Here is a 58954-nt window from a genome sequence, read left to right as displayed (position 1 = left end):
ACATGTCACCTGATACTGGGCAGTGCACCTCACCAACCAGAAGTGCTCTCTGTATGAACATTTATAGAGGCTCACTCTTGTGGCTCTTTGCTTTTAGTTAAATGGGTGGTTCATCTTCAAGTTAACTTTAAGTATGTTATAGAATGTACAATTCTAATCAACTATTCAATTGGTCTTCTATTTATCTTTTACTGTATTTTAAGTATTTGCCTTTTTCTTCTGACTCTTTCCACCTTTCAAATAGGGGTCACTGACCCCATCTAGAAGGTAAATGCTTTGTAAGGCTACAAATGTATTATTATTGCTAATTTGTATTACTTATCTTTCTATTCATCCCTCTCATATTCCAGTCTCTTATTCAAATCAATTCATGGTTGCTAGGGTAAATCAGACCCTAGCAACCAGATTGCTAAAATTGCAAACTGGAGAGCTGCTGAATGAAAAGCTAAATAACTAAAAAAACACAAATAATAAAAAAACTAAAACCAATTGCAAATTGACTCAGAATATCACTCTCTACATCATACTAAAATGTATTTAAAGGTGAACAACCCTTTTAAAGGAGAACTAACCCCTAAAAATGAATATGGCTTAAAATGCCATGTTTTATATACTGAACTTCTTGCACTAGTCTAAAGTTTCAGCTTCTCAATAGCAGCAATGATCCAAGACTTCAAACTTGTCACAGGGGGTCACCATGTTGGAAAGTGTCTGTGCTCAGTGGGCTCTGAAAAGCTAAGCTTAGGGGTCATCACAAATTATCGAGCACAAAGAGTTGAGAGTTGCCTACATGATGGTGATTTTCCAAAATGTCATATGTCCCCTTTAAAGGTCAGCAGGGGCGTAACTATAGATGAAGCAGACCCTGCGGTTGCAGGGGGGCCCAGGAGTGTAGGGGGCCCAGTGAGACCCTAATTAATGAGCAATTTTAATATATCTTGGTAAAATAGGCCAACTTATAAATATTTTGGGGCCCTAAATTGAATTTGCTATGGGGCCCAGTAACAACTAGTTACGCCACTGAAGGTCAGTTTATCCTGATTGCTTACAGTTTAATTCATGGTTCATATAAAATTGTCCAAATAAATGGCAGAACAGGTGTATCACAAGAAACTCATTGTAAAGTGCAGTAAAATAAAGTAACAAAGAACATTCCATGAACCCAAAATGTCAGTATAGTATATTTCAAAACCAAATATATAAAAAATCTAAACTGACATAGAGGTTAATTAAATACAATTAAAGGGTTGTTCACCTTTAAATATTTTTTTAATATGATGTAGAGAGAGATATTCAGAGTCAAATTGCAATAGATTTTCATTTATTATTATTTGCGGTTTTTAAGTTATTCAGCAGCTCTACAGTTTGCAATTTCAGTAATCTCGTTCATATGGTCCAATTAACCTAGCAACCATCCATTGATTTCAATAAGAGACTGGAATATGAATAGGAGGGCTCTGAATACAAAGATGAGTAAAAAAAAGAAGTAGCAATAGCTATACAAATGTAGCCTTACAAAGCATTATTTTTGTGGATGGGGCCAGTGAACCTCATTTGAAAGCTGGGAAGAGACTAAAAAAAATGATGGCCAACTGAAACTTTGCTTATAATTATCCATTCTATAACATACTAAAAGTTAAGTTAAAGCTGAACCAACCCTTTAGTGAGTAGCATGGAATCATGCCCCATACGTCTTATAACTGTTTAATTACTCAGAAATTTCTGCTCACCTCTTCATTTAAGGACATGTAAACCCTATAAACCCTTACCATGTCCTTAGTTCGGGCACATTATTCCACCACACAAAATGCATCGTTGTCTTTGTATTTTTCCCTTTCGTTAGCCTGCACCATAGTGTTTTCCTGAATGCATCATTGCATAAAAATACCCTCTGTCACCTTTTTGCACTACTACTCGTAGTAGCAGCAATTTTGATCTGTGTAGATGCCCAAATAATACTAATGGCTATGACATGTCTATGAGCTGGTGTCTCATCTAGAAAACATCTTCTAATGACTATGACATGTTTATGGGTCAAACTTTCCTAGTCCCAAATTGTATTGATCACAGCAACATGTTTGGCCACTGACCCATAGTCCCAAAGGCTACTAATGGCCGTGATATGTTTATGGGATAATCCCTGCTAGGCCCAGAATTTAGTAAGGGTAATAACATGTTAATAAACCAGAACTTCCTAAACCCAATCTGAAGATGTACTTATCCGAGTTATATGCTTCTGTATGCTTTCTATCATTTTTGTAAAGTTAAAATATTTTCCTTCAAGTACAATGACAATAACTCTGGCCTCAGTGCAGATCAATAGGACTGGGTCCAAACATGGCTTATTCCCTTGGTATTTCTGCATCTCTTTTCACCAATTTCTCACACCCCTTGATTTCACCTTGTCTTTTAATGATCCATTTCCCTTGCACTACAGCTCTACATCCCCTCTAATTTTCCTATCCCTAACAATACTAGGGTACAAAAATGCAAGAACACAATTATATAATGTATTTATATACTGCAGATTTATTCATATTAATTTAAAATGGAAAGAACTCACGTCAATTAAGTTAAAATTGTACTGTAAATGGGCCCTAATTAGTAGCTGATCCAGAGGAAGGCAAAAAACCCCACCTGAAGCCAAAGCCAATTTGCCTCAAAGGGGTAAAAATTCCTTCCTGACTCCCAAAGGGCAATCGGACAAGTCCCTGTATCAACTTCTACTAAGATTTCATGTCAGCACCCGTGTTTTTCCTTTCCTAAAAATGCATGTAACCCTTAAAACTAGTTAATATATGGGCATAATTTGTACTCTGCTGCAGAAGTGGATGTTTGAAGGTAAGAAATGTTAAATTAGGAGCAATGGTATTTTAAAGATAACTTTTTAAAAATTCTGAACTAAGGGAGCAATAAAAACGTAGATGAGAATTTAGATTCAAGGAGAAGTTTTCTTGGGGGTATGTGAAGGCAACAGCTACTGGTGGAGCAGATGAATTTATGAAGCTATTAACAAATATGCAAAAGGGGCCCAGCAATTCCAGCTGTGGCAATTGACTGAAAGCACCACTGCTGGTGTTGCCTTGAAAATAAGAAGGTGATGGTGGAAGTGTATTGGCATGATGACAGAGCCTGCTGGTATAAATTCAGTAGAATAAGGTGGAGAGGCTGATAATAGAGCTAAACGTGAATGAAAAGAAGAGGCCATGGGTGGAGGTATGGTAATTAAAAAAACTAATGCCTAATGTCTCTGAAAAATGCTACTGCTAATGCTACTGCTAAGTCTATAGCTGGCCATACACAGGGAGATCCGCTTGTTTGGCGATGACCCCAAATGTCGCGATCCGATGGGATTTTTAAACCTGTCTGATCAGGGAAGCCTGTCGGAGGGCCCCACACACGAGCCAATAAGCTGCCAACTCGGTCTGTCTGCAGCTTTTATCGGGCCGTGTATGGGGGCCTTTAGGCAGATATCGCTATTGGAGCTATGGTTATATGAAATATGATGATTTTAGCGACTTATGATGTATAGTCACATGAATTCCAGACACCACTGTTGTAGCTATGGGAGTCTGAAATTACATATCAAATGATTCAAAAATAGAGGCACTGTTTGGGCAACAGTAGGTGGAACTGCAAATGCTGATGGTGTTCTAGCATGGTGGTCTGCTGGTAAAAAAGCAGCAGAATAAAAAAGGTGGTGGCCCTCTAGTTACATTACTGGATATAAAGTAAGGTGCCACTGCTGGAACTGTGGACTTATCATCCTGGAGCTTCAGAGGGAGGCGCTGACACTGCTGGTGGAGCTGCACTAAAGTCACCACTGGTTGAGCTGCTTCACCTGTAATATAAAATAAAAATCAATTAGTAATCTATCATTATGAATATTCATTAAGAAGCATGGCATCAGAAAGAATTTTATACTCGGACGGAATTCTCTATGGCATAGGCCTTATTAATAGTACAATGGGTGCTAGTAGGAAAACAGAGAGGTTTAGAATTTCAGATTCATGTATGTTCCTAAGCCTTTATAGGCCAAATAAATTTAAAAAATCCCCTTGTGGTGGCAGCTCTTGGATATCAGCCTTAGATGGATTCCTTAGGTAAATATATATTCATAACTAATATATAGGATAGTAAAATCTTTCATTCATAGGAAGAAACACCAGCGCTATAAGCTCAGGGGTAGACACCAAAGAAAACAGAAAAGTAGTATATAGTGTAGTATTTTTGCAAATAAGTTTACACCTCTTTGTGCATTTACTATGGGGTGTGTTTACTTTCTTCGCTCTACAATAGAGCGCAGATTTGGGAAACCCACAAACGGACTGATTACATGCTTATTTTAAGCACACATATGTGAGTGCAACTTTTATTTTATCCATTATTTATTAAAGAAGTTTTTACACGATTTTAGCATATCCTTCTTAGAAACCGAATGATGTCTTGTATTGGAGGAGAAACTACACTTTTATGCTTGTGGTACAAATAAACGTTTGTAAGTATTTACTACTTACACACAGGAGGTGGCCACGTATATTGCTAAAATACCACAGTTAAAGGGCAACTAAACCCCCCGGTGGAAGAAAGTAAACACACCCCATAGTAAATGCACAAAGAGGTGTAAACTTATTTGCAAAAATACTACACTATATACTACTTTTCTGTTTTCTTTGGTGTCTACCCCTGAGCTTATAGCGCTGGTGTTTCTTCCTATGAATGAAATCTGAAGGAGAACAGATTTTAATACCGGCAAAGGGAGTGAACTGTAGAACCTCTGGATTTTATTTTGTGCAGCTAATATATAGGATATACTGCCTGAGCCTTATCAAAACCATTCTACCCTGTTGTGTCATTGTGCAGCTGCTGCAATAAAACTAATGTCTGAGCAGAGAAAACCCTGATTTAACCCATAACATCCTAGAGTGTGTATGTATCTGCTTGTCTCTTTGCATGTGGGGAGGATTTCAAGCAGTAAATGCAGAGAATGTTAGTCTAAGGCTCTGTAGGTGATATTGAATGGAGACGGTACCTTTCTCTGTGAATGTTTCTTTCACCTAGGATGTTACACACAAGATTCCTTCTGGGCTGTGGATGTTACTGGCCACAAGATCAGTTACAGGGAAAGCCCTCCAGGGCCATTTGCAGAGCCACTTTTTGTTCCTCTGCTGCGTAGAAGTCACAAGCGCAATGCAGCTGTTTCATGGCACAGAGAGCTTTTCCCTTCAATCCTGTATAGATTAAAAAAAGCAAAGTGAGGAAATAACCAACATTTATTCCTGTTTTCATCTTATTATTTGGAAATAAGATAAGACAGATGATCATTTTAAATGAACATGGACAGACACCCTACAGAGATATTCCTTCCCAGGTAGCGGCCCATAGTGGGGCCTCACGCACAAGGTCATTGTCAAAGAGGTTTTTTTTTTCCAAACCACAACTTTGATGTGATGGCAGAATTATGAAATATAAACTGAAGACCAAATGCAAATTCTTAGAATCTCATTGTCAATAATGTACTAAAATATAGTATTAAGGCAATAGTATTAGCCCTTAAAATTATTTCATTATTCATATTGTGATAAGAAATGCATTCTGATCAAAAGTAAAATACAATAAAACATTTAAAAAAAAATACATTTTATTATTCCCAGCAGCACTTTAATTTTGCAGTGTCTCATTTCAGTGTTGATTTACATTCTTTGATGGTGCAGTTGTATCAAATATAATGGATTCCCTCACCTTTCTTGGCAGGCCGGTTGTGCAGAACACAGAGATGATCTTCAATCTCAGCCCTGATGATCTTCTTAGGGAGCAGTTCTCTGATGAATGGGTGCTGCAGGAGTTCTTCAGCACTCCCTCTCTCAGAAGGATCCTTCTTCAAACAGGACTCCAGAAAAGACACAAAACATGGTGACCTGGATAAAAGGAATAAGAAGATTCTTTTAGCTTTAGCTATTAAAAAACAGATCTATCCCTTTAAATGTCTAAAATGCTGAGAAAGAGAGAAAATGACTGAAGAATGTTAAACATCACATAGAATTAAAGGCATGGTTCACCTTTAAGTTAACTTTTAGCATGTTATAGAATGGTCAATTCTAAGCAACTTTTCAATTGGTCTTCATCATTTTATTTATATTTTTTTAAATTATTTGCCTTCTTCTTATTGGCATATCTATAGTGACATAGACCCTTACAGCTATGTGTGTGGGGGGGGGGACTGGTAATGTCCAATGATTTCCCCACACCTTTTTACTTAATCCTCTGTAAGTGCAGGAGTTAGGGCAGAAACCATACGCTGTGATCATACCCACTGTCCAGCCCCTGTACTTCCTGGAGAGCATCCATAACCCAGTCTGCATTTAGAGGAATGATCTGGAACACTAAGCTGCAATCAAACAAGCCATATTCTTGTAATCAGCAGTAACCAAGAAGATTCAGATGGCACACACAAAGTATATTCTTGTAAAAATAAAATACACATCCCCAAAGCTGAGACTGAAATTCCCCTATTATCAATTAGTCACTTGTCTGAATGTAACAGTCCTGTTTGAATATAGCAGTTGGCAAAATATCACTGATGTAAGTATGTAAGCAAAGTTTGATTGCACAGACACAATGCAAAGGGACATGGGCTAAGCAGGACTCACCAGGTCTTTGATCGAAGCTTCGGTGGTTGGGCTTCTCTAATCAGGTGCTCCACTGGGTATTGCCCTGCGTAAGCTAAAAGTTAAAAACAAATATATCAGACCCTTCAAACATGTCTATAGCCAATCTATTTACAAAAAGGTCTTTTTGCTGGAAATGGTGAATGCTTCAATTCCTCCCATTCTGGTTCAGACGTTCTTGCTGCTCAAAGTCTAAAATAAAGTATCCACAATTGTTGTGATTTACTTACGTGGTTTTCCCTCGGCCATTTCGATGGCAGTTATCCCCAGCGACCAGATGTCACACTGCAAAAGACAAACAAAAGAGCATTAGGAGGAGAGAATTGAGTTAGTGAGTTTTTAATAAAATCCAATTAAGGAGGCTACTACTGTTTCATATTCTACTTTAGAAACATATATTTGAATGGGTGCAAAAGTACATGGCATTCTCCTTAGGTCAATTATGGCCAAAACAGAACAAAATACAACTTCTAAAATATCCCAATGCACACCCTAGTAATAAAGCACACCATGTTATATGTAAAAGTGAGAAAATGCTTTATTATATTTATAAAATTGTATACAGCAATACATCTCCATTACAAACAATTGCCGTTACATAACTGAGCAAAAGACCAAATATTTTAAAGCAGACACATTGGTGTTGTTACAAGTATTATAAGTACAACATACTTTGGTGTCATACGCCAGGCGCTGGCCCTTCTGCCTTATGGCCTCGGGTGCCATCCAATGTGGAGTCCCTTCCGCTTCATGGCACAATCCAGTTTGCGGGTCCAGGTTCCAGCTGTTTCCAAAGTCGACTGAAATGACAGATAGAATATATTAATGGAAAATAATTTGTTTAACCACAATAAGATAGAAAACCTGAATAATGAAACCCCCTGACTCCATATTCACAGAAGCTCCCCACCATCCATTACTCCATTATAACTGTAAGTTTTACTCACTGATCTTCACTTTGGCCGTCTCTGTGAGCATGATGTTCAGGCTCTTGATGTCTCTATGAACGACCCGGTTCTTGTGGATGTAGTGCAGCCCCTGGGGAGATAAAAATGTTGGTTATAAGAATGTAACAGACATAAGACTAAACATTCCCAACAAAGATTGTATATAATCTATGCAATTAAAGTAAGTAAATCTGACCTTACCTTTAAAACCTCCTTGCAGACATAGCCAATCCAGGTCTCCTTCAGGGATTGGCCATTGGTCTTGCTGATGAGGTTGTGGAGAGAACCGCCACCACAGTATTCAAGAACAATCTGCAATAGAAAGAAATTATTTAAGGCAGTGTATTATATCATCTCTAGCAGTGATCTGTTTGGCACGTAAGTGATGAATGTGATACAGTAAATAATTTCTTACTTCCAAGAGCTCCGATGAGCACTCCGTGAGTGGAGCTCTGTAGTAGGCTCCAAAGAAAGAGGCGACGTTCTTGTGGCCACCGAACTGCTGGAAAAACTTCAGCTCCCTGCAGACTGAGTCTTCATCCTGAAATGGAATAATAGAAATCCCTTTAGCTTACATAGGCAACCTCACAAATAGGAATGATATAAAAAATGGAAGTATAAATATGCATTACCCGACTGATGTTGGCGATCTTCACGGCCACCATACCTTTCCTATGGTGTCGTCCCTGTAATACAGACAGAAAAGTTTAACTTACACTTGGTTTTAGCTACAACAAGGCATTTTGGGAAGATACTGAATTCAGTGCAGAACTATTTAAGCCGTTTTGTGGTCCCTTACCTTGAAGACATCTCCAGTCTTCAAGGTAAGGAGCACATCTCCGAGGAGCACATCTTTGGTCAGCCGACCATCAGGACGCTGGACAATAAAATAGAATAAAAGAGGAATTTTATTCATAACATAATATTTCAAAAGGGTAAAATATGTCCATCACCAAACCAACTCCCAGATTCCATGCTCTAGCAGCATTTACAGTTAGTGGTCACATTATTTTCCCCTCTTTTCTACTCACCTTGTAAATCTCAGATAGGGAGCTGGATTCCGACTGTCGCTGAGGGAAAAGAGAAAGATTTTATTAGGGACAGTATAAGGCCCAAGACTTGCTGAATAACAAAATGGTACTACCCTGTGTGAAAGATGCCCTTATCCAAAATCTACTGATTGGAAGTAACAGGGACCCAGGGCCGCCGACAGGGGGAAGAGTTGTAGGGGGCCCCCTACTTTCTGAGAGCTGCCGACTTCATGAAGGCAGGGCAGGAGCACAGGGGGAGGTATCTTCTGTCCATTACTTTCCCTTATTGGTCACAGAGTTTAAGTCCTGGCTGAGCTGCTCAGGGATTGGATAGTTGAGGTTTGAACTTCCCCTCCAGCTCATCTAATCACCATGCAGCTTTACCAGGACTTGAAATTCTGTGACCAATAAGGGAAGAAAATGTTGTCACTGGAAGAACATGCAGCCACCTGTGCTCCCCTCCTCCCTTCTGTAGTTGGCAGCTCACTGACAGCAGGTGGGCCACACTAATGAAGTAAGTGCAACATGGCAGGGCCCCCCTAAAGGTAACCCTTTGTGGGCCCTGTTGTGTGGTGGGGCCCTGGGCACCAATTTTTTTTAAACTCCTGGGGGGGCAAGTTATTTTATAATCCGTTTAAGGGGGCCCTGGCCACCAATGTTCTTATAACATGGGTGGGGCCCTGGACACAATTTTTTTTTTGTTACCATGTGGGGTCCTAGCCACCAATATTTTTTAATGGGGGGCCCTGACCACAAATGTTTTTTTTATGGGGGGCCCTGACCACAAAAGTTTTTTTTATGGGGGGGCCCTGACCACCAATATTTTTTTATTTTTTATTAACATGTGGGAACCCTAACCACCAATATTTTTTTTTTTACTGTGTGGTGGGGGGTGGACCTGTGGGGTGGGGAGGGCGGACTTGTAGGTGGGGCTTGTAGTGGGTGCAGCCCAGGGGGCCCAGGAAATCTTGTCGTATGGGGCCCTGCGATTTCTGATGGCGGCCCTGCAGGGACTGTAGCATAATTAAATTACTGGGCCCTATCACAGGAAATCACGTAGAAATCGCTATGAAGTCGCTACGGATCGCTCAGAACTTTCACTTTATGGGGAGACGAAAAGAAAGAAGAGATTGTGAGCACAGATAACACACTCATTTTGTTTTTTAGAAACAAACTTTAAACTGATATCAAAATTCTGAAATCTGATTTTCCTGTAATGTGGCACTGACTCAGGTTAGCAAACATCTTAAGCTTATCCATCTGTGATTGTCTGCTTGATCACCATACATATTAAAGGGGTGGTAACTTTTAGTATGTTATAGAATTGCTTCTACACAACTTTTCAATTGGTCTTCATTGTTTATTTTTTTTTAATTATTTGCCTTCTTCTTCTGACTCTTTCCAGCTTTCAAATGGGGGTCACTGACCCCATCTAAAACCAATGCTCTGTAAGGCTACACATTTATTGCTATTGGTATGTTTCATTACTCATCTTTCTATTCAGACCCTCCCCTGTTTATATTCCTGTCTCTTACTCATATCAGTGCATGGTTGCTATGGTAATTTGGACCCTAGCAACCACATTGCTGAAAATGCAAACTGGAGAGCTGCCGAATAAAAAGCTAAATAACTCAAAAACCACAAATAATAAAAAATGAAAACCATTGCAAATTGTCTCAGAATATCACTCTCTACATATACTAAAAGTTAACACTGAACAACCCCTTTAATGGTGCTAAAGTGAATGGGTCTAGCAATCAGATGACAAGTGTCACAGGATGCAAGTCTATTAAGAGGTGGTTGGATTTGTGGGTCAGAGGACTACAGACTGATAGGGGAGTCTGGGAGCATTTTAAGTTTCTGGACAGAAAAAAAAGCAATGACTGCCTGTCATTATCTGTCAACAGCCTCACCCAGCATCAGGAGCCATTAGTGGCTGGCAAGTGGCAATTCCAAAACTCAATTTCTCTCACAGAAGTAATTTTATATACAAAGTGAGATACAGAGAGAAATATGAATATTAATAGCATTAGAGGAGAAACCTGAACAGCAAGTGGCCAACTGTCACTGTCAGTGACCCCTGTTACATGGGAACATGGGAGATTCCGGACATTTACCCTTAATACTTTCTTAACTTTTACTTAAAAGCTTTTTAAGAAGTAAATGTTATAAACAAAGTGAGATACAGAGAGAAATATGAATATTAATAGTATTAGAAGACAAAACTGATCACCAAGTGGCCAACTGTCACTCCAAACACTGTTTAGATTCCTCCCTTAATCATTTCTAAACTAGCACATTTTAATACTGCGCCAAAGACAGAGAAATGTGCATATAAATATTAGAAGAACAATCTAAATCCCAAATATTTTATAACTGGAGAATTTGTAGTCTCCCTGCACCCCCGCTCCTTCCCCCAAACCCCAACTCTCATATAATCACTTTTTATATCTACTAAAATGAGAGAAAATATGCAAAACCAAGACTAATATCCCAGGCGCTACCTATTGACATAATTAAATAGCCATTTTCTGCATTTATGTCATTATTATTTAATTTGTCCCCCCTGTGTGTGTGCAATGATCCACTCACTCAGAAATGAAAGTGAGAAAACCGTTATTAACTGTCACTTTGCCGTGCCTCAGTGTCATGTGACTCCATCTGCCTCTCTCCATTGGACAAAGTATTATCGTCTGAGGTGCAGTTGCCATAGCAGTTATTATAAAACTCTGTAATTGTTTTTTTTCATAGAAGGTCTCCAGTGATGAGCTCTCCCACCTCGGCAGAAGCCTCCTATCTTTCTCATACCCCTGACTTGCTGAGGGGTAACATGGACATTTAGACACCACTGGATTCCCCTGTTTGAATCACAAGGAAATTCACGTTACACAATAATGAATATTCGAAGTCGAAGGCTTTTATTTGAGGGTCGAATATCGAGGGTTGATTAACCCTTGATATTCAACCAATAGTAAAAGTGCCCCTAGGTGTCATTATGGGGGTTATTTAAAAAGGCTATGGATTCATATGCTAGAGCACTAAGGGGTGCAACGTCCCATCCCTTATTGCTCACTCGCTCAGCACTTGCATTCAGGGCCTTGCTGTGCTCTGCAGTCAATGACAGATTAAATATTCAGCTCGAGGTTCAGAGTGCTGAGCTGATGGGTGCAGGACAGCCCTGTCCAGGTATTATATATATGGCACCTTAGCAAAGTGTTCCTACTGATACCATGTAACTTGCAAATAACATCCAAGTTAGGAGGATGAATAAAGGATGCCTATGTGCCTCCCAGACCCCTCATGAATACATTGCTGTCAAATGCAAGCAGTGTGATATTCATGGGGCTGCGAAAATCTTGTACTTGTATCGCTATATAAAGAATCAACACTGTACTATTCCAAATGAAAAATATACATATTTTATTAAGATTATTAGGTAATTCATATTTTAAAAATAATTATATAAATGGGCTATCTTGCAGTCTTGTGCAATGTGCATTTTTTTTTAAATGTGGGAAGATGTAGGGTTAAAAGATTTGGTAAATATGAATAAAGATTCTAATAGTTTACAATCTACCGAGGGAGCCACAAATGTCTAGGTACTTGGAGTTGCAGTGTTATTGATAAGCACGTTGGCTTTTCCTTCCTCTAAGTGCAATTATGCTTTTAATAAAGTTGATTTTATTTGTACACTTGTAAGGCTTTTTTTGTCCATTGATGGTTTTTCAGTTGATAGCAGTGAAATCTGGGTCACATGTGTGAAGCAGCACCAACCCAGAAGTGGGGATTGTTTCAATCTATGGCAAAGAACTGAAGCTTCATTTTTGGGGGGGGGGGACAGCAGCAATCGAGAGATGGACAAGTGCCTTGAATGGAAATAGAATAAGCAGTACAATTGAAGAGAGGGAGTTAATACGGTAGTGGTTTCCAGTAAGAGGGATCATAATTATAGAGCAGAGGTTTTAAAACCTTTTTTGTTCAGGCCCCCACAGTGGCCAGTGTTACCCAGGTGATTGACCTTTGATTAAATGTTTATTGTGTTATACAATGGCCCATTCTAAGCAACTTTTCAATTGGTCTTCTTTATTTATTTTATCGTTTTTTAATTATTTACCCTTTACTTCTAACTTTTTACAACTTTCAGATGGATTCACGTTTAATGTTATTACTACATGTTATCACTTATTTTCTATTCTGGCCCACTGGTCATCACTGGGACCTATGTGGGTTATTGTAACCGTAATATTTAGTATGATTATTAGATCCATGAGGAAAAGATCAGAAAGTATGAGAGCAACAAAAGGAAAATAACTGAAGAAGGACAAAAAAGTCACCCAGATGAAACAGAAGAGCAAGAAAAGGAGACATGATGTGAAGGAGGAAAGTAAAAAATGTCTTCAGATCATTGTTCATGGAAGGAGTAAAGATCAGGAGAGTAAAGAGGTGAAGCAGAGAAGACCAAGGAGCCCAGATCCATTAGAAGGTAAGGGGAACAAGCTAAAAAATATTTTACATAATTTTGATTATGTTTAATTACCCTTATTTGATTAATACAGGGCTTACATAGATAAAAATACATTTCTACATTGTTGGGAAGGATTTTCGTTGGGGGCAGTTACCAGTAATCCATGCCTTTGGTTTGTAAATTATTCAGTTGGCCATATACACTGCAATATATTCAGACTGGTTGTATTCACAACTGAAACTGTTTTCTATGAATTTCCAATAGGTTATTAGGAGTGTGCTGTATTCTTACAAATATAAGTGCTAAGACACTTTTTGTTTGGGTTTTCCCAAAGGGCCTTACAGTAAGTTGTTAGGGTTTGCCAAAGCAAAAAGAAAAGAGGGAATGTAGAATATGAATCTAAATTGTTTATTTTTTCCTGTAAATAAAGTCAGCCCAGCATTCCCCCCTGTGTGTCTGTTTTAATAAAGCCGACAATTTAACACGAACGCTGGTGTCCTCACATGGTGTCCTGGATCAGTGCCTAGTACGCAAGAGTATCGTTTGTTCTGCATGGATTACCGGCATGGAGTAGCCGGCGTCTCGCAAAGGCAGCGGCTGGGAAGACACAGCATTACCAGGTGAGCTCCGATGCGATCCGCATCAATTTCGTTCATTTGACCTTACACCTAAATCTTGTGCAGAAATACACTGACAAATAACACACACTAAAACCACACTGGAAAAATCCTAAAATTAAAGTTTACTTCTCTTGCCCCCAGGAGAGGAGAGAATAGTGCAATGTGGACATGCACTCTGTATTTACAGATGATTTATGTAGGAATAACTTTATTTCATCATTATTTTGAATGAGGAATTTCATTATGTTGATTGGTTTTCTGTGTATGTTTTTCTTTCTATATATTGTAGGTGCTGTGATGGCTATAGAGATGTATAGCTTTATCTATGTATCTGGACAATAAAAGACAAGCCCCCCTGGACATAGAGAATTACAAATTCTACAAAGAGCTCGGAAGAGGCAGCTTTAGCAAGGGGAGTGTGTAAAATCTAGTATGTTGCAGGTGAAATGTAACTAAATATATTTAATATATATATAAATTCCAACAATAGTAATGTAAATCAGATACACATAATAATCATGGTTTAGTGTTTCTATTTGACCCTTCCTTAAACAACAAACATGGCATGCTAGCAGCATAAATTTAAAGGGTTCGGTTAAAAGACACTAGGTTATTTTATCCAGTGTCAGACTGGCCCACCCGGACACCTGGAAAACTCCTGGTGGGCCCAGGTGTCAGTGGGCCCTCATGCTGCTAAACTTTTGGCCTATTTCATGGCCATTCCCTATTTCTATTAGAACAAAGAGGCTAAATAGATGGAATAATTGATTATAGTATAAAGAGAACAGACTAGGAGAATAGAGGTTGATTGAGGAGATGAAGAATATTAGTACTGAGAGTGAGCCCCTGGTCTAAGGTTTTTGGGTTGGCCCCTGGTGTCCCATTCCGACACTGATTTTATCTTTTTTCTCTTAGGTGATGTTGGCATCATTTGCGCCAAAGAAACAGCTTGTGGCATTAAAGATGATTTTAAAAAAAAGCAACAGAAGCAACTATGAGACCATCAGGAAGGAGGTGCAGCTTTTGAAGATCGCCAGACCGTGCCCATTTTTATGTCACTCTCACACAGCCTTTCAATCAGAGTTATAGTATGCTGTTTGTATTATCATATAATGTTTCATGAAAAGTATCCCTTCCCTAGGTCATCCTAATGCACATATACTGTATATAGATTATAATTTCTCAGTTTCACAACTATATAGGATGCTATAGTATCTGAATAAGCTCCTGAAATATCAAGTAAGTATATTAAATTCTAGGAAATGATGGCCTTCTGATATGGGTCTCCTGCTATAGCGCAACTTTATACTTGTGTGTGGCAACGTTTCTGACATTTTTGAAGTAGGGAGGACTGTAACTATACAGAATCAAAATAACCCCAAAATCAATGTTATTTTATGGTTTCTGTGCAAAGGTCTTTACTATACAAATTAAACCATATGCCCTGGCATTCAATTGTAGCATTTGACATGAGCTTATCACATGAGGAAAAATGGCATGGAGAGAAGAACACAAAGACAAAGACATGCAAAACATTATTAAATATTTGTATAATCTCTGCTTTTTACACTTGAAATACTTTTGCTTTGCTGTTTAGTTCTGTGTCAAGAGTTCCTATTTCTCATTCTTTTATTATTTGTCTCTGTAACCAGCTGTATGCCTTTGCACATGAGTATGCCAGCGGGGGAACAATAGAAAAGATGATTAGACGAAAATGAAGTCTACCAGAGGCAAGGATCAAGTAAGTAATCACATTCCTAAAAAATATGTAACAGGGAGAGTGCAGGATACAAAACACCATATAAGAGAAAGTATAGGCTTTGCCAAAAACTTGCTTAAAGGAAAACTATACCCCCCAAACAATGTAGGTCTCTATTAAAAGATACTGAGTAAAACAGCTCATGTGTAAAACCCTGCTTCATGTAAATTAACCATTATCCTAATAATATACTTTTTTAGTAGTATGTGCCATTGGGTAATCCTAAATAGAAAATTGCCATTATAAAAAATAAGGGCCGCCCCCTGAGATCGTACAATTCACTGTGCACACATACAAACCACATGTAAGGTCACATGAGCCAATTAACAGACAGAGTTCTGCCTTTTGCTTCCTCACTTCTTCCTGTTACAGTTAGAGTTGTAGTATTTCTGGTCAGGTGATCTCTGAGGCAGCACAGATAGAGTCACGAAATGGTGGTTCAAGGCAAGAGATGTAAAAGGGCAATATTTATGTAAATATATATTCCAGTTTGGTAAGATTCTTTAATATGTCATTCAATTTGATATAAACTATCTGTTGCTTAAGTATTCATTTTGGGGTATAGTTTTCCTTTAAATATGCCTTTTAAATCTTAATTTGCCCTGGTATAGCCAGCTTTAATCACCCTTTCTGCTGTAAAACAGTACTGTACTTTTCCTAGCTAAGCTGCTTGAATCCATATTAGTGGCAAAATAATCCTATTGGATTTCTTCAATGTTTTAAATGACTCTGAGGCAACTTAAGCTATTTTTTAAATAATATTGTTCTGTTTTTTTCTGAAGGTTTTAGCAATGACAGAGTACAATGAAGGAGTGGACTGGTGGTCATTTGGTGCCACCATGTACAAAATGGCTACAGGCAACCTGCCTTTTTCCCAATCAGGCAATAATCTGATGCAGTTATATGCTATCAAGACAACTAAACCCAATTATCTACAATCCTTGAGCCAGGAAATGCTGGACCTTATGCCAAAGATGAGTGGGAAGTCAAATAATAATCGGGTTAAAAATCCAAAGCTTTCATTAAATTTCACCTCTTACTTCTTCAGCACCTTTATCTCCGCTTTAAAATATGTTATTAATGTATTTCAGAAATTGCTTACCGCATATAAAATGTGTGATCACCTTACATTTGTGTCATGTTTCTCTGGCATCATAGCCATAGCAGCATAGCAAATTCTTCTTTTATCCACACATGCTGCTAACAGAACCTTTGTAGATCTTTTGGGACATGACAGTAGCCATCTTGACCTATGTTTGGTGCAGTAAATTCTTATGTACGTATAGTATAAGCTGCTTCACTTTGCAATGTGGCATAGGAAAACTACACTATAACATCTGCAGTTTAACTAAATGTTGACGTTTATTTGTAGATTCTGGAGATGAATGAAAAACAGCGCTTAGGAGTAAATGGGGACATCAGGCAGCACCCCTTCTATTCTTCAATCAAGTGGAAAAAGCTGGAGAAGAAAAAACTGAAGACCCCTTTCCGGCTAAAAATGGTAAGGGACACTGAATTTATAGAAATACAGGAAAACTGTATTTCTGAATAGACACAGTTCTTAGGAAAACTGAGTTTACAATGTACTAGTCGTCTATATATTTTGTTCTTTGTCCCCAGGCCTTCTGTGTTGTGCTGCCTTATCTTTTATAAAAGATGAAAAATTGAGGCTTTGGGTTTTTTATGTGTTCAGACACACTATGACCAAAGGCAATGAATCTTAGGAGCCAAGCTGACATCCAGAAAGAGGTCAACAACTACTACACCGAATGCAACATAGGGCCCGAATGCAATGGCTCCTGCACAACTCTGTTCTTATCAGCAGTGTTAATTTACACAAACTTCATTGGATCAGAGAGCAACAAAATTTCACCCTTCATCCAGAAGGATGTGGTCAACAACTACTTTTTTTGTCAGTTTCCTGCAACCATGGCCTGCCAATCTTTCCAACGAATCAGATTTTAGTGTACAACCAAATGCGACATAACTAGGGGATTTTCAAAGGTGTTGAACTTTAGTACGCCATTTGTATCCCCCAGAAACACAGTCTCACCCTTCTGACAAATAAATCAGTGAACTACTGAGCAGTAAATTAATGCCAAACAGACCACCCACAGTATACATAGAGGATTTGTTTTTGGTGCTGAGCTTAGTTATATGGTCCATTTTTCTGCAAACAAGATGGGATCCTGGGGAATGCTGGGTACAGGCCTGCCTGTCTATCTGACCACTGAGAGTGATATTCCATGTTATTTAAGAACTACCCAAATAATGCTGGCTACCTCAGGAAACAAGTGATAACTGCAAGTCTTTACTAAATCAACTGCAGTTCAGAAGAACATGTATTAAGCCACTTATGGTGAAGATCTCATTCTATGCATTATATAATCTGTGCCAGCAGATACCCTACCCTTTAGCCTGACTGTACCTGGTGCAGATTAAATTTACACCCAGTCTGCTCTAATCACTCAGTTATAAAGTATCACCAAACCAATGCATTGTTTTGTGAGGTGATCTTCTACATTGAGGGATCACTCCCAGGTTAATTAAAGTTCAGGTAAACAATTGTAGAAATCACTGGCCAAAATTACAAAAATCCTTATAAGAGACCGCCAACATTTAAGGCCTAAAAGATCAGCATAGTGTTTTGCCAGGTAAGCCATACTGGAATGTATAGGCTTGTAGGATGAATGTACTAGTTGGGAGTCAAGACTTGAAAATTAGAGATGCCAATCCAGTGGTTAGGTATATCAGTTGTGTCTTGGACATATTGGGGCAAATTCCCTAAGATTCGTAGTTGCACCAGGCGTAACTTCGCTGCACTTCGCCGCACTTCGCCACACTTTGCCAGGCGTAGTTTCGCCAGCGCTTCGCAAATTCACTAAAATCCGAAGTTGCGCTCAGGGGTAGCGTAAGGTTGCGAAGTTGCGCTAGCGTTGATTCGCTAAGTAAAGCAAAGTTACGCTAGCAAAGGCTAATTTGCATACGGCGCCAAATTCAAATTTCAATGGAGGAATACGTATCAGCACTACAAATGGCTAGAAAAGCTTCAAAACATCAAATAAAAATTTTAATTTGCCCTACACATGTGCCCACTGTCTAGGTAAGTTGCCATGAGTCAGGAAATGTAGGGGGGAAGGAGGGGAGCCCCAAAAAATTTTTCGATCTTTTTCAGCCTATCACCCATAATGTAGAAAACACGCCAGCGTTTTTTGGGACTTAGAAAAAAATTTGACTTTTTTTGAAGCAATCCCTATCTACTCTATTGCGCTTCGCCTGGTCTGAGGTGGCGAAGGAAGTCTAGCGTAAAAGTTAGCGTTCAGTACACTGTGCGTGTTAGTGAATTTGCGTAGTTACGTCGCTAGCGAAACTTTGCCAGGCGTAAGGGTAAGAAATAACACTAGCGAAACTACGCCAGCGTTCGTTAGTGAATTTGCGCAGTAACGAAAATGCCAAACGCTAGCGAAGTAACGCTGGCGTTCGGCGCTTAGTGAATTTGTCCCATTGCACTTTGCCCTGACCACACCCTGTTCCACCTTTGGCCATGCCCGTGATCATGCTGCTAGCTCTGCCTGTTTCTGTGTTATATTAGGATATATCTGGGTGAGTTTCAGTGCTGTAGGAGTTCACAATCATTCAAGAATAAACCACAAAGATCATTTGACTAGGCTGTTACTGTGAGTTGGTGGGAAATAAAGTAACTGTAGGCCTGGTTTAAAGGAGAAACAAACCCCTTATTAAAAAACCCCTACCCCCCATAGACCCCCCCCCTCCTCCCCCCAGCCTAGCTGCTACCCGGGCAAATGCCCCTAACTTTTTACTTACCCCTCGGTGTAGATTCAGGGATCAGAGTTCACGGCAGCCATCTTCTGAGTCTTTGGTAATCTGAGAACAAGACCGGCGTGATGGCGCATGTGCAGTTGGAGTAATTTCCTGGTTCGCGACAACTGCGCATGCGCCAAAATGGACGGAAATTGTCATGAAAGAAGACATTAAACCCAGAAGATGGCTGCTGTGAACTCCAATCCCTGAATCTGCACTGAGGGGTAAGTAAAAAGTTTGGGTCATTTGCCCAGGGTAGCAGCTAGGCTGGGGGGGGGGGAGGAGGGTCTATGTGGGATAGGGGGTAGGGTTTTTTTAATAAGGGATTTGTTTTTTCCTTTAAGACTGCTTGTGTTTTTCAGCACAAGCAATCTTTAAGGAATCCCTGCCTGAGTGTCCTAACTAAAGCTGAGCTTTGGGACAAAAAAAGCTCAGTTATTTCCATAGGTCTACCCAAACAGAAAAACTTCACTTAAAAACTATCAAAAATTTTCTTTGATAGAAGGGTCATTCGTGGAAAATTTATAGAAATAGCCACGTTTTTTCAGCCCATACTAGCATATGGAATGTGCCCTGACATGGGTATGATGGCTCTTATGATAAAGCATTTTACTAAACACAGAGATTTTTTTTTTAAATATATTTTTTTAAATATATACTGGTATAACATGGGAATATGCAATAATAATAATGTCTGTATGTGTGTATTAGTAGCAGCTTAGCACCACTGCTTATATTAACTATACTTTGTATTGGAATTCTCCTGCTGCTCTCCGATATATATATATATTGAGAAAATTGGTATACTTACCAGTGGAATTTTCTTTTCCATTAGTCCGTAAGGCAGCACACCAAGGGTTAAACTCCAGTTCCTCCTGATAGGACAGGTAGCATAAACAATTATTAGTCAGCCTTTAACAACCCCCTTAACCCCTCCTTCATCATGTTATTTTCCTAGCATACACAAGAATCCACACACTGGTTGCTGTACACACAATTTTATTTACAGGGAGGGATATTATTGTGCTGCCTTACGGACTAATGGAAAAGAAAATTCCACTGGTAAGTATACCAATTTTCTCATTCCATTGCGTCCTACAGGCAGCACACCAAGGGAATTTGCTAGCTTCCCTAACTGGGTGGGTTAAGTCTCCTTCGGAAGAGCTGCTTGCAGTACCTTGCTGCCAAAAGCTGTATCACGTGCTGACAAGATGTCTAGTCTGTAATGCTTCACAAACGTATGCAAACTGCTCCAAGTTGCTGCTTTGCAGATATCCTGAGGTGATGCACAAGCTCTCTCTGCCCAGGATGTCGCTATACCTCTCGTTGAATGTGCCTTTGTAACCTTTGGAGGTTCTCTATTTTCCAATACATAAACAGTTGTAATTGTTTCTTTGAGCCATCTCGCAATCGATGCCTTTGAAGCCTTATTTCCTTTGTTCTTCCCACTAAAGAGAATAAAGAGATGATCTGATTTTCTCAGCTGTTTTGTTCTTTCTAGATACATCATCAAACATCTCTTCAGGTCAAGACTGTGAAGTAACCTCTCAGCATCGTCTTTTGGCTCCGGAAAAAATATTGGTAGATTTATCACTTCATCTGTACACCACGATGTTGGTACTTTAGGTATAAAAAATGGTAAAGTCCTCAAACATACTTTGTCTGAGAAAAAAACTATATATGGATCCGAGGCTCCCAATGCCTGTATCTCTCCTATTCTCCTAGCTGATGTTATTGCTGTGAGAAAAACCGTTTTAAGAGTCAGCATCTTCAATGGAATTTCTTGTAGCGGTTCAAAGGGAGGTTTACATAATCTATTAAGGACAAAATCAAGATCCCATGGAGAAACAAATGATTTAACTCTCGGTCTCAGTCGTTTAGTGGCTGTTAGAAATCTTCTCACCATCGGTTCTAAGGATAACCTTGTGTTCAAATGAGCAGATAATGCTGACACCTGCACTCTCAAAGTGTTTGGCTGCAATCCTTTGTCAAACCCATCTTGCAAGAACTGTAAGATCTGAGCAATTCCCTTCTGAAGCGAAGAAAACCCTTTCTGGGAACACCACCTATCATACACCTTCCAGATTCTTTCATATGCAGAAGATGTTGACTTTTTCCTAGATTGAAGTAGAGTTTCAACTACTTCTTTAGACAACCCTTGATCTACCAATGCTGTGCGTTCAACATCCATGCTGTCAATTTTAGTCTTTTCAAGTCCGGAAATTCCATCCCCTTCTGAGTTATCAAATCTTTCCTCAGTGGTAGACTCCAGTACCTGCCCCTGGATAGATGTAAGAGTTCTGGGTACCATGATCTCCTGGGCCAACTCGGTATAATGGCTATTACCTTTGCTTGATCCTGCTTCACCTTCTTGATTACTTTCTGGATCATGGGTACTGGAGGAAATACATATGCTAGATGAAATTTCCAAGTCATGGAGAAAGCATCCAGAAATGTCGGTCTGTCCTTGCGGTAAATAGAACAGAATTTCCTGCACTTGCGATTCATTCTGGTGGCCATCAAATCGATCTGAGGTTGTCCCCATAGTTTGACTACCTCTCGGAAGGTCTTCTGATTCAAAGACCACTCTCCCGGCACTCTCTTCTGCCTGCTGAGTTGGTCCGCCCACTGATTGTCCACTCCTCTTATGTGGATCGCCATGATATGTGATAACTTGTTCTGAGCCCAAGACATGATCTTGGCACACAATCTTGCCAGTTTCTTTGATCTCGTTCCACCTTGGTGATTGATGTATGCCACCACCGATATGTTGTCCGACTGAATCAGGACATTTTTGGAACAAATTTTGCTCTTGAAGACTTTCAGCGCCTTCCATACTGCTTTCAGCTCTCTGTAATTTGATGATACTGACCTCATCTTCGCAGACCATAGCCCTTGAGCAGTATGTTTTCTCAGATGTGCCCCCCAGCCCTGGAGGGATGCATCTGTCGTTATCACAACTGGTTCTGTTGGAAGAAATAACTTCCCCTTTTTCAGATTGTGTGGTTGACACCACCACTGTAACGACTTTTTCAGTCTCTCCGTCACTCTCATGATTTTTTGTAAACCTGACACCTTTCGGTTCCATGTTCCCAAAATTTTTGCTTGCAAGGTTCTCATTCGGGCTTTTGCCCATGGAACTGCCTCTATTGCTGCTGTGAACAGCCCAAGGAGTTTCATCGCTTTGCGAATTGTCACTCTCTTGTTCTTGATCATCAACTTTGTCTCTTGAACAATCCTGTTCAACTTTTCTTGTGGCAGAATAATCTTCATGCTCTTGGTATTGATGTGAAAACCCAAGAATTTTACTGAAGTTGATGGCAGCAAATTTGATTTTTCTCTGTTCAACAGCCAGCCATGTGCTTCTAGAATCTCTACTGTTTTTTGTAGATTTTTTTCCATTTCTTTGACGTTGGACGCCTTTAACAACCAATCGTCTAGATAGGGTATGACGTAAATACCCTCCTTCCTCAAGGCCGCTGCCAACACCACGATGATTTTTGTAAATACCCTTGGTGCTGATGTTATGCCGAAGGGTAATGCCTTGAACTGAAAATGCTTGAGATTCCCATCCAGGAATACCGCCACTCTCAGATATTTTCTGCTTTCCACATGAATTGGCACATGCAGATAAGCATCCCTTAGATCGATAGTTACCATCAGATCTTTTTTGTTGAGCAAATTTTGGACTGACCTTATAGTCTCCATTCGGAACTTCTTCTTTTCTATAAATTTGTTCAGGTACCTTAAATCGATAACCAGTCTTACTTTGCCGCTGGTCTTGGGTACCAGGAACATTGTGGAATATATCCCCCTCTTTTGCTCTGAAGGGTTTACCTCTTCCAAAACGTCCATATGAATAAAGTCTTTTACCGCTGTTTGAAATGTTTTGTCTCTTTGATGCGAGACTATAAACCTTTCTGGTGGCTTGTGAAAAAATTCTATTTGGTATCCTTCTTTGATTGTTTGCAGAACCCATCTGTCTGTTGTGGTTTTCTGCCATTGGTGAAAAAATTGAGATAATCGGCCCCCCACCTTCTTTGGTTGAGGCCTGGCGTCAGAATTCCCACTTCTTACTACTTGTGTCCTTGGTCTTGGCTCTCTGCTTATTGTCTCTACCTGACTCAGTCGTTCTTGTTCTCCTGGAACCCCTGAAGAACTCTCTATTCCGAAAGGGCAACCTTGGTCGCTTAGATCTTGGTGATCTGCTCCTTGATCTATAACGAAAAAAATTTCTCTTTAATGCCCTTGGTCTGTCCTGAGGCAGAGTCTTAGATTTCCCTCCTTGTAGACTCTCTATTAAGGCATCTAGTTTTGAACCAAACAATTTTCCTGGTTCAAATCCCATTGAACAAAGGCTGTTCTTGGATGACAAATCTGCCTTCCAGGCCTTCATCCACAAGGCTCTTCTGCCTACAGATGATAAGGCCATCAATCTCGCAGATAATTTCACTGATTCCACTGCTGTATCGCACAAAAAATCAGCCGCTAATGTAATATACTTAAAGGCATCCAATAAATCATCCCTTGACACTCCAGAGTCAATATCTTCTGCCAGATTGTTCAGCCAGTATTTTAATGTTCTGGATACTGAAACTGCTGCTATAGAAGGTTTTGACAGTTCTGCCGCTGCCCCATAAGATCTTCTCAATGCCGTATCAGCTCTTCTATCCATCGGATCTTTCAATCCTGATGTCTCTTCCACCGGTATTGTTGTCCTTCGAGACATTCTTGCTATCGGGATATCCACTGCAGGAGGATTTTCCCAAGTTGATATTTCCTGTTTATGCAGAGCGAACATCTGCTTGAATCTTTTAGATATATCAGCTCTTTTCGATGGATCCTTCCATTCAGCCTGCATTAGATCCTTAATAATGGAATTAACTGGAAAAGTATCCTCACTTTGCTGAGAAAAAAATAAAAGTGTATCTTTACTTGTTTCTTGCTTCTTTTTCTTTTTCTGGTCCTCCATGACCCTATTAACTGCTTTTATAAGCTTTTGTATTTTGTCTGGCGAAAACAAATATATACTTTCCTTCATTTCTTTAGAAGTTGATGGTGAAGACGATATTTCTCCTGACTCCGATTCACCTGAAACCTGGTCAATTACAATCAGGTCATCCCTATTCACATCCTCTGCCGACATAGTCGCCTGTCTCATTTCTTCAAACGTCTGTGACATCATGTTTTTAAACCAATCAACGAAGCATTCTGATTGTCGTGCTTGGTCTTCTCCCACAACAGATCTCATGCATGTCATACACATTTTCTGAACATGGTCATCAGGTAATGGCTGTTCACACGCCATACAAGCTCTATGCTTTAACTTCTGTGTCTTCTTAGCAGGAGACCTAGACATCTAAGGCAAATATCTAATTAGACATGAATACACCCTGTATGCAAAACTAACTACACCTTTAGGCTGCTGCTTACCTTGCCTTGTGCCCCTCAGGTACAGCCTGGCAGCCCTGGATCCTCAAAGGTAACGCAGAAAAAATACCGGAGAAAGGAACAAAGCACCACCCAGTCTACTAACTGCAAGAAACCTAACCTATCTGCAAGAAAACCGGAGTTATAAATACCTTAGGTTAATAGAACTCTGCAGAAATGCTGGTTCCAGCCGTTTTGCCCTTCTTCCTGTTTGCCTTCGTAAGGGCGGAAGTGACATCACGCCACTGCACTGCCTTGTCTGTGAGCTCCGTGTACTGCTGCCTTCAGTTCCCCCAACAGAGAAAACTTTGGCCAGCCACATCAATCGCCACCATTAGCGATCTATCTGCCTAGGAATGCTGCTATTCCCCCAGGGCCTGACCTACAGGTAGTCCCCAGTCGGCCTTCAAATCCCTCAGGACCTGGATCTTCATCCACTTCACTACCCCATCCACAGGTAGGACAGGAAAAAAACATGATGAAGGAGGGGTTAAGGGGGTTGTTAAAGGCTGACTAATAATTGTTTATGCTACCTGTCCTATCAGGAGGAACTGGAGTTTAACCCTTGGTGTGCTGCCTGTAGGACGCAATGGAAATATATATTAATACTGATCTACTTCTTTAGTTCCAGAAACCCGTTCTCAGTGTCACTTTGAATTATTTTCACTTTTTTATTGTAATTAAAACATTTCAGATCAATTGAAGGCTTTTCCCATTACCACCAGGTGGAGACAAGAGAAAAGATTTGCTATGAGGAATCCTCAGGAATGTTCTAGAGGCGTTTGTCAGATTGGCACTCCGCATTCTATTAATAAATGTTTGGCAATACTGCTCAGTGTAGAGGAGAGGCTGCTTGGTTCTTTGGATCATCCTCTAATTATTAATAGAAATGTGTAGCATGACATCAGCTTCCTTTATATATAACTTGGCTGCAGAGATATTTCTGTTTCCTGCTAGAACGTTCAGTATGTATAATCAGTCTGTGGCATGCAGAAGACCTTCTTAATAGCTAATATATCTACTGCCCTGTAGAAATGCTCTAAAGGAAATTCATCTTTTTTTTTATATATTCAGCAATTATGTTTAAACTCACAGTAATTAAGAATCTTCCTTAATATGACATAAGGATTAAAAGTAGAGGTACACTAAAGGAGAGGTTCTGAATATGGCAGAAATGTGGCCCATGTAGTTCAGAACAAATTTTTAGGTTGCATCTATGACCAGCCTTTTGCCTTTTATGCATCAAACATGATGTGAACATTGCATCCAGACTCCTCACGCATCTACTTCAAGTACAACTGGAATTTTGGGTTTAAAAATTGTCTAATGGTTTTACAATATTCCAGATAACTCCCTTAAAATAAAAGACCTGCCTTAAATCTGGTAATATCTTTAAATAGTATTGGCCATATAATCTACTGTAGAGGCTGGCAACTTCAGTTGTGTGAGATGAGCTGGATTGTAGTATGAAAAGCTAGTTGGATATTAACCTCCATTGACCTATCTTGATCTTCTTGTTTGGCATATTGGATCTGCCTAATTTATTTGGTCTGGAATCCTGTAGAGGAACTTGATCTGTGTATAGCACCTTGCAAAAGTGTACAGACCCATGACCAATTCTCATCGGAAACTGTGTTCTTTGTATCACCCGAATGTGTCCATCAAGCTGACTTTAATACATATATAACTAAAACCACACATGGTTGTTCCCAAATCTTACACTGACTGATTTGGTCTTCCTTTCAGCTCCCCCCCCCCCCCGCCAGTACTGCAAGCTTCACAGTTTGGCAGCAACTTCACCAGGGTCAATTTCACCAAAAGCCAGTTAACCACTCCAGACTTTTTCTCTAGAGCAGGGATCCCCAACCTCTTTTTCTCGTGAGCCACAAAAAAATTGGAGAGCAACACGAGCATGCAAAAAGTTCTTGGGGTGCAAATTACAGGCTGCCATTGACTATTAATAGCCCCTATGTGGACTTGCAGCCTACAGGAGAATGGCAAAACACTTAGTTTTTATGCAATTAAAAACTTGCCTCCAAGCCAGGAATTCAAAAATAAGCACCTGCTTTGAGGCCACTGGGAGCAACATCCAAAAGGTTGGAGAACAACATGTTGCTCACAAGCCTAGGGGGATCCCAGATTTTTCTAGAGATTAGCAAAGATTTAAAATCAAGAACAATCAGGGCCAGATTTTGTGTAAGGCAGATTTACACCAGACCCCAGAATTGGGCGGTAGGGACTTTGGAAATGTAAATAAATGTATAAACAGTGTATTTAATTTTTAGATAAACTTTCTTTTATTAATCAGGGACACTCTGCTAGTGTTCAACTACAACTCACAGACACATGAAGGCTATTCCGCAAAAGCAGTACAAACCTGTGCTCTGACACTGGACCATGTCCGCTACATATACAGAATAATATATTATCCCCTGTTTAAAATATAAGGATATTGGAAGTCACGGCTCAGGATTCGTGAACATATTTATCTTGCAGTTTCAGAAACTTGTAACACCATCATATATTAAAGTATATTAATGCAGCTCTGAGGAACCTGGACAACAATGGTCCCAGTTCTGTCCCTGTGATGTCATAGCCCCACCCCCAACATCATGGCTCCCAACTGACATCATGGATTTGCCCTCAGCATCATCACCCCACTTTATACCACTTCTGCCACCACAAAGGTGGCAACCCTATTTCAACCTTTTAAAAGCAAATATTTCAGTTACTAGTCATGGCTGTAATTTATGAAAGTGAAGAAAAGACTGGTAAACTGACTCTCACTGATGAGAACACCTTAGAGGGGGTGCATGAAACATAACAAAATCATTTGTGAGAATATCTTAGTGACACATTCTTAAGGAACACTGGATATTTATTTTAGATTTCAAAAAAAAAATTTAAAATTCCACTGTAGTTTTTCAAGAGCTATTTTAGACTGTGATAGATTCTGAGTCAAGAGAGCTTACAAGGATGACTCCCAATTTCCTTGCTTCAGTAGAGAAGCCACCTGTCTTTGCTAGGGTCTGTCTTGCTCTCCTTGGGTGGGAATCCTTGCAGGCTGGGATGAGAGTTTTATTTAGTATGTGACCGGTACTACACCAAACTTAGAGAAAAAGAACCTGCTAGAAATCCCCATTATGCTTACAAAAGTATTCCTGTCATCAAAATAATTTGCTTTCCTCAAACTGGTTTTTCTTTTAGCGTGTAATAGAATGACCAATTTAAAGAAACTTTTCAGTTAAGCTTCATTTTTTATAGTTTTTTTTTAAAATATTTGTCTGCTTCTTCTGACTCTTTCCAGATTTCAAATGGGAAATCACTGACTCCATCTAAAAACCAATGGTCTGTACAGCTACAGATTTATTGTTATTGCTACTCTTCTTTCTATTTAGATCCTCTCCTATTTGTAAACCATTCTCTCAGTACATGGTTGCTAGGGTAATTTGGACCATAGCAACCAGATTGCAAAAGTCACAAACCGGAGAGTTACTAAATAAAAAGCGAAATAACTCAGCATATCACTCTCACATGTTACTTAAAGTAGACTCAAAGGTGAACAACCCATTTAAATATATTTTTCAGAGGCCTATCAATAGAGAAAGCATTGGTTTATAGAGCATTAATCCCCTTGGGAATTGGAGAAGGCTACAAGTTAATTTTACCCATTTTATGAGAGAGTGCCCTGTCATTGCATTGTCGTGCAGGGATGCCAGAAATTTCCATCACAACTACATGTGTAATTTCCATTAATAGAATACTCATTCCATCAGCTAAAAATAACCAGCTAGCTCTTCATAAAGCCGCTGCACCTTCCAGACCCTCAGAACACCAACAGGCTGAACAGAGTAAAGAGCATTTTCTAGTTGGCACAGGTCTAGGAAAAATGTCCGAACGCAAAATACCATTCACCTTCCTCCGCACTCCAAGCTGGGACCCATTTCGGGACTGGTACCAAGGAAGCATTTGCCTTTTTGATCAGTCATTCGGTATGCCACGTATTCCTGAGGACTGGTACCAATGGCCTAGCACCAACTGGCCAGGCTATGTTCGCTTGTTTCCAAGCCAATCCATGGAAGCTGTGCCCCCCATTACACCTGCTGCTGATGCAGCTGCTCCTGACTTCAGTCGTGCCCTCAGCCGACAACTTAGCAGTGGAATCTCAGAGATCCGTCAGACTTCAGACAGATGGAAAATCAGCTTGGATGTCAACCATTTTGCCCCAGAGGAGCTGGTTGTAAAAACTAAAGATGGCATTGTGGAAATCACAGGTATGGCACCGCTAACTTCATCGACTATCAACAATATTCAAATATACACAGATTTTTTTTAAATACTGTTTTGCTATATTTTAACACGCGGCATTACCACTTCTAATAAATGCACTTATCATGGCGGCACTGGCTGCAACGTGATTACATGTCTCTGAACTTTCAGGTGACTTGGTAGCCTGATTTTAAAGGGACAGTAACACCAAACAATAAAAGTGTTTTAAAGTAATAGTAATGTAATGCAGTGTTGTCCTGCACTGGTAAAACTGCTGTGTTTGCTTCAAAAACACTACTATAGATCCATATAAACAAACTGCTGTGTAGCAATGGTGGAAATTGAAAAAAGGCTAAATAGCGGATAACAGATAACACCATTATGTTCTACAAAGCGCATCTGCTATCTAATGTGTAGACTGAGCTTTTTGTCCTTTGAATGATGGCCCTCGTTGCTACACAGCAGCTTATTTATATAAACTATAGCAGTGTTTCTGAAGCAAACGCAACAGTTTTACCAGAGCAGGGCAACAATGCATTATATTTTCATTACTTTAAAACACTTTTTTGTTTTTTTGATGTTACTGTTCCTTTAAGCTCACAGGACAGGGAACACCCAGTTTCTTATCATTGCCTGGATACACTCATAGCAGAGTTGCACTAAAGCCTTACATGGACCATGCCTTAGATGTGACTCCTTTATCTATGCATCTATCATGCCCAATAAAACAATGTGTTCTCCTATCTATACTGGCAGTTTCCCACATACTAAACATCTATTAGTCACTCTTACCCCTAACTGGTGCACAATCACATGAGGAGATACCAGCCTCTCAGCTCTGAGGCAAGATATTCGAGAACTAGCCTGTACCATCAGCCCAACTAAGTACAGCCTGCTCCACTCAGGCCTGAGCTCTGAAAAGTCCAATGCTGCACTTTCTTCCCTTAAAACTTCTTCCCTTTTTTTGTGGTCCCACAATATATGATTCATAATGCGTTTCCCTGGACATTTTTCAGGACTTTACTTCACTGTACGTCTCAATAACAGAGAAAGGGAAAGATTGAGAAAGGGAAAAAACAGAAAAATAGAAAAACATAGTGTCATATGTCAAATAATATTTATACCTGTGACATTTGGAAATCTGAATCAGTGCACCAACTGATACATAGGTATAAGTTGTGAATAGTGAAAAAGTCTTACATCACACATGCTTTATAAAGTGGACGAGGGAGATTCAGGTAAAGAAAATACCCACACTAAGAACCACGGTAAATCCGGTGGTTGATTATACTCGCAAGAGCTCCAAGTAAAAATGGCATAAATCAGAATGTCAATGTCCTTTCGTCGTTCTTCTATTCTCCTTATGTGGGCAATATAAAATGACATGTGCAGAAGCGTTTAACAAATCTTTAACAAAGTGTTAAAAACACTCTCACAAACGTTTGTGAAAAAGGCACATATAAAATCTGAGAAACATCTCCGTTATGCAGCTAGGATTTCTCTTTAGCGTCTCTTAGAACATACTGTGCATGTCTCTACTGACTGTGCATGCCTCTGTACCTCTGTCACCGCTGACGCGTTTTTGCCCCAAATCCATCCATTTTTTTTTAGTCTGTCATATATAGTGGAGGACTAAGGGGCACAAGAGCCTTCCCCCTAGTCTGCATGCACATACCACTTCTAGTTTGGGTCTGCTTTCTCTCTGTACATTGTGCCTTGTAATGACATTATTTTGTCCCTCTGTCCTACACCATTAATATAGTGGGCCAGAATTAGGGGTAGGCAGAAGAGGCATGTACCTAGGGCACAACAGTATAGGGACACTAGGCATGGACCTGTAGACGTATCATTGATAGATATTGGATAGACCATGATGCTGGCATCAAATGCAATTGTTACTCTTGTTTAAGAGTAGAAAGAAGCAGGGTTTATTATTTATGTCACAGGCAGTGCAAGTCTTATGCTTGCGAATGAGAATATCTGGGGTAATGTATATACATGGGCAAAGCAGATATCATGTGTCAATAGGCCAAAATGAGCAATGTCTTCAGCACATCACTTTAGCTAACAGAAATTTGTTGTAGCAACTGAGGCTTTGTTGCTATTAATAAGGCTTTATCAGTGAGCCAGTGATGTTTTAGTATCTAACCTAACTAAGAGAAAAGCTGCTATATATAGAACAAGGTCATCATCATGTATTTATATAGAAATAGAATTTAACAATGGATTTCTTAGTATTTACAGCACTAATGCAAATTAAAAGATAAGTGCGGCTCACCAAGGTTTCTTGTCGGTTTATTACACGGGTTATCCTGTGTTTCATAAATCAATAAATTTGTGTTGTTGTGGAACAAATCCAAGGCAGCAAACTTGACTGCGGTATTCTTTATTGGGAAATGGAGTTACACAACATGTTTCGGGCTGTGCCCTTTGTCAAGCACTAACACACACACACACACACTGTATGTATATATTAGATTAGGAGAATATTGTATGACTATAAGCATCTTTTTTCAGGTTATGTCTACTTAAGAGCATTGCTTTATTAATGCTGTATCGTTAATAAGGTCTAATGATTACATATGATACTGAAAACAGTATTATTAAAATACATGGCCCTCCTGTCATATACAGTCTTAGCTCTAAGGCTATGGCCAGACAATGTTAAGTAATGAGGATTCTCCACAGGCCCCTGCCCTGCTGCTCCCGTTGACTTTCAAGTGCAGGTGGATTGTCGCCAAATGCAAATGTCATGTTTCGTCTCCAAAATCTGCATCTGCCTGCACCCAAGTGGAAACAATGCTTCCTGGGTGCAGGCAGACCAGGAGCAGAAAAGCAGCGTGAAAGCGGATTCTCAGCCTATCAGCTGCAAGCGAATTCTCGGCCTGTGGAAAAAACACAGGCCAAGATACACTGTTGTCTGGCCCTGGCCTAAATATGATCTCCAAGACAGTGGTACAAGTAAGGCATGGAGCTCCATTATGGAAAGATCTATTATCCAGAAAACACAAGGTCCCAATGATTACAGATAACAGATCCTATACATGTATACAAAAACAAGCAGACAGTCGAGTTAGCCGTCCCAACTTTACTATGATGACTTTTAGAGTGGCAAAATCAATTTAGTTTCTTAGTTCTCGATAGGGTTGCCACCCGTCTGGTAAAAATTATGGTTGATCCCAATGTTATTAATAGGGAAAAAAGATAAATATATGGGAAGCCCGGTATTTTTTTTCCAGAAAAGGTAGCAACCCTAGTTCTTGAGGGGGCAAACACTGTCCCATTATCAACTAGTAGCAACAATGAGAAGGCTCTGGAATATAAGCTGTACAAATACATATTTTCTGGATTTTGACAAATATTGTATTGCCTGACTGTCAATATTAAGGGTTTGGATTTTGATCACCTGGACACAGGATTCAGTTAGATCCTAATCCTGCAAAAATGCTGGGATTCCCCAAATTCCTGTATTTGGTGCATCCCTAAAATAGTGACCATTTTGGGTTGAAAAGACTACCAATTTTTACTTTCATATTCTTTGTTCTATTGTGGTTTTCTAAGTTCTTTAGTATGGTGAGCTTATATTGGACATTTGCCTTATGACTATCTTTCCAAGATTATTGATTTGTGTAATAAATACTATATTTGCTGCACTGTATCTCAGTGATGCCCTTCAGTCCTCTGTTGCAGTACCAGTCCTCAGTGTTGCATTGGGCATTCTGGACCCACCAGACTACCTGATATCTAGGCCTACTTTATGCAGCATTAGGCATAAATGATTACCGAGCTCTATGTGTTACTGGGATTTATCCTATAGTGGGGCCCACCGGGAGAATCTTTACTACCTGGTAGAGCCGATAGAGCATTCATGCAAGTCCATCCATTGCAATAGACTGTGATTTTTTGCTGTGGGAAGTTACATTTTTACAACCCTGTAAGTTGGACACCAACTGCTTGAGTAGGTTTTCTCTAAGATTTCTGTTTGGCTCTGGGTAGTGTCTGTTCTTTGTAAAGAAATACTGTATCTGTATGCTGCAGTCCTATTGCCTGACAATTCTGTAGTCCTCTGCTACATTACTGACAAAGTCTGTCGGATACATCTTTTAATAAGATCAAATGCAAAGTGCAACCTCAGTGTTGTTTGCTAATTCATATGGCCATGTCAGCACATTAAATATTAATTCTACTTCTTAAATGGCTTTTTAGTTCAGGAAGGCAATGTCTGTAATAAAGTAAATAATAATTTGCTGTGGTTCATGCAAGGCAGAAAAGTGCATCTATATGCAATAATACCTTGTTAAAAGTAATAGAAGGAAAAGCAGAAATAAAATCTTTAAAAAAAAAAAGTAATAGAAGGACTTTTTTCATACTTAGGGAATTTTGAAAAGTAAGGAAGTTGAACTTAATTTTTAATATTTGTCTTTTGGGAAAAAATAGTTCTTTGTCAGCAATTAGCTCAAAAGGTATTTTAGCATCTACATAGTCATTTCCCAACACAACTGGGGCGGCTTTAGTGGCTGCATGTTCATGTCGCACTCTGGAGCACTAACTCTGACCTAGTCATCGCTTAGTGCAGCAAAGATATTTAAATAAATAACAACTTTTGGGAGTCAGTACTGGGAGGCTTAACCTGGAGCACCCTGTTATTAATACTCATTGCCTCCAAAAACCTTCATTGCAAGTGCAGTGTAGCTGTGCACTGGGATTCTCTACTGTCTTAAAAGTGGAAGACAAATTGCACATTTCATATTATCTACCCCATAATAAAAAAAAATTATCATAGGGGAAAACAATTTAAAATTAGATTTCAGAGGGGGACACGTTGAAACGAAAAATATTTTACATGACGAGATACATAATGATAAAACATCTTGTCTACAAAACTAGTATTGGTTTAACTGGCCAGATTTTAAGCTGTCAGGTTGTGCTCTTCAGAGCAAGTCAGCAGCCGATCTACATGTATATGGGTCTATCCCCAACAGATACCTGGCTGAAAATCATCTAGTTTGAATTGCATATGCTTGAAAAGCCTGTTGGGCAAGGTCTGCATTGGCCTACATACCCTGTATGATCTGATCATAGGTCTGGAGGGCCAACAACTGGATCAGTTCTATTTGCTCCTGAAAATAGTCAAATTCGTAAAGATCCAGTAATTTGGTGATGCGCCAAATAAGTGGACCTTTATATATGTGGCCAAATTTAGAACAGTCTGCTAATTATGCTGTTCATACATGGGCAAATATCAGACCATCTGCAATTTATCTGCTATATATAGTATACATTACTTTCATGGTTTTTCTCCATTGGACATTGCATGTCCTGAAAATCTTCCAGAGTATTAAAAATGATTGTAAACAAGATTTTTGTGAACATAAAAGCTAAACTGTGTAAAATGGTCTCAGTGTCAGTTTGACAACTTCAATTTCAAAGATAAAAAAATATGTCAACAAAACAGATTTTGCAAACAGAATACAAAATCTGCAACTATTAAATTTTTTTTTAAAAAAAAAAATTGAAAATATAAATTAGAATAACTACAGATTTAAATTTTTTTATCCAGGGGACATATAACGCTTCAGTGCTGTGGTTCAAAAGCCAAGCTTGTGTGCCTAATGATTAATGATAACAGATATTCTTAGAATCAATACTATTGTTCTATGAATGCAAACTTATTTGTATTTTTTTATATACAGTATATCATGAGTGAAGGGTTTAACTTAATCTGAACCAAATATTATGGAATAGATGTCCTATCTGCATTAAATAAAATATGTGGAAATGACTAAGATATTGTTTTTCCATTATAACTTTTATTGACTATATATATATATATATATATATATATATATATATATATATATATATATATATATATATAAATATATAATACACAAAAGCCATGAATATCTTGTAAATTATATCCTTATAAAGGGTGACTAGTGATTTCATCAGTTCAGTGAGTAGTGATGTCATTTTTGTCACACGACTCAGTAAAACTTTGTGTATTATAATAAATAAAGTACCCCTTGTTGGAAAATATTAGGATATTAGAAGTAACTTCGGAGTTCCATGACCTGTATAAAAGCTTTTATATGGTCATTGAACTCCTTGTGACTTATAATGTCCTTATATTTTACAATAGGGGGTACTTTATTCACTATATATATATATATATATATATATATATATATATATATATATATATATACTAGTTTCTGAAATAATTTATATAGTGGATCATATAACCTCTTCTGTAATTTACAGTATAAATCACAAATGGAGTTACATGACCATATAAAAGCACAAGGCCATAGGCCTTGGCTGGTACATATGTGGCATAGGGTATGATTTTCCAGATTTTTTTTTTACAAAATAAAAATTGCATATGTTAAGCTTTTAGACAAGTGGCAGGCAGTGTGCAAGGGGAAAAAATTCTAGAAGAGATCACTATAGGTTATAAACAGCACGTTTATAATGATGTAGTACACTTTTTATAAGGATATCATTTACAGTTTTGTCCCATAGAGAAATGACCAAACTGTAAATTATAAATATATATTCTATGGTTATACATTTAAAATACCTCCTTACATATTATACACCCTACCTGCTCATAAAATGTTTGAGAAAAAAAAGTCTGCAATGAAGGAGATTGTTAATGGTCACATAAAAGCTTTTTATTTTTCTTTCCCTTAGGCAAACATGAAGAGAAACAAGATGAACATGGCTTCGTCTCTAGGTGCTTCACTAGAAAGTACACGTGAGTAGCCAGTTATGCTGCCATCTCTGGATTCTTCCTATGCCTCTGTGCAACAGCAGGAGATAGTGTTACCCGCTGAGAGTGCATGCTGACATTACAATTTGACAGAAGCTTAGGGGTTATTTATTAAAGTCTGAATGCCAAAAACTAGAAAAAGTTTAGGGTTTTTTTTACTATAAAATCCGACTTTTTAGAGGGGAAAATAACTAAAATTTTTATTATTTATTATACCCCGAAGATGGAAAAACTCTGAATCTGAAAATCCAGCATCTCAGACCTGCCAAAGGTTGTATATAAGTCAATGGGAGAAGTCCTGAAGATTTGTGTTGGGTTTGGTGCAATAATCCGAAGATTATTGGGTTTTCGGGGCGAAAAATCCAAAAAACTTATACGATACAATTTTTTCCCGGACACAACATTTTTGAAAAAAATTATTAATAAATAAGGGGAAAAACCTGTGTGGATTTGGTTGGAGTGGATTTTGATAAATAGCGCCCTTAGTGTTGCCTGCACATAGTCAGTAATTGCATAAACTGCAAACAAACTTATAAACAATATATATATATATACATATATATATATATATATATATATATATATATATAAAAAAAATATATATATATATATATACACGTATCATTTTACTTTATTATTCTTTAGTATAGAGTGTTGATATGTTCTTTGTGGATAGGTTGTACCTTATGTAACAAGTATCTCTCTGATCAGTCTTCCTCCAGGTGTTGATATAAACGCAGTGGCCTCATCGCTTTCTCCTGATGGCATTTTGACTGTCGAGGCCCCACTACCAAAACCTGCCATTCAGTCTGCAGAGATCAACATCCCAATTGGCACAACCGAGGCTAAGAAAGGGGAGGAGGCTGCCAAGAAATAAAAGGACCTCAGCATGTACAATTCACAAGACTACACTTTCTTATGAAATGTTGCATTTTTTTTTACCAATAACTGGTTAAATACTAAATACAGAAAATGATTAGTGTATAATTTGGCTACAAAAAAAAACATATTTTTAGGTGGCCAAGAATCTTATGAAAATAATGAGATGCACAAGTATCCATAATGTATAATGTAAGTACAAAGTATAGTGATCAAACTTACCAGGCACTGAAGATCTAGTAACATCCATGATACAAATCAGTTTTTATACAAATACATTTTATACAAATACACATATAAGAGAAAACCATTTCATTCTTCCCATGATAACTGGATTCTCTATGGCATAAATAAAATCATTCCCTATATTTGAATTGGCTTGTGGTTTGATGCATTTAATTCATATAGCAGCAGCACAGAAGGAACTTAGTTGATAGGGAGTCTGTTAACTTTAACCATGTTGTTTTTTATATATTGAAAATGTATGTTATATCTGTTATCAAATTACCATTAACCAAATACAAAATGAAGATGATTTTGGAAGGAACAAAACAATTGAAATGTAGTTGAATCAACAACAATGAATTGCTATGGTAGGGTTTCTACCTTTTAGGAAACAATAGCAACTTTTCCATCTATATTACCTCTTATATTAATAATATTGCCCTCATTTATCATTTTTGGCAGCCAAGTGGCAACCTCAACTATGGGGCCAAGTTCATAGTATTAGCTAGTGATGGGCGAATAAATTCACCAGGCGCGAATTTGCAGCGAATTTCTGCATTTCCGCCAGCGACAAAAAAATTTGGACGCACGTTAGAATAGTTGCTACATAAAAATTGTCAAGCGTCAAAATTATTCTGACGCCCATTGATTTTAATGCATTTGGACAAAATATGCGCGCGTATCACTAGTATTAGCCAAAACTGAAGCCCTTTTTACTAGCCATCACTAGATATTACTGGAGCCACAGCAAATCATTTAAGTCCCTTAAACTTTTTTTTTTTTTAAATATAAATCAGTTGGTATATTTATATATCAGTCAGTGTCCCATCAAGCCCGCTTTACCTCCAGGGCCCCCAGAATCTTGGGGTCTGCTTCCTCTTTTATAACACACCTGCCTGACTTTCAACAAAAGCTCAGAGGGAGTCATGAGAGGAGTTGAAATCAGAGACAGAAAAATGCTTGGCTCACTAGTCTTAAGGGGTGGGGGGGGGCGGTGCATTTTTAGCTTTCAACCATCTATTTGTTGTTACAGTCTGAAAGTTGCAGTTTAACAACAGCTGGAGGGCAGCAGGTTTTATACTAAAAATATAGCATCTGTAATAAAAAAATAAAATATTCCCATTCTACTCTAATCTACATTTTCTTCCCAAAGGGTCAATTGAATGCTGTATGCTTGGGGCGTAGGTCCCTCTACACTGCCATAAAGGAGAACTAATGCTTAACTAAAGATGTAGCTAGGAATGTTGTATATTATGTTTTGTGCTTCTGTACCAGCCCAAGGCAACCACAGCCTTTTAACAGTAAAGATCTGTGTCTCCAAAGATACCCCAGTAGCTCCCCATCTTATTTTCTGTTGATTCACTGCACATGCTCTGTGCTGCTGTCACTTACTGAGCATAGGGGCCAACTCAGAATATACAGTACACATAGACTATAAATATCACAATATAAGGATTAGTAAAATATTAATACTTCATACATATAATTACTACATGACAGCACAGAAACCAGTGCAACTAGCATCAGAATGTAATAATCAGCCCTGTAGCATCAGCTTATACTACAGACAAACCTCATTTTCTGCAGGATAATTTGTGACAACCCCTAAGCTTAGCTTCTCAACAGCTGCTCAGAGCCCACTGAGCATGTGAGTGTCGCAGACATTTTCCAAGATGGTGACCCCCTGTGACAAGTTTGAAGTTCTGGATCATTGCTGCTATTGAGAAGCTGAAACTTTAGGCTAATGCAATAAGGTTATTAAAGGAAAACTATACCCCCCAAACAATGTAAGTCTGTATAAAAAGATATTGCATAAAACAACTCATGTGTAAACCTTGCGTCATGTAAATAAACCATTTTCATAATAATATACTTTTTTAGTAGTATGTACCATTGGGTATTCATAAATAGAAAATTGCCATATTAAAAAATAAGGGCGGCTCCCTGGGATTGTACAATTCACTGTGCACACAAACAAACCATACTTGTTAAGTCACATGAGCCAATTAACAGACAGAGTTGTGTCTTTTGCTTCCACACTTCTTCCTGTTACAGTTAGAGTTGAAGTATTTCTGGTCAGGTGATCTCTGAGGCAGCACACAGACCATCACGAAATGGTGGCTCAAGGCAAGAGATGTAAAAGGGCAAGATTTACTTAAATATATAGACCAGTTTAATGAGATTTTTTAATATGCCACTTAATATAATGTAAACTATCTGTTGCTTAAGCGTTCAATTTGGGGGTATAGTTTTCCTTTAAATCAAATATGGCATTTTTAGCCATATTCATTTTTAGTGTTTAGTTCTCCTTTAAAATAAACCCTGCAACTCCTGGAAGGCCACAAAGTGAAAATAAATAGTATTTTGATGGCATTACACTATGCAAAAAAAATACACATATAACAAAAGCAGTAATGAAGTAATATGTGTTCAAGCAGAGTATATAGATGTGGATACATGTAGTCTGGGCAGAACAGCATGCAGTCCACTCTGTGATTCACTTTCGTGCTCCCATTGGCTGGCAGATCAGGTGGTGTGACTAGCACAAGCTACCATTGCATTGCCATAGCTGTGAGGAGATGTTTGTGGAGGGACGGTGACAGGGGCCTCTGTACAATTGTGCCAGGAAAAAAAAAACACACTTGTCAGACAAGCACAAAGACTCGTTAATTTAGAGATGACATCACATCAGCAGATTTTCCAATTATGTCGATGGCACGGATATTAAAATCCCTGCATTAGCCCTGCAAGAGTGCGATATTAGCTTGCCTTGTACCAGAGTCACTGATTTTTCTGTAAGCGATGATTCATTCACTAAACACCTCGAATGTAATAACAACCTTCATGTTCCTACTGTTTAGCAGGAATGTCAGCAGAACACATCCATATCAGCCAAAGGCAAGCACATGTGCCAGTTGTGCATGTTGGAATAAAAAAAAAAATTACAATTAATTTTCTTATATGTTCTTATTGTGCTTGATCATACTGTGGCTATTTACTTGACCCTGACTGCAGCTGTAACTTTTGCTGACAAAGGCAAATACAAGCAATCATTGCACATTGCTTTAATTTACATAGAAGAATTAAATGTTTCAGACACTAAAAATGTCATGTTTAATATGGAACATTTTCTCAAAAGACAGTTTGTTTCAAGGCTACATCAAAATATGGGTAAAGAAGTTCAGCTGGCATCCCCAGCATTATGGAATCAGGCTAGTACTGTGCATCACTATCTATGCTGCATTAGGGGGTTTATGAAGGTCAATGTTTTCCAACTGGCAGACTGTGGACTGTGGCCCTTGGCTGTATACCATCTATATAGACTTTACATTTTGCTCTCAAAAGTCTTTTTTGTTTTCTCTTGTAGAATTAGAGTAGCTGATTGAAAATGATAGGTCTGCCATTTCAAGAAAGAGTTTCATTGGAGAAGGGCATAAGTGTTTTCCTCTGCAGGTAAATTCATTACAGTCTGGTATACTTGAGTGCAGCTTTGTAGAGATTGCACAGCATATTTAAGGGAGACTATCGCGAAAATGAAAATGTAATAAGAAGTTTTCTAAATACAATCAATTAAAAATTCTGTACCATTTCTGAAATAAACAAGTTTATCTTCACTATTCCTCTCAGCCTCTGTTTCTCTTGATTCTGTCTTCATGAAGCAGTTGGGTGACTGACAGCTAGATCTAATATATTTTATAGGGGGGCTCCTTTTGCCTAGAATATGTATTCAAGCTCACTCTATTAAAATCGGCAAACATCATGTCTCTCTACATGCAGGATTTGTGCAAAAGGCCGTTATTTTGTTAGATTTTGTTTGCACTGGAATCAGTTCTAATTCATCTGCTAGGAAAGGCGCCCCCTATAATATATTTTGGATCATTCATCTGACACCCAATGGCTGCATGAAGAGAGAATAAAGACAAACAGATGCTGAGAGAGGAATAGTGAACATAAACTTGATTATTTCAGAAACAATGCAGAATATTTAACTGATTGTATTTTGAAAGTTTCTTATTTCAATGTGATGAAGCTTATATTAAATTTTCTCGATAGTTCCCATTTCAGCTATCTGTGCTCCTGCATTCGGAATAAGCCATGTGTGAATGCAGAGTAACAAGCTGCAAGCCACGAGCAGCTGAAAACATTTGTATTATACTTGAAAAATTGGTTACTACTGGTTAACATTAGTTAAAATAAAGTGCTTAAAATAAATACAAATTACAAAGTCATTATGAGTGCTGGTAGTGACCACTGTGTCTACATTATAGGATGCATTTACTGAGGGCAGGGTGCAATGTACACTTTCCCTTTTGACAGCAACTGTGAATTGCAAGGACCTTGCACTTCCCCAATTAATACAGAGCTGCCTACATGTAATGATTTAGGGCAGGCAGAGGGAGGCATTTAGGTGGTCATCATTCATTCATCATTCATACTCAAAAGTGCAGGCATATATATAATGTGGTGCTATGTGCAGAGTACAGCAAGACCCCAGATCACAGCGCTTTTTGAATGAGCACTAAGGGATGCCATATTGTACCCCTCGGTGCTCTAGCACTTGCCTGGGGTCTTCTTAAATGACCCCTTTTGTGTTTTACTCAGGTTCATTCACTTTCCAGTACAAGGGGTAAGTACAAGTGTATCACTACATGCGGTGTAAGTGCTGATAACTATAGATATGTAAGTTTTAGATCACCCATTTAGGAACCCAAATTTCCATAGGACACTGCTGATGAAATTGAGAATCTTGCCAGACGGCAGTTTGCACCTGATAAATGTAATTGTTTTAACCAGAAATGTGACTGCTTTATTGCAGAGAGGGCAATTTTGCTTTAAGCACTGGCATTGCAGGCAGATTGTTGGTGAAACAGATGATGGCACACAACAAAAATGTCTGGTACCTCAAAAACTTTGAATTACATTGATTATCATCTAGCAATAATAAGAAAATAGAATAGAATTCAGGAGGCACATGTGGTATGCTGCCAGTAGGTGTCACTGTAGGTAAAAGCATTGTGTGAAATTATCCACATATATTGCAATGCTGGTAGTTGGCTGGGTTCCGCCTTGCAGCTCAGAATAAATCTTTTCTAACAGTAAAAGAGCTGGACAGTTAATAGGTATTAATGATATAACTCATAAAACCAATCTCTACTGCAATATCAATTTCTTTAAAATTGTGAGCCATTCTTTTCTTGTGATCACGACAAACTTTTTGTTTAGAAAAGGTCAACACTGTAATACCTGGTAGTTCACTTTGTGATATACAGTATATTTCACCCCTTCTTGCACACATCAAAAAATTTATTACATCTGATTTAGTGTTCTCCACTACCTGTCTTACTGGGAACGATAACATTCAAGTTTGCCTCTGTGCAGTAACCCATAGCAACAAAAAACATATTTGCTTTAAACAAACACTAAATATTGCCTGCTGATATAGTTAATCAAACTTGTAGCAGATGTTGCACCTTTCATTATATAACTCCTGAATTATTTCAGTGTAGATTCACTTGATCCCAAGCAGGTATACTTATGCTGCAAGAGACGGTGAAACCAACTACGGGAGAAATTTTCTCCTGGGCTTCCATTTTTTCACTGGACAGTCAGTACTTTTGGTATAAAAGCACAGCAACATGATGTACAGAATTAATTCCACACTGAAGCCAGCATTGAGAGTCAAAGTTATGGCAAACTGTGGAAGCAGCAGGGTGGACAGAATTTGCTACCTCCCTAAGGGCAGCTTAAACGGGTTGTTCACCGTTGAACTAACTTTTAATAAATTAGTTCAATCCTAGGCAACTTTTCAATTAGTCTTCATTATTCATTTTGTATAGTTTTTGAATTATTTGCTGTCTTCTGCTGTTTTGAATGGGGTCACTGAACCGGTCTAAAAACAAATGCTCTGTAAGGCTACAGATGTATTGTTATTGCTATTATTTATTACTCATCTCATGCAGCCCCTCTCCTATTCATATTCCAGTTTTTACTCAGATGAGCACATGGTTGGTAGGGTAATTTGCACACTAGCAACCAGATTGACAAAATTGCAAACTGGAGAGCTGTTGAATAAAAAGCTAAATAACTCAAAAACCACAAATAATAAAACATGAAGACCAACTGCAAATTGTCTCAGAATATCACTTTCTTCATCATACTTAAAGTTAACTCAAAGATGAACAACCCTTTTAAATAGGCTGCAGCATTCTGCTAGGGATAATAGTAGGTAGTAACCTGACTTCCCATACCCCATAGTGACAAGGACTAGATATTTGAGAGAATGTATCCCCCCAAATGGCCATCACAATATGTTAGTTCCTGGCTAATGCACAGTTCAAGCATCAAACTGGGTTACTATTTCGTTCAGAGAATATTATCAGACTATAGGAGAAAAAGAGGCATAACCCCTGGTTATATAAAATCATATATGATTATTTTAAGCCAAGGAAGATGAGAAAAGCTAATGCTCCAGTTCAGTGATAGATATGTCTGTGGTGAGCTTTGCTGGGATGGCAGGGTAAGCAAGTCCCTCAACTATGAATTTTCTCTGAAGAAAAGGAACGTAGGAATGTAGTAAGCCTCTATTTATTGTATTTTTTTAATTATTTTGTAGTCCTATCTGCTAATGATGGAAATCCTCCATTGATGTTCTTCTTTTTGGTGCTACAGCAGTCCTTTGTCTCCGCTACAAAGGAGAGCAGGTACCCTATAAACTTGCATGCCTCCACCCAGGGTCAGGACTGACTGGGTTGTAATACCCCTCCTTGGGGACTTTGATCTGAAATTACAAACAAAGGAAAAATATGTGTATTTACAAGACACTGTACATTTAAATAACATTGATACAGTCTGCCAGCCAGGAACTGCTTCATATAATATTGCAGTTAGTTTGGTATCTGTCCTGCCAGGGGACCCCCACTTATGTGGCAGTTCTAAAGGAAGCTGATTCGATCAGCGAAAAGCGTCAGGCGGAAGTGACATCACATCCGATCGCCGGAAGGACCACCAGGAGAATTATACACTCCAGCAAGATCCTCCTTTGGATGGAACTCTGTGAGCTTACATAAGTATATGTGACTGATCTCAAGCGAATGAATGTGAGTGCAATATCAGGTTTTTAAGAATACTAATTATATTAAACAACGGTGTTACACTATTGGAGGTTTTATGTTTTTATTGGATCTGCAGGTACATGGGAACAGAGAGGAATCAACTGATAAGTCACTACAGGCAACATTGAAGACCTGTGGTCTGTAAGTAGGCATTTCTGCTGAAAGGTGGAGGCTACTGCACTGAACATTGATACCTTTATAAGTGAACATATACTGTACATCCATAGTGCGTAGTTAACTAGTAGAAGTAGTAAACTTTCTCTGTGCCACTGGGTGTAAACTATAAGGAGGTATTAAACATACTATACTATATTGGTTCCTGATTTCTTTGTTGCTATAGGCGCTGATCAGTTTAGTGTTATGCCACTGAGATTACTGAATACCTCCCCACACTTGTAAAAGGGTGAGTTATTAACTGGCAAAATTTTCTCACCAGGTTTCCCTGTAAAATAAAATGCCCATAAACTTCAATGTATTCTAAATTTGACACAAAAATAAAAAGTTGCTCTGCTTGGAAAAAGTCATGAAAAAAACTTCAATGTGTTTTGCGAATTTTCGTCATTTCACAATTTTTTCCCTAAAGCAAAATGGGACAGATTCGCCCATCACTTATCATGAACCAAGGTGAAAAAAATCAGAATATTGCTTTACCCCCAGACATAATATACATACGGGTGTGCTACAATTCTCAAAAGCCCCCAGATATCCTGGTTTAAAACAGTTGTTCAGTATAAAAATAAATACTGGGAAATAGATAGGCTGTACAAAACAAAAAAGGTTTCTAATATAGTTAGTCGTGGGGCTTATTTATAAACAGTGGGCAAATTTGAATCTGGGAAGTAACCCATAGCAACCAAACAGTGATTAGCTTTTCTCAGCCAGCTTTAGGTTGGGCACTGACAGCAATCATCTGGTTGACATAGGTTACTGTCCAGGTGCAGATATGCCCACTGTTTATAAATGAGCCCAACTGACTAACTCAGAGTTAGAGAGCTGAAAAGCAGGAAGTAGTGTTCTCTTCTGTTATGTTAGACATAACTAGTATAGCTACTTTCTATAATAGTCAGTCCCATTGCATGCTGGGTATTATAGGTTTACATTAAACTTGGCAGTCAGCAACAAAAACAACTTTACCAACATGCATTGGGAGAGGCAGGCCAGGTACATTATTAGGGGACAAAAAAATCTTTGGCATGTTTCCAAAGTATAAACGAGCCAAAGCTCCAAACAAAGTCCCTAATCCGGACCTTGATGGGTTTGCACTTTGAAAACCCACCTGGTCTTTAACTGAGTAGCCAAATTTGGCAGAAAAACCGCCAACCTGACAACTCTGGGATTTTGCAGCACCTACTTTCCCTCACTCTCCCAGGACTTCCTCTGCAGCGTTTACTTCCTGTCAGCTCACAGGGGAGGGGACTTCTACACAGAGGAAGAGACACACATTCATAGCCTCTCTACATTTGCATTTTCTGAGTGAGCTATAACTTTCAGGCTGAGATTAGTGGTGAATACGGTTGCCACCTTTTCTGAGACAGAGAAAATGGGCAGGGGGCAGATGACATCAGAGGCAGGGTGGGGCGGGACCATTGAGAGGTGGGACTGGTGATGTCAGTGCCGCAGAAGGAAATCTGGTCCTGATAACTGTTGTAATAAAACTATCAGTCCTAATTATAGAACTTGCTATTATAGCTATGGTCTACTGAGGCCTGCATATGGGCTTCATCAAAGATAGTGAGAATATAGTTTGTATAAAATAATTTAAGATAGTAACAGAAAATGTTAACAAATTCTGTATGTGCCTCTTAGTGTGAAATTTAGGATTAGTCCGATTTTTATCTGCTGTCATTTCCGGTGTTTCTGTAATCATGTATATCTTATTAGAACAAACAATAAATGTTAATCTCCATCAAGCAGCTTGACTTTCAACTGATTTTCTTGCAATGCCATCTTTAGCAACATTACAGTTAAAAATGAATATTTTACTAAGAATGTGGAGAGTTGGGTCACTGGTATGAGTTCTGGTTTCCATTGTGTTCTTGGGTCATTTAAATGCAAATAGTAAGGAGAATCTGCAGTATTTCATGGACTCTATTATGAAAATGGGCTGAACACAAAGGCTGGTAAAATAAAAATATATTCCCAGGCATACCAATATCCCAATAGGCACTGTATGGGAAGATTAAAATGAGAAAAAAATCCAGGGAAACCATTTTTTCATACGCAAATGATAACATTTTATATATCAATGCAGAGAGACCAAAGTACAGTATATTGCTTAAAAATAGTATATCAACACGGAAGATTCATTGCTATACATAGAAAAATATTAAAGAAGCTCTAAGAAAGACATTTGTGTGGTGTGTGGGGTACTAACATACAGCTACACAGTCAAAATGTATCTACATTCAACTGAAATTTCAAAAACTAAATTGGCATATTTTCCTATAGGTTCTTTTTACTTCCGCTATCTACACAATGGCACAAGATTCATACTTATAACATTTAGTGACTCACTTAGCTTGGTTTACCTATTATCATATGCATATTTGTTGCATTTGCCAAGCAACTCCTTTTGTCACATGTTAATAACCTAAGTGGTTCCCTTACGTGATACTATGAGACCAAAGTAAATAAAGAATGTCACACAATCTGGTAGTAACCAGTTCTGATCCTTATGGGATATATGAAGGAGTTTTGCTACAAAAAAAGGGTCGACATTTGTGTATTTACATCTGTATTTCATAGTCATTTTATAGCTATTGCTGAATTATATTTATCACTGTTTGGCAACTTTTCTTATTCCTGTTCCAATCACCTTCCTTGTTTTCATATAGAAGTGGGAAGAGATTGGGGACCTTTTTAAACATAAGTCCCCAAGGGGACAGGGTGGCCACTACCCCTCTAACTTGAATTCTAATTACTTTCCCATGTAGGAACTGTGGGCTTGTAACAGTATAATCTCAAGCAATATGGTAACACAGCATGGCTTCAAACATTCGATTAAAGAATTTTCACATTTGACAGTAGTGATGTGGTGTATTGCATTAAATGCCCATGGCATGCGTAGGCCAAATCACCAGACCTATGAAAATAAGGGTGAATGAGCACAAATGCATGATACAAATTATCACCCACCATTAACACCGTTGAACCCCTCGGGTAATAAGGAAAAGACAAAGAGGGAAACTTTATTAGCCAGACATTTTTTTGCACAGGGCCATTGGGTGGCACAGATTTTGGAAACAGTGACAGCCAAACAAGGCCAGGACAAGAAGCATTTGCTTCTCCAGAGAGAATGTAAATGGATTTGGTTACTTCATTTCAGGTGCCCCAAGGGCCTTAATGAGAAATATAATTTATCTTGCTTCTTATAAAGTATATTTTCTTATGCACTATCTTTACCTTCCCCTTCTTCTACAGATAAGAAAACTACCTTGATTACACTCCAGGGACAGTTAATTCCCCCTTTCTTTAGTAGGGTTAGTTTGCTACTTTGTAACTTTTTAATCCAATACTTTTTTGAATATGCGTTTCGGGCTGGCTATTTTTTTTTTATCAGTTTTTGAGTATTTCTTTCCAGTTATTACTTAATCTTATTTTGCACTGACTTTTCAAGTGATTTAACACCAGGAAAATGCCTCATAACTGTGGTGTGTATGCAGATGGCCTGTAGATGTCACTGTGCTCAGACTTATACTGTGCATACTTCCTGACAGCTTAAAAGTGAAAGAGAAAGTTGTGTAATGTCTGCACGAGCCTGCTAATAAAGACTGTTATACTTATACTCTACTACTCATCCTTGGCTACCCAAAACACAACAATAGCATGGCAACTTAGAAATCAGTGCCAGTTGCATCAGCATGTAACAATCAACCTTGTAGCATCAGTTTCTATGACAGGTGAGCCTTTACTTGATGATGCAATAACACCTAAGCTTAGCTTCTTCACAGCTGCCCAGAGCACACTGGGCATGTCACTGACATTCCTAACAATCCAAGATAGTGAACTTCTGTGGACAGCTTTGAAGGCCAGGATCATTGCTGTTACAGAGATGCTGAAACTCTGGTACAATCTATAAAATGTAGCATCTCTAGCAATATTTGATTTTAGGATTAAGTTCTCCTTTAAGCTGACCATTATTAATGCAGACTTGTGGACCAATCTTTTAAACTTATATCAGGTGGTCAGTAAGATATTAAAGGGTCAATTATTTGCAAAGCTCTTGCTTTGTATCAGGATATATGTGTCAGAAAAATAATGCAGCAGGCAGCCTTTAGTGGCAGGGAAAAAACACATCCTATAAATCAATAAAGCAGCAATGAAATTCTTTAATCAAGATGTTGGCTTCACAAAGCAATACCCGGTCTATGAGTGCCTCGGCACTTTAGCGCTTGTTTCTATGGAAACCTGCTCTTCACAGAGACAAGGATGGTTCACTAGAAGATACTGAAAGGCAAGCAAACTGCATTCTACAAAAATGAACCAGGGGGAACAGCTGTATATAACAAATTCATCTACTTCTAAAAAAAATTCTACTCAGAATAGTAGCTGGTTAATTATCTTTGTAATATATTTCTAATGTCTTGTTTTTATCTTTCTATGCTGCCTTAATGTACAGGAAGTCCACGAGTTACATACACCCGACTTACATACAACACTTACAGTCATATTAAAAAGTTTGGGAACCCCTTTTAATTCTTTGGAGTTTTGTTTATCATTGGCTGAGCTTTCAAAGTAGCAACTTCCTTTTAATATATAACATGCCTTATGGAAACAGTAGTATTTCAGCAGTGACATAACGTTTATCGTATTAACAGAAAATATGCTATATGAATCATAACAAAATTAGACAGGTGCATAAATTTGGGCACCCCAAAGAGATATTACATCACTACTTAGTTGAGCCTCCTTTTGCAAATGTAACAGCCTCTAGACACCTCGCCTTTAATGAGTGTCTGGATTCTGGATGGTGGTATTTTTGGCCATTGTCCATACAAAATCTGCCGAGCATGGACAGCCTGCTTCAAATCATCCCATAGATTTTCAATGATAATAGTGGGGGATGATAGTTGGGGGACCGTGACGGCCATTCCAGAATATTGTACTTCTCTCTCTGCATAAATGCCTTTGTAGATTTGAAGTGTGTTTAGAGTTATTATCTTGTTGGAATATCCAACCCCTGAGGAACTTCAACTTTGTGACTGATGCTTGAACATTATTCTGAAGAATTTGTTGATATTGGGTTGAATTCATTCCCTGAACTAGCCACACACCTCCACAGCATGATGGAACCTCCACCAAATTTGACAATAGGTAGCAGGTGTTTTTCTTGGAATGCGGTGTTCTTCTTCCACCATGCAAAGTGCTTTTTGTTATGACCAAATTTTTGGTTAAATTTTTGTCTCATCAGTCCAAAGCACTTTGTTACAAAATGACTGTGGCTTGTCACACATCTCTTCCCACAAAAATGTAATTAGTGAACAGCCTCTTTGAAATCTTTAGATAACTGCCACTCTTGTTATTAAAATGTTAATAGTAAGGGTGCAGCATCCCCTTAATCACTTGGAAATCAATCTCTTCCTTTAACCCACTCTGTTCCCCCCCTCTGAAATTTCTTTTGGATGTTGGCTCATGAGCAAGCTCAGTTCTTCTTAGCTCAGATTACTAAACACACCCTCATATCTAACAGCCAGAGCATTGCTGGTTACCATAGACACGCTAGCTGTCTGATCCTATTTTTTTATCCTAACCACCAGTGGCGTTTCAGGGGCTGCCATCGCCTGAGGTGGCAGCTCCAATGCCACCCACTCCATGCTTTCAACAATTAGCGTTGGAGCGGAACCAGGGGGGCCACACCGCTAGTGCAGAGAGCGCCCTAGCAGAGCTGAATTTCCATGTTAAAAAATGGAAATTCGGCTCTCAAAGTTAACAGAGGCGGGTTTTTGCCGCCCCTGGTAACTGGCCGCTACATACCGCCTGAGGCAAGGAGTGGTCCTGCTAACCACCTCTCCTGAGCTCATCTTAACTAGGGATGTAGCGAACGGCGGAAAAAATGTTCGCGAACATATTCGCGAACTTGCGACAAAACATGCGAATAGTTCGCGAACGTCGCGAACCCCATAGACTTCAATGGGAAGGCGAATTTTAAAAGCTAGAAAAGACATTTCTGGCCAGAAAAATGATTTTAAAGTTGTTTAAAGGGTGCAACGACCTGGACAGTGGCATGCCAGAGGGGGATCAAGGGCAAAAATGTATCTGAAAAATCCATTGTTGACACAGCGCTGCGTTTTGTGCTGTAAAGGGCAGAAATCACACTACGTCACTCAGGTGATGTTTCTGGACACGGAATGTGAAAAAGCTCACACAGCTAGGTGGCACTTGGTTAAAGACTGGGCAAATAATGCCTGCAAGGTCAACGTATACACTACAGCCGTTGGATACGGAATATATTATTGCTGCTTGAAAAACGTCACTCGGGTGGTGTTTCTGGAGACGGTATTATTATTGATATTTAGACAGCTAGGTGGCAGTTGTTTGAAGAACAGATGCAGATGAGAGATCAGCAGCAGGACAGCTGCCCACAGCAGCTACATACAGAGCACTGCAGTAGAAGGTAGATTACTAGCCAGCAAAGCTACCTAACCTAAAATGTCCCTCAAATCCCTGCAGAGTTCTGTCCCTACAATACAGAGCAGTATCAAGTAGATTACTAGCCAGCAAAGTTACTATCAACTGTCCCTCAAATCACTAACAGCTCTCTCCCTACACTAGCTCTTCCAAGCACACACAGGCAGAATGAAAAAACGCTGCAGGGCTTCAGTTTATATATGGAAGGGGAGTGGTCCAGGGGGTGTGGGGGTGGTCCAGGAGGGAGAGCTTCCTGATTGGCTGCCATGTATCTGCTGGTCTGGGGTGAGAGGGCAAAAATAAGCGCCAGCTAAGGCGAACCCAAATTGGCGAACGTCGCGCGACGTTCGCGAACATTCGCCGAACGCGAATAGTCGATGTTCGCGCGAATTAGTTCGCGGGCGAACAGTCCGCGACATCCCTAATCTTAACCATTACAGTGCTCAATCCCAGCAGAACTTTTTATCAAAGTTTATTGTGCCTATGTAAACCTGCATTCTGCAATGCATGAACTTTACAGCATACATGTCTGAATGTTACTAATGATGTGTCAGAGGGGAAAATGGCCACTGAATGAAAACTGCTATTTGTTTTAGGAAAATGTGATGGTGCTGGCAACTGGAGGGGATGTGGCTTGGGTGGGGAATATATGCCCAATTTATATAGTTGGCAGGAAAATGTAGGCTTTACATGTATTTAAAGGAACAGTTCAGTGTAAAAATAAATGTGTAAACAGATAGGCTGTGTAAAATAAAAAATGTTTCTAGTACAGTTACTTAGGCAAAAATGTAATGTATAAAGTCTGGAGTGACTGGATGTCTAACATTATAGCCAGAACACTACTTCCTGCTTTTCAGCTCTATAACTGAGCTACTCAATGACTTGAAGAGGGGCCACATGGTGCATTCACTGAGTTTGTAATTGATCCTCAGCATTCAGCTCAGATTGAGGGGAGGGGACACATGGGTCCCAGGGTTTCTATTTATACTGTTTGTTCAGGTGCACTAATCAAATCTCACCCACCTCAAACTGAGGGAAAACTTGCTGTAAACACAATTGCATGTCAAATGTTCCTATTTAGCACCCAAGACAGAAAAAACCCTATACAAAATTAAACCACAGTACTTTAATTTACAACCTTTACTTTAAAGCAGTGATCCCCAACCAGTAGCTCGTGAGCAACATGTTGCTCTCCAACCCCTTGGATGTTGCTCTCAGTGGCCTCAAAGCAGGTGCTTGTCTTTGAATTCCGGGCTTGGAAGCAAGTTTTCATTGCATAAAAACTAAGTATACTGGCAAGTATAGTCTCCTGTAGGCTGCCAGTCCACATAGGGGATACCAAATGGCCAATCACAGCCCTTATTTGGCACCACAAGGGACTTTTTCATGCTTGTGTTGCTCCCCCACTCTTTTTACATCTGAATGTTGCTTACGGGCAAGAAAAGTTGGGGACCCCTGCTTTAAAGTAACAGTTAATAAATACTTATCTTTTTGAGTTGATTTATTTGCTTTAGTTGCTTTCACCAGTCAGCAGCCTGTTAGTAAGGTTGCACATTCATACAGAAGTCTCCTGAGGTTGCACCTCTTGTTTGCCTGACAAGTCAAAGACAACCTTAAAACACACCCCTTAGCAATAGGAATAAGGTTTTCATGGCAACCAAGGAGGAGACAAATGAAACAGTTTTTTTTATCTATACACCCTGTGGATACAAAAGTGACATGAAGTGAAATGAGATGTTACAGTGATGCACAAAGCTCAATGGCAGCAGGACAGGTGTCTCAAGATGGAAGGTTCCATTTTGTTCAGCAGTGTCATACACAGGAACATTGCCAAACCAGCTTCACTTATATGTTAAGCACATTATGTGTTTTCCCTTATGCACATGTCTGAGAAATGTTTACTTCATTAGGGTCTAATTAAATGTCAGGGCTAGATTTTAATTTCAAGTGCCAATAGGGAGGGGGATTTGTCCATGTTTTCAATGTGTTAGGGTGTCTTTTACATTAGTACTATGGTGTTATTCTACAAAAGCAGATACACTTGAAATAACCCATACCATAGACAGGCCTGAAAAGCGAGATTGAATTAAAGAACAGTATTAGCTGAAAATAAGCTGTTTTTATATAAAAGTGTACAGAATAAGAAGAAAACACTATTAGTGCAACTTAAATAAGAAATATGATGAGGGTATGGACTGCAACTGAATCTGTAGCCATGTAGTCTTATTATGTAACTCCAACCAATAAAGGCCCCTACATTAGTGATGGCCAAATTTGTCCAGTTTGACTGAAAAATGAGCAAATTTACAGTAAAATTTGCAAAACGGCAAAGTTGCGAAAGTCAATGGGCGTCAAAATAATTTGTTGCACACATCGATTTTGACACCCGTGACAATTTTTATATATGCAGCTATTTTGTCCAAATGCATTAAAGTCAATGGGCGTCAGAATAATTTTTGATGCGCAACAACTTTAATGTGCGCAACTATTCTAATGTGCACCCAAAATTTTTTAAAATTTTTAACAGGCACAGGTTCACGAAATGTATTCGCCTGGCGGATTTGTTCACCCATCTCTACCTGCATCTTAAAGTCATAAAAATGGCATCTGAGGGACTAACTGAAGCCTGGTCATTTCACTCAGTATGATAATGCCCATGCTCACAGTGGAACATGATGATTTACATGAAACCGTACTAGAGATGGGCCCTACCTTAAAGGGATCCTGTCATGGGAAAACATGTTTTTTATATTCAATTTTGAAATCTGACATGGGGCTAGACATTTTGTCAATTGCCCAGCTGCCCCTGGTCATGTGACTTGTGCATGCACTTTAGGAGAGAAATGCTTTCTGGCAGGCTGCTGTTTTTCCTTCTCAATGTAACTGAATGTGTCTCAGTGGGACATGGGTTTTTACTATTGAGTGCTGTTCTTAGGTCTACCAGGCAGCTGTTATCTTGTGTTAGGGAGCTGTTATCTGGTTACCTTCCCATTGTTCTTTTGTTTGGCTGCTGGGGGGGGGGGAGGAAGGGGGGAGATATCACTCCAACTTGCAGTACAGCAGTAAAGAGTGATTGAAGTTTACCAGAGCACAAGTCACATGACTTGGGGCAGCTGGGATATTGACAATATTTCTAGCCCCATGTCAGATTTCAAAATTGAATATAAAAAAATCTGTTTGCTCTTTTGAGAAATGGATTTCAGTGCAGAATTCTGCTGGAGCAGCACTATTCACTGATTCATTTTGAAAAAAATATTTTTTTCCCATGACAGTATCCCTTTAAGGCTACCTCTATCTACAGGTACATTAAAACCTTGATGTTTACGTACCCTGATTTTAAGTTTTCCCACATTTTACATTTTTTATTTGTGGGCCCACTAGGCAGGCCCGGACTGGCAATCTGTGGGTTTTGGAAAAATCCCAGAGGGGCTGATATAAGGTGCCATTTCCCTGATTTTATTTAATTTTTTTTCTTATTGATGAAAAATTTAAAATTGGGGGGCTACTGTGTGTTAAACAGCTACTCACCTAGGAGATGGTTGTATTTATAACTTGCACTTCCCTAAATCCTCACAGAACACGGCACCCCATATCTTTTGGTTAAAATTATATACTGTATATAAAAAATAAAAATGTAGTATTTTAGGCTGTCCACTCCACTTTGTCCTGAGACTATAAATTGAAGGAGATCAGCATGATCCACAATAATGGAGGCATAATAGAACAGGTTAAACTGAAGGGGCATGGAGAGAAATACACGAAAAGATTTAGAAGAAATTTAGCAGCCTGACGTCTTTTATCCTCATACCTCTTTTCTGCTTTAGAGCCCGCAACAAAGTAGAATTCACCTTTCTTTGAAGTAGTAGAGAAACTTCTAAATTGTTGATCCACAGATGAGAAGAACTCTAGCAAAACAGATTCACGGCATGCAGAAAAAGGTAAAACATCTCAACAGGGTTATAGTAAAAATTATTGGGTAAGGTAGTTATGGCTGCCCAGTTGCCGTGATTATCAGAAACAAATGAGTTTCTGCAAAAACTGATTAGTTCTGATTATTTCTCTCAATAAACCCATTGTTTTCAAGATAGAATGAGGATTCTTTAAGGCTGATGGCACAGTAATAGATTAGTTGCCCAGGATAAATCTCCTGTTCCGTGGGTGGCTAAACTCCTGAAAATGCTTTCCCATCAGCAATAATGTTTGTTTTTTTTAAAATGGAACCCTGGAGATATTTTTCAACAATATACTCAGGTTATTCAGGATGTGAAATGTTTCCTAAACACCCTGTATGTTACAACACGTCTCATATTCCTCCTTTGTGGATGGTCATTCTTTCTCTGCCAGGGCTGCCATGAGGGAGTACAGTTCTTCTCTTCTCAGCTGCTTTAGTTAGGAGCCCCATGACAGAGATGTAAAAGTGTGACTTGGTAATCACCCTTATTGGTGATTGGGGGGGTTTATGTGAGTCCTGGATGTCATATGGAATACACACATATAAATGAGTCAAGTGATCCACCTAGCATGACTAAGCACTGCTTGAATACCAACACCATTTCAAAGAATATATTTCACAGGTTATTCATGATATACTCTACAAGGTTGGGGTCTGCTTTATCTCTTACTATAAGTTTTACCTATTATTATGTTTTTAATGGTCTTTATAAGAGCCAGTGTATGCTTTACCCTGTGTCTGTCTTTGTGATGTCATATAAAATAATGACCTCACAACCTTGCACTGCCTCTCTGCATTTCCATGCACTGCATACTGCATTTGACCTATGATTAAGGGATTGAGTCCCGAAACGCGTAGGGCGTGAGATCCCTGTGGGATCTGTAATAAACCTGCTTTCTCCTTGAGTGGAGTGCCGTCTCCTTCTTTGGTTCTGATTTGGGTTTTATACACATTTATATTTGCATACACAGCCCCGTTAAAATTGCCACAAAACCTGATGTAAAGGTATGCAATCGTTTTCTTTTCAATATTTTGTATAATATGTGACCAGCTTTTCATGGGTTGATTACCCTTTAAAAAAATGATTGCTAACCTCAGTATATCCCCAGGTTGTCCCATTCAGACATGCAAATCAGTCTAAGTGAGATCACATTGAACAATAAAGAGCCACTGATTAGAAAATAACCACCAAATCTGCAACCTCCTGCTTTTCGCTCGTATTTTCAAGCCACAGCTGCTCTTCATTAAAGCACTTGCTTTGCGTGCATTGATTTAAGTGGATAATTAGCAAGATGCTGAGCTTTTTTCTAACAATGAGTTTGCAGCATCGTGCAAACCTCACACAAAGAAGCTCTCCAGGCTGCTTTTCATGCACAATAGAAGTCCTGGTGATTCAGTAGTCAGTTATGTACTATACACATCAGCTGCAGTAGCCTTGTGAATGGAACAGATCTCTGTGTGATCTTGACTGATGTTAGTGCTTCCTGCTATGTTAATCTCTCTCATCTCTGATGACCTTGTATTGCAGAAGGCCTGCCCACAGAAAAGACAATAAATGGTTTAAACAAGCACTCACAGTGTATGGCAGGTATTAAAATAATGTTCATAATAATCTTTGTAAATCTTTATATGCTCTAATCACTGAGATGAGTTTGTATTGACTTATAATGGTTGATTTATCATGCCATTAATGAATCATATGATGTCTTTCATTTTAGAAATTATGCATAATTCTAGGCAACATTTACTCCATTGAGCCCAATGTATTTTGCACAGAAAAAAATTGCCACCTCCACCACTTATCCTTTACCTTCCACTGAAAATGAATGCAGGAGGTGCATGTTATGTTAGTCTGCATAGTAACTGACCACCCGTGTTTGCCATTCTCTTGTCTTCCAGCTACACTTCCCCTCCCGACACAAGTTCTTTGAATATTCACACAGCAACAGCAGTGCAGCAGAGGGGACTCAGATATTGGATGATAAACTATTAGACATCTGCTCTGAATGCATTTGCTATTCTGTGCTTCCAACCCTTATCAGACAAATTTCGTATCTGGCTGAGTTTTACGTGTGATTCTTTGTTTGCTGTCTGTGCTCGTCCTTCTGGTCTCCCAGACTACTGCATACTGCTCAGGCTGCTGTTTGCATGCTAATCCTTCGTGCAATATATATCTCCATGTCAATGCATTGACAACCCTTGATTTTTCACCACTTTTATTAGAACTTTTTTGTAAAAAACATATTTCCAGTTAATATGATTGTTCTCATCACTTAAAGGTTATTCAAATTAGAACATATTCTATGTTCTATGTAGATATCCATCTACATGTTTGACATTATCCATCTGTTAATGCATTTGTACACTGCAATTTCTCCAAAATAGCCAAAAATATCATATTCTGTAGATTTAAACATTTCTTGGACATTGTTCATGTACTAATTTTCTTATTTAATTATACTAATGCTTATATTAATTATAATATATGGGACATATAAATAAATATGGTTCAACATGTAATAAACATGCCATATTTTATTTACTGAATGTATTGAACCAGCCTCAAAGGTCAGCATCTCTATAGTAGTAATGATCCAGGCCTTGTAGTTTTCACAGGTGTTTTCCATCCTGGATTTTGTTGAGAGGCTAAGGTTAGGGATTGTCAAATTATCAAACAGAAAATGAGATTTGCCTGTCATAAAAAGATGCTACAGGGCTGATTATTAAATTGTGCATGTTTATGAGCTGCTATGTACCAATAATTATTTATTAATCAGCCTCAGACTTATATTGTGACATTTTATTACATATATTCAGTATATATTCAGTATATTGTGTCAGTAACTATAACTAAGCTCAGTAAGTGACAGCAGCACAGAGCATGCATAGTCAATCAGCAGAAAAGAAGATGGGAATCCTGTGGGGAGCTACTGGGGCATCTTTGGAAGTACAGCGTTCCCTGCTAAAGGGCTGTGGTTTCAAACATCTGCACACATGTTGGGATCAGGCCTGTAACAGTTCCTTGTAGGGATGCACTGAATCCAGGATTCGGTTCGGGATTCGGCCAGGATTCGGCCTTTTTCAGCAGGATTCGGATTCGGCCAAATCCTTCTGCCTGGCCGAACCGAATCTGAACCCTAATTTGCATATGCAAATTATGGGCGGGAGGGAAAGCACGTGACTTTTTGTCAGAAAACGAGGAAGTAAAAAATGTTTTCCCCTTCCCACCCCTAATTTGCATATGCAAATTAGGGTTCGGATTCGGTATTCGGCCGAATCTTTCACAAAGGATTCGGGGGTTCGGCCGAATCCAAAATAGTGGATTCGGTGCATCCCTAGTTCCTTGGGCAAGTATTCTAATCATATCCCCTTTAACAGCTGAGCATTAAAGGTCTATTGTGCTTCTGTATATCATATAGGAAATCTGTTTCATTATTTTCCTCCTGTGATATCAGATCGGGAAGCTGCTCCTAGAAACAAGCTGTCTATCTTCTTAAATTAAAGCAATGTACTGTAAGTGCTACTGGTGTATGCTTTTCTTATGCTTCCATTATTGCATTAGATGCACTCACTGAGTAATAAATCCAATTAGAGGGAGCCTCCAGAGACTCGCTAAATGAACGTGAGGATATATAGAGTTAAATATAGAAGATTTATGCAAATCCACGGCAGGTATTGAACAGAATTCACAGTAGGTTCGGCAACTAAAAGATCAATATGGGTAATGGACAGAGGTAAAGAATGTATATCAAGATAACTGCTAAATAAGGGGGTACTTACCTCACAGATCAATCAAACCCAGGAGTCAAATCATTTGGCATATAAGAGCAGTGTCGGACTGGGATGCCAGGGGCCCACCAGAAAACCTTAGACTGTGGGCCCACTTTCCAAACTATTATTTCTTCTCTCCTCACTCAACCTCTTTATTATCCTAGTCTTTTATATCTACTTACTATATTCATTATAAAGCATTTTTCCCATAAAGTAATAGGGAATGACCATGAAATAGACCATATGTTTAGAAGTAAGAGGGCCAACTGACACCTGGGCCCACCGGGAGTTTTCCTGGTATCCCTGTGGGCCAGTCCAACACTGTATAAGGGTGACTGAAGTATAACACAGAAACTACTCCAGCACACGGGTATTATGCAGAAGGGAGACAAACCCAGCGCCGATCTGCGCCTTTATGCCGCCTGAGGCGGCCTTCCGCTGCCGCCCCGACCCCTCCTCACGGCGCTCACATTTTCTGCGCAGGAAGGGGTCGGGGCGCTGCACGACGCTAGTGCAGAGAGCGCAATTGCGCTCTCTGCACTAGAAGAGGCGAATTTCCGGTATGAAAACTGGAAATTCGGCTCTTAGTTACCAGGAGCGGC

General features: G+C 39.0%; 2 protein-coding genes across 5 annotated transcripts; one reads left to right on the top strand and one right to left on the bottom strand.

Annotated features, from left to right (window-relative positions):
- Positions 1-3034: 3034 nt before the first annotated feature.
- Positions 3035-25064, bottom strand: LOC108708933 (traf2 and NCK-interacting protein kinase). 4 transcript variants are annotated; one of them, XM_041584098.1, is made up of 14 exons: positions 24895-25064; positions 20124-20187; positions 8647-8685; positions 8415-8492; positions 8248-8301; positions 8031-8156; positions 7817-7927; positions 7616-7706; positions 7341-7468; positions 6899-6953; positions 6651-6723; positions 5743-5918; positions 5033-5231; positions 3035-3841 (listed from the first exon to the last, which is right to left on the bottom strand). In XM_041584098.1, the coding sequence occupies exons 1-13, from the start codon at positions 25062-25064 to the stop codon at positions 5113-5115; spliced, it is 1284 nt and encodes a 427-aa protein (XP_041440032.1). In that variant the 3' UTR covers positions 3035-3841; positions 5033-5112. The 4 variants fall into 4 exon arrangements, with proteins under 4 accessions (XP_041440032.1, XP_041440033.1, XP_041440031.1 ...); XM_041584099.1 differs by lacking the exon at positions 24895-25064 and adding an exon at positions 20490-20580; XM_041584097.1 differs by lacking the exons at positions 3035-3841; positions 5033-5231; positions 5743-5918; ... (6 more) ...; positions 8647-8685; positions 24895-25064 and adding an exon at positions 20490-23640 and having other exon boundaries at positions 6692-6723.
- Positions 25065-28570: 3506 nt separating this feature from the next.
- hspb1.S (heat shock protein family B (small) member 1 S homeolog) lies at positions 28571-37037 on the top strand. Its single transcript, NM_001093814.2, has 3 exons — positions 28571-29016; positions 35708-35771; positions 36498-37037. Exons 1-3 carry the CDS (start codon positions 28632-28634, stop codon positions 36661-36663), a joined length of 615 nt encoding a protein of 204 aa, NP_001087283.1. The 5' UTR covers positions 28571-28631; the 3' UTR covers positions 36664-37037.
- Positions 37038-58954: the final 21917 nt, after the last annotated feature.

This window comes from Xenopus laevis, chromosome 2S (genome assembly GCF_017654675.1).
Source record: "Xenopus laevis strain J_2021 chromosome 2S, Xenopus_laevis_v10.1, whole genome shotgun sequence".
NCBI classification, from domain to species: domain Eukaryota; kingdom Metazoa; phylum Chordata; class Amphibia; order Anura; family Pipidae; genus Xenopus; species Xenopus laevis.
This window is presented reverse-complemented; position numbering and strand designations above follow the sequence as displayed.

Bases quoted from the DNA above. Each gene is read 5' to 3' on its own strand.
- LOC108708933 (XM_041584096.1), bottom strand. From the start codon at position 23,315: ATGGCAGAAAACCACAACAGACAGATGGGTTCTGCAAACAATCAAAGA. The intron at 20,188-20,489 runs GTACTGCAAGCA...CTGTCCTATCAG, and splicing joins ATACAGCTTTTGGCAGCAAG to GAGGAACTGGAGTTTAACCC. The intron at 8,686-20,123 runs GTAAGTATACCA...CTTTTCCCTCAG, and splicing joins TGGAAAAGAAAATTCCACTG to CGACAGTCGGAATCCAGCTC.
- hspb1.S (NM_001093814.2), top strand. From the start codon at position 28,632: ATGTCCGAACGCAAAATACCATTCACCTTCCTCCGCACTCCAAGCTGG. The intron at 29,017-35,707 runs GTATGGCACCGC...TCTTTCCCTTAG, and splicing joins TGGCATTGTGGAAATCACAG to GCAAACATGAAGAGAAACAA. The intron at 35,772-36,497 runs GTGAGTAGCCAG...CTCTCTGATCAG, and splicing joins TGCTTCACTAGAAAGTACAC to TCTTCCTCCAGGTGTTGATA.